Genomic DNA, 51463 nt, shown 5'->3' with positions numbered 1-51463 from the left:
TGTCTTAATTGGCTGCTAAAACCACATCCAGAAGCCTCCCCACAAAAAAAAGGGGGGGAAACATGCTGGTGGCCTTGGTGCATGCAATGAATTTTTTGTCTGCCAGTGTCCCAGAGACATGTCGCCACAGGTGACCGAGACCTTAGGCATTGGGCATGTCATGAAGGTGTCTCTTTGTGGAGTCTAGAGGTCAGGGTGTTTGATTCCCCCAGTATCCTTTACCAAAATTCTGCAAAGTCTCTGATTGAAATCAATGTCCCCCACTACCCCCCCCAACCCCCATCCCCGTGAAAGGCAGATAGATGTTGGGGAGCTCAGCTGTAAAGTAAGAGTATTAACAGCTTGAAGCAAGAGGCCTCCGGTACCTCACCTCTGACCTTACAGGCCTGGAGGTCCTGAAGTGCTCCTAAGAGACAGACAGCAGCTCCCTCAGGGACAGAAGGAGTCTACGGCCAAACGTTTTTCTCCTTGCTATGAAAAGAAAGTGTCTGCTCAAGTTCACTGAAACCAGCATTTCCCAAGTTTACATGCCCGGAGAATCTGTTAAATATGTGTGTGACAAGCATATATCAACTATTTACATTACCCAGAGCTTGGATATTGGACAGGCTTGAACCTCCTCTGTGTCTAAAGTGTTGTGTGACTTCAGTCAAATTCTTGGGTCAATCTGAGTACCAGATACCTACTTGCAAAATAAGCTCCTTACATGGCTAAAAAAGTGAATTACAGGTTTGCCACTTCTGGCCCAGGAGGACACATTACCAGTTGATATAGCTTACGCCTGCGGCCTTCAAGGTTCAGTCATGTGGGATTGGAGAGATGGCTCAGCAATTACCAACACTGGTTGCTCTTGCAGAAGACCTGAGTTCAATTCCCAGTACCACACGGCAGCCCATAACTGCCTGTAACTTCAGTTCCAGGGCATCTGATGTCCTCTTCTGGCCTCTTCAGGCACTTCACACACATGGTACACAGACATGCATGTAAACAAAATATCCATACACATCCAATTCTCTCTCAATCTGTGTGTGTGTGTGTGTGTGTGTGTGTAATATTCAGTTATGGTCTAGGGCTCATGGGGACAAAGCAGGAGTGAGTACTCAGGAGGATATTTTCCAGGGATAATGCCAGCATCCTCAATGGTTAGCCATCCCGCCCCTTTATTAAGTGACCACTTGACCAAAGAGTCCTCTTTTAAACAACAGGCATTTCCTGTGGTTCACCTGTCATGGCTACCCTCTCCTCAGAATATACTCTAGCTGTATAGAAGTTCTGCTGGCCTCTTCATCAGCCTGGTCTGCCTCCTGTTCTCACTTTCCATCCTTATGTGACCAAATCTACAGGACGTTGTTGTACTGTGAGATCTTCTGGCTGCTTTCAGGTACCCAACCTCAGCTGTGTTCCTACAGAGTCTGTTTCCTATGTCCGGCATGCCTGCTTCTATTCTGTGTACTCCTGTCATCTGCCTCCAGCCCCAGGGAGTACTGCCAAGAGCTGCTACAGTCTGTACCCCACGGGCTTGGTCTTTGCAGGGGCAGCAAGTAGGGGGCAGGGGAGGAGTCTGCTCAAGGGGAAAAGGCTGGGGTCTCATGCTCCTGCCCTGTGCAATGTGCTTGGTTTCTACCAACTAGAGCTCTGCAGAGGCGCTGAGGTGGGTCCTGGGAACCTGTACATCACGATCGTGGAGATGGCGCAGAATGTGGATCAGAAACACAGCTAAGACAAATCTGCCTGGCAGGTGGTTGGGATGGGGAGCCTCGGGTCATTGATTGAGGAGCCAAGCCTAGGGTGATCACCCTCCTTAAAGCTGGGGTGGAAGGTGGGTACAGGCATTGGCACAGATACAGGGGAGGGAAGGGTCCAAAATGTGGTGTGCCTAGGGGTGAAGATGTCACAGGTCACTTGCCTGCTCTTGTTCTTGGGTGCCCCTCGGCCTTCATAGAGGTTACAGATGAGAGTTTGCTGCGAATGAAGGACCACAGTACACAGGATGGAGGCTTTGGAATCGCGGGTGGTGGGCCTGACTTCACTCCCACCCATAGCCCTTCTCCGGTGTCCCACATATGAAAAGGGTAGCATTCAACTCTTCCTCAACCCTCTTGGCTTTCTCTGATGGCCTCACCTCCCTAGCCACATTACTGACTCTCCCCCTCTCCCCCAAGCACTCGCCCATGCTCCTTACAGGCCAGCTGTTCACCCTGAGCTTCCTTTGTCAGGATAGGAGTAGCTCTAGCCCTAGTCAGGCCTGAAGCTGTACCCTGCCTACAGCCCTGCTTCCCACTGCCTCTCCCCTACCCAGCTCAACCCAGCACTCAGCAGAAAGGGTTCAGATGGCAACACTCTGACAGGCCACAGAACCCTGTCTGGCAGCATCTGCTCACCTGATTGCAGTGTCTTCCTGTTCTGCCAGGTCCTAGCTGACTCAGCCTCCTAAGTGTGGATTTTGGCCGCCCTGTGCTTGGACTTTTACTGAGCGTCGATACGAGGTCCGGTCATAGTGAACATTCCAGAGGAGGCTGCACCATAACTCAGATCTTTTGCTCTATTTTCATTAATCTCTCTCTCTCTCTCTCTCTCTCTCTCTCTCTCTCTCTCTCTCTCTCTCTCTCTCTCTCTCTCTCTCTCTCTCTCTCTCTGTGTGTGTGTGTGTGGGGGGGCATGTGTGGACAGATACTGGTGCATATGCACATGTATTTGGAGGACAAAGGACAGCCTCCTCAAATGCCATCCATGTTTTTTAGAGGCTGGGTTTCTCTTTGACCTGGAGCTTGCCATTTGCCAAGGAGGCTGACTGGTGAGCCCTCAGGGATCTATCTACCTGTGTCAGCTTCTCCAGCCCTGGAATTCCAAGTACATGGCACCACACACACACACAACTCTCTTTCTCTGACTCTGAGACAGGGACTCACTCTATAGTCCTGGTTAACCTGTAATTTACTATGTAGACTAGATAAATCTCAAACTCATAGAGATCTGCCTGCCTCTGTCTCCTGAGACTTGGGATTAAAAGTATATACTGCTGTGCTTGGCTCTATACACAGCTTTTCTTAAAGATTTATTTATATTTTATATGCATTGGCACTTCACCTGTCTGTGTGTCTGTGTGAGAGAGTCAGATTCCCTGGAACTCGAGTTAGGAGACAGTTGTGAACTTCCATGTGTGTGCTGGGAATTGAACCTAGATCCTCTAGATAATTAGCCAGTACTATTAACCGCTGAGCTGTCTCTCCAGCCCTAGGCATAGCTTTTTAAACACGGGTTTTGGAGATCAAACTCTGAACCTCAAACCAGCTGAGCTCCCTTCCCAAGCCCTACTGAACTTTTCTGTGGTTGCACGGGTCCTAGGTTCCTCGTCTGTCCTTAGTCCCTTACCCATGAGTTCTTCCTACACAAGACCACCACCTCCTTGCAGCTCTGGCCTGACCACTTGATACCCTAGTGGGGCCTCCTGGCCCAGTCTGTCGCTCCCTTGTCTCTAAGCTTGTCTCAGATCAAGCTTTCCTGGTCTGAGCTTCCTGTGTCCTTTGATGCTTTCCTGCAATTCTGTACTGTAGTCTCCAGGACTTCCCTGCTGCCGCTAGCCCTCTCTGGGAAGTTCTGAAGTGGCCATCTATTTGCTAGCAACTCCTGCTGCCAGCCTCTGCCTCATGCCAGGCCAAGGCTGGAGCTAGGGCTCCTGCAGGAACAAGCCAGAACTTGTCCTCAGGGTGAGTACAGTCTGGTGACGAACATTTTTGAGCTATTGCAGAAGCAGGTGCTCTGAGGGTTGGATGGGCAAACAGGGCTATGTCCAGGAAGATGCAGCTGAGTCTTTGCAGGCTTTCTGGCTATTTGACTTCACCCTTCACCTGTTCACACTGTCTCATGATGACATTTGTGATGTCCTTGGTCTTTGACAGACAATACCTCTGAGTCCGTGTGTCCAGGTAGTCAGTCCCCTTGTATTGAGCTAACCACCTGCTCTTATGCCCCCTTTTAACCACCATAGCCTTTTGACTACTTTAAATGAGAGGTCCTTCTGCTTGGTTCATTAAGTCCCTAGTCTGGTGTCAGTCCCTTGGGAACTGCTTAAGGAAACAAGGTCTCTGGCCCTCTATGTGGAGGCTGCCACTCAGTACCTAGGTAGACAGCTGTGAGCCCTCCATGAAGCTCATCCCCTCTAAATTCTCTGTCTCCCTCCCACAGGAACTGTAGGGCTCAATTACTGTTGGCTTTATGACTGTGAGCAGGTAAGTTTGTTGCCAAGCCAGCTGTTGTAGGATTTTGGGGCAGCAGTGGGGACAGTACCTATAGTGAAGCCCCCAATGACCAGGTGACAGGGCATGAGTGTCCACGGGAGCTGAGCTCCTCCACATGGCTGAGTTCCATTTTCACCTGCTGGAGTCCCCATGGGATTGTTCCGAGGTACAGAGTGTACAGGTGAGCTTCGCTCCCTGAACTCAGCTCAGCAACTGTCCACCGAGGCCATTTGGAAGCCTGGTCCAAGAGGCTGGCCCTGGGGGCGAGACAGATGTCTCAGCAGTTACGAACATGTGCTGTTCTTACAGAGTACCTGGGTTTTGTTGCCAGCACCCACACTGAGAGGTTCACAACCATCTGTAACTACAGTTCCGGGGCCTCCAATGCCTTGTTCTAGAATCCCTGATAACCTGCCCTCATATTTGCACATACCTTCCAGTCCCCTCACTCGCTTCTCTTGCTGATTCAATTCCCAGCATGTGCATGGCAGCTCACAAACATCTGTAACTCTAGTTCCAGAGATCCAAGGATTTCTTCTGGCCTCCAAATGGCACCAGGCATGCCTGTGGTACACAGATATACATGCAGGCAAAACATCTGTACATAGAAAGGAAAACAAACAAAACAACAATAACAAAAACCCTATAAAACTTTTCAGGTTTTGACTACAGGATAACCAAAAAGAAAAAACAAAACAAACAGACAAAAAAGAAACTGGAGAAAAAACTGGTCCGGTTAAAAAGGGCCTCAGCTGTGCGCACAAAGTTGTACAAACCTCGACTGACCGGTGCGTGCCCAAGGACAAGGTCATTAAGAAGTTTGTCATCCAGAATGTTGTAGAGGCCACTGCAATCAGGGACATTACTAAAGCAAGTGTCTTTGATGCTTATGCGATTCCCATGCTCTGTGTCAAGCTGCATCACCTAATGTGGTATGTTCTCAGAATCGATCTGGTGAAGCTTTGAAGGCCTGAACACCCACCACTATTTAGACTCCTGGTGCTACCCCATGACCTCTACCAAGCCCCGTGTAAGGAGCCATCCTCATAAGGGCAAAAGAAAAATCATCTGGGGAAAAAAGAAAAACAGCACATAAAATGCTCCTTCCTCTTCCCCACCTGAGCTCAAGCCCTTAAGGACACTTCAGTTCCCAGTAGGGCAATGTGTAACTATTCCCGGTGACCACATACAAGCTACCAAACTTTCCTGAACTGTTCTAGTCTCTGGACTGAGTAGCTATGTGTGTACAGTGCCTGCCTAGCATGCATACGGCCCTGGGATTGATCCTTAGACAGCCACAAAACAGCCAGGCGTGGTGGCGCACGCCTTTAATCCCAGCACTCAGGAGGCAGAGGCTGTCGGATCTCTGTGAGTTTGAGACCAGCCTGGTCTACAAGAGCTAGTTCCAGGACAGCCTCCAAAGCCACAGAGAAACCCTGTCTAGAAAAACCAAAAAAAAAAAAAAAAAAAAAAAAAAAAAGAATGCCACAAAATGACTATAGAGGCAACATGTGGGAGGCAGAGCGAGAAGATCAGAGGATTAGAGACTGAAGGTCATCCTTAGCTACATAGAGAATTGGGAGCTAAACCGGGCTACATAAGACCCCGCTTTTTAAAAGAAATACATGAAAATAAAAACAAAGCATTTCCAGTTTCTTGTGAGGCTTCTCACTTTGAACTTCACCATCCGCAGGGCGACTCATTCATAGACTTAAGGCTCAGGGCTGGCACGCCCTCCACAAGGCCTTTACAGATGCCCCTAAGTTAAGCAAAACACACCTTCTCTGAACTCCAGCAGTGAGTGGCAGCTCCTTCCCCACTCCATGCCTGTTCTGGGAGTGGGGGTGAGAGGGGTGGAGTCAGGGGACAGGATTGGGGGGGTGGGGGTGGCTCAGAATGTCTCTGCTGTGTCTCCAGGCCTAGCTAGGTTGAATTGCTCAATAAACATTGGACAAACTAATTGTTTTAGTGAAAATTCCTTTTGTTACAAGTTTATGTTAAAAGGAAGTTTCTTTGGAAAAAGTCTTCAGGGACAGCTGGGAGCTGGCCTAACCCAGCCCCAGGATTCACTTGCTTTTCCATCTCTCTTCTAGTTCCTCCGCAGCGTGAGGAGGGCAAAATGATGTGGATATTTCTGGTTCTAAAATACTGATTCTTGACAAACTCACATTAAGAAATCTCGGGGGGAGCCGGGCGTTGGTGGTGCACACTTTTAATCCCAGCACTCGGGAGGCAGAGGCAGGCGGATCTCTGTGAGTTCGAGGCCAGCCTGGTCTACAGAGTGAGTTCCAGGACAGCCTCCAAAACAATACAGAGAAACCCTGTCTCAAAAAAACAAAAAAAAAAAAAAAAAAAATCTCGGGGGGAGGAGCTGAGGATGAGGTTCAGTGGTAGAATGCTTATATGAGGCCTTGGGGGCAATCCCATCCTAGGGGAATGAGGAAGGGAGGGAGGGAAGGGGGAAGGAAGGAAGGAAGTAAAGAAGGAAGGAAGGAAGGAAGTAAAGAAGGAAGGAAGGAAAAAGCAAAACCAGTTGGAGAGATGGCTCCGGGGTAAAGCAGAGTTCAGTTCTCAGCACCAACATGAGGCAGCTCGCAAGGGATTCTAAATCCAGCACTAGGGAATCCAACACGGTTACAGAATAATCTTTTCACTGTGAAGATGTGTCTTTGCCCAGGCACCTTCTGATTGGTTTAATAAAAGAGCTGACTGGCGATATAGGTAGGACAACCAGACACAGAAGACACTGGGAGGAAGGGCGGAGTCATGGGGGCCTTGGGAGACCTAAGAGAGAAGCAAGATAAACATGCCGTGTTGAAAGAAAGTACTCCGTATGGCTGAGGATAGATAAGAAATAGGTTAATTTAAGTTATATGAGCTAGCTAAACACAAGTCTAAGCTACCAGACGAGCATTTATACTTAATATTAAGTCTCTGTTTGTTGACGAGCCAGGGGCCTCGACAAAAACCTCCACCTATACAACACTTTCTTCTACATTCTGTGGCACCTGCTCTCATATGTGTACTCCCTCTACCATTACTTGTATCTCTAATTTTAAAAATGAGATAAATCTCAAACAATAAAAATTAAAATAAATCTTTAATATGATAAAACATTCTTTTTTAAATCTGGGGGGCTAAGATCCACAGTGAGAAGGATAATTAAGATGGCGTTCACATTGAGAGCTCAGGCTAGAGATGAGTGGCAGAGGATAAAGAAGGAGAGGAAAAGTCCTAGGAGCAAGAGTCGGTTGCTGTAGGCAGACAAAACTGAACGTTGCATGAGTGCATGCCTGCATGAATGAGTGAGCCAGGGACTGTGTGGTCCTCACAGATGGTTGCAGCATTTGGCAAAGCATTCTCAGTTCTTACAAAAGATCCAAGAGCCCACATTTCACAGGGCAGGAAACAGGCTCAAAGTCACACATCGAATAGCATAGCCAGGACTTCACCTCTTATGACATCAGATGTGTACCCTTGGGGTTTTCCTCCCACTTCAGCGTGGGTTGCCAGGCCCCTCCTGAGCAATCACTGGGGAAAGGGGCAAGTGCTTGCCTGGCAGGGAGAGAGGGAGCGAGAGCGGACTCTGCCAGGGATCAACTCCAGACTCATTTCTCTAGCAGCTCTTGTCATAAAATATCTTGCCTCAGTGAGCATTGCGTATGAATCTGGGCTGTTTGAGATTGTGCCATCCTTACTTTATGGTTTAATTGTGATCCTATCGATGATCAGCTTAGTCTGTGACATGGGAGTTGTGATCTAGGTGCAGACAGAGAGCCTTTGACCTGGGACTTGGAGGGCAGGTAGGCAACTCCACTTTTACCTCCTACTAACTCTCTGCCATGCACAAGAGAGCAACTCAGAGCTAACTCCTGGTCAGCTGCTACACTGAGTTCCTGCGAGCAAGGCTGGATCTGTTTGCCATCCCTTGACAGAACCTGAGGTCTATGGAGACGATTTGCAAAGGCGGCTTCCGGCTTCCGTACTTCCACTACTGTTATGTTCGGGCCCCTTTGGAATCTGCCTCCTTCACTTCTACAAAGAAGTGAAGTCTTTGGAATTTGAGCTTGCCTCGACTTGCACGAACCATAAAAACCCAGCAGTGCGGTCATCAGCGGGCATGGCAGCGTTTGCTTTGATCCTCTTTCAAGCTGCCTCTTTCAAGCTGCGTGTGCACAGACCTCATCTGGTCTACCATGTGAATCTGAGAGGCTGTGAAGCAGGCGCCATGACAGTCAAAGCTCGTATGACTGACTGCAACCAGTGCCAAGAGGTGCATGTAAGAACAAGGCCGTCTTGGGCCTTTTAGACTCAGGGTAGCCACCAAAAAGCACAGTCATACTAATGACCCCAGGAGAAATCAGTAGAACCTTCCAGCTGAGCCCAACCCTAAAGGTGGAGTCATGGAATTGGGAGTAAATATGATGTTACTTTAATCGGTCCCCTGGTTACTTTAGAGTGGCATGCTGGGCAGCAACAGAAAATGGGCACAGGGCAGTTCCTACAGATAGTTAAGACCAAAGCCCTTTTACCTGTGCACATTAACTTATTTGGAAATAGACTTTGAAGATATAATCGAATTCAGATAAAGTCCGAGTTGGGGATGTAGCTAAGTTTGTGGAGTATTGTGCCTAGCATGAAGAGAACCCTGGGCTCTGTGACCAGCACGGCATAAACTCAGTGTGGTGCTATGTCCCTCTAATCCCAATATTCTGGAGGTAGAAACCTGAGGATCTAAAGTTCAAAGGTCATCCTTGACTGCATAGTCAGTTCAAGGCCAGCCTACACTACATGAGACTCCAGGGAGGGGAGGAGAAGGAGGAGGAAGAAGAAATCAGGTACACTCATGCTGGACTAGAAAAAGGGTATGTAGGTTTGCATCTAGAGACACAGAGGTAGGGATGGGTGGGGGTTAGCTGTAAGAGAAGACTACTAAGAGTGGCTGGGAACTTCTAGAGCAGTGATTCTCAACCAGTGGCTCACTCACTACCACTTTGGAGCAAACGGCCCTTCCTCAGGGGCAGCCTAAGACCATTGGAAAACACAGATGATTACATTATGATTCATGACAACACTACCAAAATTACAGTTATGAAGTAGCAATGAGAATAATCTTATGGTTGGGGGATCACCATAACACGAGGAACTGTGTACCAGGGTCGCAACATCAGGAAGGTGAGAACCACTGTCCTAGAAGCTCAGAGGAGGCAAGAAGACTCCTCCCATGGCACATTCAGAGCGGTGTACCCTGGACAACATCTCAGCTTCAGAATGCTAGCCTCTCGACCTGTCAGAGGATAAACTCCTGCAAGTGTGAGCCACGCAAAAATGGCCCTGTGTTATGACCTGGAAATGGAGGCAGCAATTTAGAATTAGCGCTCGGGAAACATAAGCTGCCTGAATTGTGGAGCTGAGAAAGGGAGAGGAGTTGCCTTCATCCAGTACGGCATCCAAGCACTGTCTGTAGCCGTCCTGTCCTGCATCTGGATGCTGGTCTGCAGCGCTCACACCTCTGCATCCTCCGCCCACCCCACAGGGTCTGCGCTTATACAGGAAGCCAGGGACAGCACTGAGGTGTTTCTTTTTCTTTCTTTCTTTCTTTCTTTTTTTTTTTTTTTTTGGTTTTTTTCGAGACAGGGTTTCTCTGTGGCTTTGGAGGCTGTCCTGGAACTCACTTTGTAGACCAGGCTGGCCTCAAACTCACAGAGATCCACCTGCCTCTGCCTCCTGAGTGCTGGGATTAAAGGCGTGTGCCACCACCGCCCGGCCGATCTTGGACTTCTAACCCTCCTGCCTCAGTCTTCTGATGGTTTTAGTCAGTGCTGGAGGATGAGCCCAGGATTTCATGCATGCTAGGCAAGCACTCTGCTAACTGAGCTACATCTCCAGCCCCGTGCGTCCAGTTTTTGCCACTTAATATGTCACAGACACTTTTTCCATGTCTGTAAATGAATCTGTTTATCAGCACTTATTTGTTGGATATGTCATGCCAGGAAATAACAATGAAAAGACAGTGTTTGTGGCCTCAGACTGTGAAGGTGATGGCCTGGTCAGCAACATAGACAGTAAGCAAATCCTTACACACACCAACAGCTTTTCACTCTCCAAAGTTCGGAGACAATTTTGGATTGTAAAAATGAAGAGAATCCTCACAGAGCCCTCCCTCAGGTCTTCTGAGATGATTATCCCATACCCATTACACCCCTGCAAACACTGACACTGACAACACTGCCTTATGTTGTAGGATATTAGCTCAAGATGTGTTACATTCCTTTATGCTGTGGAATGTTTGTTTAATGGTGCAAAGATGTGTTGCATTCTTTTATGCTGCATTTGTGTAACTCTATGAAGATCTGCTGCTTTGTCTGCCTAAAACACCTGATTGGTCTAATAAAGAGCTGAATGGTCAATAGCTAGGCAGGAGACCGAAAATAGTGGGGCTGCCAGGCAAACAGAACAAATAGGAGGAGAAATCTATGCTGGGGGAGAAATCTGGCTGAGGAGAAGAAGAGCAAGATCAAGAAAGAGAGGAGAGGAGGACACTGGAGACCAGTCACCCAGCCACACAGCCAACCACGAAGCAGAAGGAAAGAATGATATATAGAATAGAGAAAGGTAAAAAGCCCAGAGGTAAAATGTAAAAGAAGGGAGATAGGTTGATTTAAGTTAGAAAAACTGACTAGAAATGAGCCAAGCTAAGGTCAGGCATTCATAAGTAAGAATAAGTCTCTGGGTGGTGGGCTCCCAAAGATCAGAGTTAAAAAAACAAACAAGAAACAAAAAACTGGGCTGGAGAGATGGCTCAGAGGTTAAGAGCACTGACTGCTCTTCCGGAGGTCATGAGTTCAATTCCCAGCAACACATGATGGCTCACAACCATCTCTAATGAGATCTGGTGCCCTCTTCTGATGTGTACATGGAGGCAGGGTGTTGTATTCGTAATAAATAAATAAATCTTTGAAAAAAAAAAGAAACAAAAAACCCAACTACAGTCTTACCTTCGGTAAAGTGAGTGCTGTTTTCCCACTGACTCCTTAGGTTCCAACATCAGATTCTGTGACTCAGGTTCTATTTGGTTACCATGTGTCCTTAGTTTCCTCCAGCCTGTGGCACTTCCTCAGTCTTTCCTTGCTTACCATAATTTGCATGTGTGTGATCTTTTCTTTTATGTAGAGGCCTGTTGTTTCTTAATGGGCAGGGTGTCACTTGGCTTAAGGTTTCTCCACTCTAAAGTCACAGTCTTCTTCCTTTGTAATCAATACAAAAATAGTCTTGAGGCCAGGCTTGGAGGCAGCACATTTATTCCCAGCACTTGGGAGGCAGAGGCAAGCAGATCTCTGTGAGTTCAAGGTCAGCCTGGTCAACATAGTGAGTTCTAAGCCAGTCAGAAAAACATTGTGAGGGGGAGAGTATGCATCCGAGCACAGGCACGTGCATCTTTGGGAAGGTAGAATCCAGAGGGGGATACTGAGTATCCTGCTCTGTCACTCTCCATTTTGTCCCTTGAGTTTTCTCACTGAACCCAGAACTAGGCTGGTGGCTGTCAAGACCCAGAGATGGCTTTAACCTCACATGCCACAGCCTCTCCACAGCTCTGAGGTCATAGCCTACCTTCTCCTGAGTGCTGGGATCTGAACTCTGGTCTTCATGCTTGTGCAGCAAGCTCCTTTACCCACTCAGTTGTCTCTCTAGCCAGGGAAGATTATTTTAAGACTATGTGAATACTTTTCAGCTACCAAATTCGATGTCCAAGGATGGCACTGGCCCTAGAGATCCAGTTCTGACAGTGACTTCGGTTTTTCCTCATTTCTCTGCCTTTGTTATGTGGGATGCCTCAACAAGGGAGAATTGTCACAAATACTTTTTTTGAGGCAGGATTTCTCAAGGAGCTCTGGCTGTTCTAGAACTTGAGCTGTAGACCAGGAAGGCCTTGAACTCACAGAGATCATCCTGCCTCTGCCTCATGAGTGCTGGGATTAAAGGCATGCACCCCCACCACCCCAGTTACAAATACTTTTTAAAGTGACACTAATGGAGAGTTTTACAAGGATACACTGAAAATATAAAACAGGATGACCTAAATCATTACGGGACAGTCAGAAAACCTTCCCTAAATGGGTGATGCTACTGCTAACTCCTAAGATGTCAGAGGAGCTTATCGGGGCAGAGGGCTGGGGGAATGTGGGGAGAATGTCCCAGATGTAGGGAACAGCACACATAGCTCTACAGCCAGTGCTGATAGAGACTGAACAGAAAATGGTGAGGGACCTTGTCGAGGCACAGGACTTGGTGGCCTGGGACAGCTTCCTCACCTGGAGGCAGCAGCTTCTATGTGCTGTTGAAGTCACACCAAGAGGAGCACAGGGCCTAGAATGCCCAGAGTCCCCGGTGCTCAAGGGAAGCTGAACATCTGCCTTTTTCTTCTCTTTTTTAAAGAAATCTTCTCAATGCTGGCAACCAAATGTACCTCTAAAACCCAAACAACATTTGAGGCAGCAGTTTTCCGCCTGTGCATGGCTGAACCATCATCTCTTCATCTGTCTCCTGTTCTTGGACCTTGACGTTGTTTTCGATTGTTGACTGTTACAAACAACGTTGTGGTGAAAATTCTGGAATGGAGAGCAGAGACACCTTCTCTACCTGTGAAAGTTTGCTCGGGCCTGGACAGATGACCCCATGCTCACTATTGCTCTTGCAGAGGACCCAAGTTCTGTTCCTAGCACCTACATCAGGCTGTTCACTATGATCTGTCACTCCAGCTCCAGGATTTCCGACACACTCTGCTTGTCCCCCCCCCCACATACATAAATAATAAAAAGGAATATTTTCAGAAAAGGAAAGCCAGTTGTGGTCTCTCACTCTCCAGACCCTTGTCACTCATCCTCCATACATTTTCCAAGTCCCTAATACTCGCCTTCTCTATCAATTCAGTTTCCTCAAGGTCGCAGTTGACTTTCCTGGGGCCGTGATGAAATCACTATTAATAAAGGCTCTGTGAGGTGGTGGGAATTTGATCCCTCAGGTCTCACCTGGTAGTCAGGCACAGCAGGTACTGGCTTGAGGGGCCATTCCCAGACACAGCCTGGCCTTGCTTGCTCTGCTGATCCAAACCCTTGGAGGGCTACGTAGAGGCCTCTTCTTCAAGCACATTGGGTAGTGGAGCAGTAAACACATTCTTGCTGGATTTGTTTCCCAGCTGATGAGGAAGACATGAGGGCCTAGAGCCCGGAAGTCAGAGAATTCACACTAGACAGGGACAGAAGCAGCAGGCAAGACCCTGGCCCCAGCTCTCTCCTGTGTCCCTCCGTGTTACTGCCTGTGTGTTGTAACTGGAATGTTGCTATGAGAGTCAAAGGCCAGCTTGATGGGGACAAAGGGTGGAGAGGCACAGTGGCTTTCCTTATCCCTAAGGGAGACAATGGAAAACTTTTCCCCTACTTGTCCTAAATAGTGACATCTGTCTGGCTGGAAGGTAAAGGGGTGCCCTGCCAGCTGCTCCCATGGGGTGTCAGCTGCTTTGTGGGAGACAAGATTTCACGTAGCCCTGGCTGGCATCAAACTTGCTGTACAGCTGAAAATGACCCTGAACTTTTGATCCTTCCTGCTTGGAGATCACAAGCATGTGCCACCACACCCAGTTTAGATTTGAAAGTTATTAATAAAATGAAGCTGCAAGAGAGTCTAGTGGACTTTCTTCTAGGATAATGCTAAAAAAAATAGCAAAATAGTAATTATGACATTTGCTGTATTCCAGACTCATGTTTAATCAGTGGTTCTCAACCTTTGGGTCTCAACACCTCTGAGGGGGTCCCATATCAGATATCCCTCATGTCAGATCTTTATATTACAATTTAAAACAGTAGCAAAATTACAGTTATGAAGTTGCAATGAAATCATTTTATAGTTGGGGTCACCATAACATGAGGAACTGTATATTAAAGGAGCACTGCATTAGGAAGGTTTCAGAACCACTGTGCTAAAGGGGCTTTATATATCCTCTCACTGGCCCCCTCCAGTATGGACCCAGAATTCAGATTAGTCATCCTTTTTTTTTTAAAGAAAGCTTCAGGGAGCCTATCTCCCTATTATAAACTTTAAAAATTACATGGATTCATTGCATATGTGTGTGAAATGTTTAAGACGTCCTGACTTAGAGCAGTTTACTGCTAGACTCTTGATTCAGTTCCCATGTTTATCAAATGGAAGCAAGAAAACGCAAATTGCAGGGCTATGTGTCCCACAAGAATACCCAACACAGCATAGCATAGCATAGCATAGCATAGCATAGCATAGCATAGCATAGCATAGCATAGCAGACAGCTGGGCTCAAGAAGATACTAGGCTGAGCTGGGCGTTGGTGGCACATACCTTTAATCCCAGCACTTGGGAGGCAGAGGCAGGTGGATCTTTGTGAGTTCGAGGCCAGCCTGGTCTACAAGAGCTAGTTCCAGGACAGCCTCCAAAACCACAGAGAAACCCTGTCTCGAAAAACCAAAAAAAAAAAAAAGAAGATACTATACTAGGCTGTATCCCCTTGCTCTGCCAGACTGAAGCCCTTCCAAAGCTGCCATCTGAACCCAGTGACAATGTCCAGTGGTGCCATGAAACCCACTTTCCAGCCCCAGTGCTGTAGACACCAACCAACCAAACTCCAGGCTGACCGCAACACTGGGTTTTTCCCAAATCTTTTCCAGTAGACCTTAGGTCCCAGCATGTGGGCTGGTCATGGTGACCTACTTGTCAAGAATGCATATGGCTGTCTGCTTCTGGTGTTGAGTCAGGACCCAGGAGCTCTGAGGTTATTCCTGTCTAACCTGACCCTGCTGTGCTTTATGTTCCCTGAAGCTGGTGGAGGGGGATGAGCTTGATGCCTGCTCTCTGAGAGCTGTGCTGGGGGTACTACTTGAACAGGTGTGTGTGTGTGTGTGTGTGTGTGTGTGTGTGTGTGTGTGTGTGTGTACTTCATCACATCCACCTTCTTGTTTGCTCAGAGCACAGACGAGCCTATGGTTTCAAGACTTGTGTGCAAGTAGTATGTTGTACATGTAGACGCAAGTCCATGAGAACATGTATGTGAGGGCTAGAGAGATGTCTCAGTTGTAAAGAGCTTGTCTTTCCTTACAGAGGACCCTGGTTTGGTTCCCAGTACCCACATGGCAACTCACAGCTTTCTCCAGTTCTAAGAGATCTGATCCCTTCTTCTGGCCTCTGTGGGCAAAGCTCAAATGTGGTACACATATGCACATGTAAACAAAACACTCACACACCCCTAAAATTGGTTTAGAGTCTGTGTGTGCATAAGCCACCGAAGGGGCACGATTGGCTTACACCTGTAATTCCAGCATTGAGAGGAGGAGGTGAGCGGAAGAACAGCTCAAGGTCATCTCCTTGGCAACAAGGCTGATCCAGGCCGGTCCCAGAAGCAATTCCATCTCCCTCCCTGGCCCTTGATTTCAGAGATTCTGTTTGCACCAGGGAAAGGAGCTGACACTTGAGAATTGCAGGAAGATCTGGGGGCCTGTGTGGGTACACGACAGCTCTGATGTCTTTATTCAGATTCTGAACTTGGACCTTACTTAGCACTAGGAGATAAACCTGAGAAAGAGCGTTTGGTTCCACCCCACTTCCCTGCACCTGGAGGGATCCCAGGTAAGCCAGAGCTAGGCAGGAGTGGCTCCAGGCAGGAGCTGCTCTCTTGGGGGTGGAGGAATCTGCTGTTCCCACGACTGGGTTGGCCTAGGCTCACATGGCTGTCAATGCCTGGGCCTGACTCAGGGGCCAGTCATCCTGTGGGGCTAGTTCTGAGCTCACACACCCACAGCTGCCTGTTCGCAAGCTCCTTTTGGTTCAGCCCAGGCCCTGGGGCTCAGCTTCTCCTTCTCTGACCTGGAGGACTCCACCCACAAAGTCCCTGTCATCCTCTCACCTCCAGGGAATGACAGGAGGGGTCTGGTCAGTGGGGAGGGGCTTGGGACCTCTGATCAAAATATCCCCAGGGACTACTGTCTGGATCTTTCTCAGAGCCATGTGTGACTGCAGTGCTGTCAGGGAGCGCATCTCTGCACAGCTGTGTCATCTTACCTGAGGCTCCTTCTCAGCCAAGCAGAGCCCTAATGAATGTCCACTGACAAGGGGTCCCTCAGCTTGGGAATGATACTCTCTCCTATCTTCTGCTCGTGTGAGAACACAAAAGAAACCAAAGAGGGGAAATGATACTGTTAGTAGCAGATGATATTCAAGGGAAAAGCTTCCTAGGTAAAGGAATAATATGAGAAGCTTGGAGCTGAGGACCACCATGGACTGGGGCCTTCCAACTATTATTTAGACCCTGGATATGTGCAAGTCCCTGATGCCTGTTCAAATCTGGAGCCAGAGAAACAGATGTGGGCCAGTTCTTGCCTAGAATATTCATTTAATACTTCAGAGCACCCCTGTGCATGGCTTGGGATGGCATACAATGATCAGACAGATAGTCGGGGCATACATGTGTTTGGAAGCATTCTTGCTTTATTTTGACGGGTCTGCCTCAATAAACATCTGTAACATGAATGAATAAGTGAATGAATGAGGGAAAGGGAGATGTCACAGTCACTTTAGAGAGATAGGATGGAGGAAAGAGAAGTCAGCCATACTGAAGCAGATAACCCATGCCTTAGGAAGGAAGGCTGTTGTAGTGTGCAAATGTGGAATCTGAGCTTGGATCCCTAAATCCCATGCAAAAAGTTGGGCATGGTCATGGCATGCCTGTAATGTCATCCTTGTGGGGTGCGGAGACAGGAGGATTGATGGAGCTTGCTGTCAGGCAGTCTAGCTCCAGGTTGTGTGAGAGACCCTGTCTCAGGGAACGAAACAGGGATAAACCAGGACACCCAACATCTTTCTCTGGCCTCTTCACATGAGCATATGCACCTGCAGACACACACATGCACATACAAATACTTATCTCACATCCAAATACACCACACACATTTGTACATGAAAATAAAGGCCTTCATGGTTTTTATGGCAAGCCTTTGTGGTAGCTTGCACAGCTGCCACTGTGCCGTAGAGACGCTGGTGTGCTTGCTACTGATGCAATCTGATGTGAGGATTTCTACAGTGCACTGTGTTGAGCAAACAGAGGCTGCAGAGGAGAATCTGGACAGGCCTCCCCCAGCTAGAAATGGCATTGTCATGGAGGGTCAGACAGATGCAAGAAGGGTCAATTGTAACAGGGAAATGACCATGAAGTTGCATAATACACCTGGAATGTGTCCTTAGGTGGGAGCGTTTGGACTTGCAAAAGGCACCTATCTGAGGACAAATCCTGACCTTGGCGTTGCTCCAAATCCAAAGCAGTTAGACCATTGGAGCAGAGGAGTAACATGTTCCTACAACAGTGTAGTAGCCATTGCTTCTGCTGCTCGGGTCTGGAGGTTTGCTTGGTGGGAGAGAGGAAGGTTGACACACAGGCCAGACAGAGATTCAGGTCTTGGCAGGCTGGTCAAACTGTCTAGGCTTTCAGACTGCTAGTGCCTTAGCAACTGAGATCTCTGCTTCCTCTATCTCCAGTTCCAAGCCCCACCTTGAAGAGACAGAGGTAAGCCCTAACCATGGACATCTCCCAGAACATAATCTCTTTGGGCAGGCATGATGTCCAGTGTCTCTAAGCAGAGTTAATAATGAAGCTATGTCTAAACGCTCCCTTAATGAGTCCCTTACAAAGCCCAGGATAGACTCAACCTTTTGTACCATTTTTCTTAGAAATGGTCCTCCCAACTGAGTAAGATTTAGACTTTAAAACAAACAGTCAACTCTGTAGAACCAAGACTCATTGGCCCTTTGACCAAACCTCATGAAGAACTCATGCCCTACAGCAGGCTTAGGATCCATGATGAGGGCTCCAGCTTAGAGCAGTGTCCTTTGCAGCCTAGTAGAAGTGTAGCAGAGCTGTGCTGGTCCAGGATGCAGGGAAGGACACTGCCAGCTATAGAAAGTTCAAGGAGTTATCCTGGGAACTAAAGGCCATATGGAAAGTGGATCAAATGACACGTTAATGGTGTTCATATGGTCCACGCATGGGACATTTAGTGCTGACCCACACTTGACCGTTGGCTTAAAGTAAATTCTGTGATACAAGATACAACTGAACTGTGCACTTCAAAGGGGGAGATTTCATGGTCTATGAAGCCCACCTTTTCCCAAAAGATGCTGAACAGTCAGTTACTGTCACACTTTGCATTGGCTAGACCCACACATAGCTGGTCCAGGAAGGCATTGCTGTCATGAGGTCTCTGGACTGCCTTCAGTAGGGTTGGTCTCCCAGCAAGGACTGTGCTATGTGTCTGCTAGATTCCCACTTGGGTTAAGAGACAAGGTTGTAGGTAGCTATGAGAATAGGTTCCCTGTCCAGTTGGGGTCCTCAGGGACCACGGGAAGGCTTTGGTTATCTGTGGGCTTGTGCCTGCTTACTGCCTCTGCCCTTGGCACATTGTTAGCAAGCTCTTTGAGCCAGGCACATGCTCATGCCAAGGAAGAGTTAACGGTTAACTGGAAGAGAGAGGGAAGAAGCCAGGCCAGTAGCTCATACAAGGCTCCTGGAATGCTATGCTTCCCTGCTACCCTGAGCCATACTCCTAGCTCTTTTGTAGTGATTCTAGATGGGGGCAAGACAAGGTTAGGGCTCAGACGAGGGTGTCCCCTAAGAGATCAACTTGGTTTCTAAAGGGCCTTGCAGAGCCATCCAGGTTCTAGCAAAGGCCTCACCCTTTTGCAGGTGTCCAGATACCTGGGGCAAATGACTTCTCTGATCAGAGCCTCTCCAACTCCCCGCCTTTGGCAGATTCTCTGTTTCCAGGGTTTGGATAGGGTGGATTGCAATATGCTGAGTGACCTGTTTAGTTCCTTTCCTGAGATGCCTTACAAGGGAGCCCATGTGGCCATGGAGGAATCCAAAACAGAAAATACTGCTGCCCCTACACCTTTCTCTGGGACACAAGGCCAGACATATAAACACACATATATGGATAGGCTGGGAACACTGGGATCCATTTCTTCCTCCTTTTGGTCTACAGGAAGGACATACAAAGATGACGATAAAATAAATCACACAGAAGGCAGACAGCAGGGTCTACAACCACTTAAAAAATTGCTGGAAAAGTCTTCGCATGTTCTGAATTCTCCCACTTATTCAACTACGTTCTTGTGACAAGCAGGCTCACTTGTTTAGAACCCCAGCTTGGTCACTCATCAACATGGTTGTTGAGTCCCCACACCTATCCAAGACACTTCACCCATGGTTATCAGAGGCTAACTTGCTGTTAACCTATGGCCCATTGCATGACTTGCTTCTTCGTGGGCAGCCTTCTGGCCACCTTCATCCTGAGTGGGAATCAATGCAAATGTTAAAGGATAATTTTCTTTTTATGTGTTGGAGAAATATGCTCTGTGAATATTGGTTATATCACAAAGGAAGGAGGCTAAAGACAGGTGCCTAAGAATTCACATTCTTGAACAGACACTGCATGTGTCCAGTCAGTCACAAGGTTCACACGGTACCATTAACAAAGAGGTTGTGAGCTGGGCGTTGTTGGCGCACGCCTTTAATCCCAGCACTCGGGAGGCAGAGGCAGGTGGATCTCTGTGAGTTTGAGGCCAGCCTGGTCTACATGAGCTAGTTCCAGGACAGCTTCCAAAACAATACAGAGAAACCCTGTCTCGAAAACAAAACAAAGAGGTTGCGTGCTGAGTGAGAGGGTAGAGCAGGCAATGTTTCAACACTCCTACTATGCAACAACCAAAATCAAAATTGGTTAGGACAGGTACCTGGAAAGGCAGCCATCTGCCACAACCTTTCTACCCTCCTCATAATGGTCTCTGTGAAAGTGCATGTGTGTGGAGATGGAGACAGTCATGCCATTTCAACTGTCCTTAACGCTACTTCATAAAATTTCTAGTTAGGACTTGTCACATGTCCTTGAAGAGAGCGGACATGGGTGACCCTGTGAAATCTTCATCTTCTTTCCTTTTCTCATCCTTGCAAATGACCAGTCTTGTAGCTGGCTGGAGGTCACACACCCATAAAGCCACCAGTAGGGAGGCCAAGGCAGAATTTCTCGTTTGATGCAAACTTAGTCTCAGACCTACACAGTGTCTCAACCAATAAATAAATGAATTAACAGATAAACATCTCTCCTTGTAAGTTTTTTTATTAAAATACTGTCATACCCAGTGGAATGCAACAGCAATCCTGGTACAGGGTGGCGTAACAAAACAGCCATGTTTACACTTTAAATATTCATGATAACTTAAACACACAGACACACGTCATGGTCTTTGGCAGAAAATGTTCACAGCAACAAAAAAATACTTTAAAAGAAATACCAAATATTAATCCAAAATATATTAAGTTGTGTTTTTTTTCCTTTCACAATTTTTTTTGCCTTTTTTCCCTCTTTTTTTTTTAACTTTTATCTTTGTAAACAATGCACATGAACCAGATGTATTTTTTTTTAGCTTTACACAGGGGTAGGGGAATTAAAAAAATATGCAATTGCCCAGCAAATGCAAATGTTTAAAAAGGAAACTCAGAGAACCATGGGAATGAAACAACAAACAGAACTTGAAACAGTGAAAGAAAAACAAACAAAACAACCAAAGATTCAAGGAGAAAACACAAAAGCTCTGAAACCCACCAATTGCTTCTTTTAGCTGAATGGGGGTTACTTTAAGGGTTACTTTAAGACCAAAGTCAAAGTCACTGCTGCTGTTAGGCTGCCATGTGCGGGGTACTTCACCCAATTCCAAGTAGTTGGCCCCGCTTCAGGGCTGGGGCACCAGAAACTTGAGGAGCCAGCCTCGTGGGTGCCGGGGCACCACAGTGAGGACTTTTGTCTTTTTAAGCTTACTGATCCGTTTTCAACAGCATAGCTTCCTCTCCCAGTCCCTGCCGGTGGGAACTAACACACTTACGAGAACAACCTCTCCAGTTTCTTCAAAGAGAACCTAGTGCTGGCATGACCGATGTCCGTATGTGGCGGCTCATTGCATCTGGCTCAGTTTATAACCAAACGGACAGGATGTCCCAGGGACAGGAGGTGTGGAGCCATTCGGAAAGGCTGGTGACAAGAGTCCCATGGGCACTGAACACACGGGTTTAAACAAAGGAAGGGCAACCAGTATCAAATTCCATAGCCAAGTCCTGGAGGCGGAAGAACATCTGGTAGACCCATCCGATGTTTCGAGAACCGTGGCAGCAGGGGCAGGCAGCACAGCCCTGGAGAATCTGAACCAGCATGCTTAGTCTTCTGTTCCCAAGGAAGGGGAATTATATACAAAACACACTGTTCTGCAGGCCTCTCAAATGGCCTCTACCCTACTCCAAGTGAGAGGCATGCTGGTGGTTCCCAAGAGACTCACACTCCCAACAGCCCCATCGAAATCCAAGACTTAGGGATCTGAAGAAGGCAGGGAGGAAGTGAAGAGCAGACGGGGTTGTCTGGGGCCACGCTTAACCGCCGAACACCATGGCTGGCCTGGTTCTTCCAGCAGACCACCAGATCGGTGCTCAGCCACTACTGGAAATCAGAATCCACTCCCCTTTCCCTTCATGCCTGAATACAAACGGGCAGGACGGAGGGGGCTCAGCTCCTTTCTGCTCCAGCAACAGACCTTGGGCAGCAGGGGCAATCTGGCTCTTCCCTCCTCATGGGCAGGGGAGGAATATGGGCCAAGCAGTCTTCTGGGGCTGCAGACTTTTCTAGGTCCCCTGTGGGGTTCCTCTCCGAGCTTCATGCACCATGCTGTCAATGATGCGCAGCATCTGAAGACCGCTGGAATGCCAGGGGCAGGCCAGGCGGCAGGGTCCCCAAGGCACCACCTCTTTCCTTCAGATCAGTATTTCCACCATGTCTGACAGGTCCTGGACTCTGGTTGCAGCCACAGAGTCTGGAGAAAGACAACAGGTTTACGCTGTGAGTACATCCACTTGTTCTTTTCAGCTCTCAACACAATCTAAATGAGACAAGATCTCTCTTCATCAGATTCCCTCCCCTAAGCTGCTCCAGTCCTCAGATTCCTCTTAACTTGGTGAACTAAGCACAATGCTGTGCTCCCTCCCCTCGGCTGGGGCCTAAATGGCTCAGGAAGTATGCCTGTGTTTAGACTCTGAACTGGCTAGAGGGGTCAGTGGAGGGGTGCCCCAGGGTTAGAAGAGGCTGTAGCATTCTTGTCATGCCTGTGGTTTTCTGAGATCATGGGGCCCATACAGGCAGCTATGCAAGGGTGAGTGTGAGATCAGAGGAGGAGGAAAGTCTTCCTCTCAAGCCCCTCTTTTCTGGGCTCTTCCAATAGCTTCCATCAGGATCACGTGCCAAGCTCCATTATCTCAGATATCTGGACTGGCAGGATATGTGAGGAAAACTCCGGAGGAGGCACATTCTTTCTCTACTATAGGTCTGCCTCCCATTTCATGCCTCCATGGGGCTTCCCATGGTGGATGAGTTTGGGGAAAACCTGTGTTCAAACTTACTGTGTCCTCAGCCCCAATTTAACACACAGGCCAGGGGAAGCTGGGGGGGGGGTGCTTACCCAGAGAGGCTGTCCTTTGGCTGCTGCTACACCCCAGGAGGCTCTCGGGTTCTGAGGCTAAGCAGGCAGAGGTTCTATCTGCAGGGCCGTCAGTCTGGGTACTTCCATCTCTGCTCCCGTGTTTGGTGTGGGTAGGGAGAGGAGCTGTGGCTGGGGGCTCCTCTGCTGGTACACGGTCTGAAGGAAAGAAGGGAGGGTGACGGATACAGCCTGATGTAGGAGACAATGTCCCCAATGAAGACTATCCCAAGCAAACTCAGTGCACTGAGCTGCTCCTAAGTTGCAAGATGTCTAGTAAAATGAAAGGCTCTCTTTTTGGAATGGGAATAAGTGGGGTCAAGTTAGGCATCTATGCTTGGCAGCCCTTCTTTGTAGCTGAAATATAAGGACTTCTTAGTATTTACTTAGGAACAGTAGAGACTTGCCTACATCTATCTGTAAGCAGCTGGAGGCCCAGCACCCACTTTTTTCTTTTTCTTTTGGTTTTACGAGACAGGGTTTCTCTGTATTGTTTTGGAGGCTGTCTGGTCCAGCCCGGCCTCGAACTCAGAGATCCGCCTGCCTCTGCCTTCTGAGTGCTGGGATTAAAGGCGTGCTCAGCTCAGCACCCACTTTATACTAGGAGGCCCCCTGTAGGCTTCAGGGTCAAGGGAGCCAAAGGTTAAGCCAGGTTCCCTAGTAAAAGGGCCAGGAAACCCTGGTTTCGGTATGTATTCTAAGAGTTTGGGACTGTACTGTCAAGCATTCCTGTTCCTCTCCACCCCACTGCAAGCCTCCTCCTTACCTACTGTCAGCCGAACAGGTGCATCATTTTGCTGATCGCTGGATGAGAGCCCTTGCCAGCCCTGAATCCCCACCGCAGCCGCAAAGATGGATGGCACAGATTTGGCAGGCCGCAGGGTGCCCTGGGTAGCCTTGCCAGGGTCTTTCCTGGAGCGCTGCTGAAGGACCTTGATCACGGCATCCTTCTCTAGGATCTGGGCATGGAGCACCTTCAACCTGTGGGGAGACCACACTGTCAGACCCACGGACTCAGCCCCTGCATACTAGCCACCTCACAGAAGTTGGGAGGAAACTCACATGTCCCTCTGAGGCAGGTAGGACTGACCTCTTGCCCTTGGGAGGGGACTGTGTAATGTTACTAATGCTCTGCAATGGATGTTCTCTGAGCCCACCTCATTGCCAAGAGTCAGGCCCTAGTGCTAGCAGCAGGCATGAGGACCCATAATGGCCAGACCTCGGATGGTACCAACCCACCCCCAGCCTGAGCATGGAAGGGATTCACTGAGGGAAATAACTGTTTATAATTTCTGGAATGACGAACATACTGAGCTGCCGAGGGTAGGGCCCTTTGTCCCAGTCCAAGGACAAAGGCCTGGGCAGAGACTGGCTACCACCACCCTACTCCCCCCAGATGCCCCTCCCACCGCCTCCTGCCCCTATGGTACCTGCTCTCCATCTCCTGGTGCCTGTGGTTGCCTGCCAGCAGGCCCTCGTTGAAACTGCTGCTGGGTGAGGGCTGGGGGGAGTGCCTGATGAGAGTAGAGTCACGCTGTGCTGCCGCAGTAGCAGCGGCGTCCATGGCAAACTGCCTCATGGCCCGTTCCTCCAAATACTTCTGTTCCCATTTGGTCATGTCAGCCTCCAGAGCCAGGATCTGCTCTTCCTTCTCCCGAAGTTGTTCTGACAGCCGCAGGGCACTGAGCTCAGCAGAGCCACCATTGCTGCCGCCACCGCCAGTGAGGGTGCCTGCCTGTCTCTGTAGAGCAAGGAACATCACGGTCAAGGGTAAAGGCTAGGGTGTGTGGCACTTTGGTCCTTTCGCTTATGCGGAGACCTTAACACGTGCACACCTTGTTCAGTCAATTGCAGCACACGTTCCCCCTTCCGACTTCCATCCAGAGGTACAGGGGATAACAAAGGTCCTCACATTCTCTCCCAACTTATGGTAGCCAGGGGCACAAGGGCACAGATGACTAGGAATATGAGTGATAATCACATTGGAACAAATAAGTTTTGGTCCCCCTCCTTCTACGGCAGGCTAAGGCTGGGTGTGGGCACAGAACTCTATCTGGTTTGTAAACAACAAGAAATATTTATGTCCAAATACATAGCAAGCATAGACTCGGGGCTCAGACATCGACTTCCTGTCTTGGGGAGCTGGGTGAGAGAGGTCTAGTCTTCTGCATGAACATTCTTAGCGACTACTTTCTGGTACCGAGGTCCCAGCTTCTGTTACCGCCAAGGTAAGACTCATCAAGTCCTCCAAACCCGATCATAGACCACACGGCAGAGCCGTTGCTATACAAGATGACTGAGAAGGAGGGACCAAGCAGCCAAGGGGGACAGAGAGCAATCATCTTTCCCAGGACCAGAGATCAGGGATCCCTTGGATTCTGCCCAGCTCTGCCAGCTACACAGGGATTCTTAGGCTCACCTGCTGTGCGCGAAGGGCTTTGAGTTCCTGCTCCAGGCGCGTGCGCAGACGCAGCTCCAGCTGCTCCCGCTTCTCACAGGCAGCCTGCAGCTGTCCCAGTGCCTGCTGCAGCCGCTCCACTTTCTCCACATAGGCCTGCTTCTTGCGTAGCTCCTCTTCAGCCCGGGCAGCACGGCTCTGTGCATTGCCCAGAGCCTGCTCCAGCAGTTCTGCTCGTCGCCGCTGGTCCTCGATGGCACCGCGCAGCAGTGCCATCTCCCGCTCCAGCTTCTCCTGCTCCTGCTGCTGCTCATAGCCTGTGGGGGAGACAAAGAAGATCAGTGATGAGTGATGGTGGCCACGCTCACCCACCACTGGGCTCTGCACCGACAACTGCCGCTCACCCTCTTGACACTCCTGGGAGCGGTGGGTTGCATTTCAGTGAGAGGCCGGTTGACTTAAGAATAAATGGCAGAGCCTGACTCTGTGAACTAAATGGCCTCTCAGCTGGGACACTGCTTGAATTGTGCCGGGCATGGCCATCACCGAAACATACGCAGTTTTCCTTAAGCTTTCTGACGACTACAGACTGGTCAGGTGGGAGCTGAGCCAACCTTTTATAGATTAGGGTGCTATAACAAGGTCATTGTTGAAGCAGGAAGAAGGGGGCAGGCACTTTTCACATCTTATCCCACTCAATCTCCCAGGTAGGATTTGTGGCTCTTGATTTACAGAGGAAGAAAGGAGCCAAATGGCTGACTGAGAAGCTCCAGCTATCTGCAGACTGGAGCCTCTCCTGTTCAGTACCCCGTCTTTACATGGTCTGGGGACCCACAAGTAGGCATGCAGGTTCACAACAGAATTCCAACCCTGCAGCACAATGACAGTGATGCTAGTCCAAAGACTCGCATCCAAGATTCCAGCTATCTCCGATCACTTTGCTAATTGCCTGGGGGAGCTCTGCTCAGAGAACCTCTCCATCTGGCTGGGCCAAGGCCAGAACACAGACTCCTCTAAGTGATGTTGTAGGCCTACAACCCACCTCAAAGCCCTTTGAGAGTCTCAGACTGCTCAACTAAGAGTGGCTGCCTATTTCCCTGGAGACCAGAAGTACAACGTCTAAGGTACCTTGGTAGGCAGTGGATGGCTAAGCAGGCGCCCCATTTCAGGATCCAGCCACCCTTTGTGTTCACCCTCGCCTCCCAAAGCCAGGCTGGGCGTCGCCGGGGCCGAAGGGCGCCACTGTCAGGCACAAATGGGAGGGAACGGAGGGGGACCGGCCGGGAGCGGAACAGCCCAGAGGCTCTGGTATGTCAGGCATCCAGGTCACCCGCGGCTGCGAGATTAATGGCTCCAGCAAGAAGCCAAGAACAGCCTGGCGCTAGCTCGCTCCCCGGGGAGCGGAAACGCCTCCCGGCTGCTCCTGCCCCTCTCCCCCTCTGCAGGCTTCCAGAAACCCTCCCTAAGACTTCCTTTCTTTGCCAAAGCCTGGGCCCGAGAAGGCGCCCTTCCTACCAGAGCACCCCCAACCTCCCTTCCCCTCACAGTCGGTCCTCTGCAGACTCCCAAGGGCAACCCCTAGGCGACACACCTCCTCCCCCCTCACCTACGTTCCAGAGACCTTTAACCACCCTCTCCTCATTTTGAAAGGCAGTGGACAGCTCAAGTCTTGCCCAACCTGAGCCCATTTCCTGCCAAAGGCTGATTAGCAAGCTCTCGAAGGCCCAAAGTCCTTGAAGCAAGAAGAGGGCACTGCCAGTCAAAAGCTGTCCTCCCCTCTCTAGATACCCCTTAACAAAGTAATTTCCTCCCTTCTTACCTACAAGCCTGCCATTCCCCCTCAGAGTCTAATACCTCTTTCCTTCCCTGCAGCCCTGCTTCTGCTGTTCCCACAGACTTTCCCCGGGCCACCAGGGGCTTCCTAACCACCCATCTCCAGAATCATGAACACTTTTCCCCTTGAACCTGTGGGAACCTGCACCTGCCTTAAGCTTATCTCACCTCCCAGCCATTTTCTGGGTGAGTTCCCACCCTCTGCCCAACACTGGCGCAGTGGTTAGCTCAATTCCGCTAATGAAGGAATGAATGGATTAGTCTAACCTCCAGCTTCTTGTATTCCCAGCCCTGCTGTTGCCTGGCATTCCTAGGAAACTCAGAAGACCCCTCATTGTCCTCTATTTAACTACTGCCAGGCTGTCCTGGCCTCCCTGCAGGAGGGATCAATGCTACACTGAGGGTCACTACTGTGTGGCTCAGGCAGTCACTGGTTCCTAGTGCCTGTTTATCTTCAGAAACCCCTCTTTCCCACACAGCAGCCATTCAGCAAGTCTGTTCCTGCAGTGCCACTCTGAAAGGAAGTGCGTTAAACCTCAAGGGGAATGGACTGGGGTCACAGTGGTCTCATTGCCTGTAGATTTCTTAGCAAGTCCCCTACTTACTCTGAGCAAGCAGCTTGGCCACCATGTCCTGACTGCCCGCCTGGGCTTCCTGTGTCTTGCTTGCCAGGTGGCGGTTTGCAGATTCCAATCTCTCTGTTTCAAGTAAAGAGAAGAGATGTTTTAATATCAAGGGATGTTGCCAGCCTGGGGGCTATTCTGAAGTTCTAACCGTGAGCCTGCATCCTCCAAGCTGGGGATGGGCTTATAGAAGTCCCAGCTCAGATCAGGAACCAATGATGTGGACTCATGGGACTTATAGTACAGAACAGAGACTCTGAATTTCCCCCCTAAAACAGATCCCCAAAGTCCTCAGATGTCCTCCCTGCTCCCCAACCCACAAGCCTGGCTCTCACCTCTAAGATCGCGGTTGAAGTCCTGCAACCGCCTCATCTCACTGTCCATCTTGTTCCTCATCGTCTTCTCCAGGGCCTCCCGCTTGGAAGAGGTCCTCATCAGGCTCTCGTGGGCCTCAGAGAGCCGCTGAATTTCATTTTCCAGCTGTAAAAGACAAGACAATGAACTGTCTTCCTGAATGACTGGAAAGGTACTAGGGAGTGAATGAGGCCAGTGGCTCTATAATGAAATAATCACAGGACCGCTGCCTCCTAGGTAGGGCAGACTGCTGGGATTGGATGCTGCCTGGACTTAGGGCTAGATGCTCTTCAAGGGAGCTACCTCCAGCCTGCCCCATGGCCAATATTTGTAAGAAGCATTTCATTTCCACCTAGTGCTGTCTGATAGTCTGAGTGCAAAGTACCAGGAATGAGCTTATTCTACTGGTTCAACCTATCTAGAAGACTGTAGATGGATAGTACTGGAAGGCCCGAGCCTATTGCTTAAACCCTGAACCTTAGTACACAACTGGCCAGGCTTCCCCAAGGAAGGGGGGCGCCAGCTCTGACCAGAGCATGTGGCTGCCCCTCCCACTTGGAAGCCACAGGTCTTACACGTGCTCCTAGCTGGCTTGCTATGCCAACACATTGCTTTTTCTTTTCCCTAAGAGGAGGGGCTTTCTCTCTGGCCAGGGCTGGCCTGGAACAGACTGGCTGTTGTGTGGGCGCACAAAGGGCTCTCTGTGGGAGGTGTCCGCAGGAGGGGCTGTACAGGGTGGGGGTGTGAGGGTGCAGAGAGCTAGTGAATGAGTTCTTTCTAACCACCACTGGCCAGCAACTGCTCACGCAACCACGGCAAACCACTCGGCTGTTCCTTAGCTGTCTGGAGTGAGCTTGGGGTGTTTGGGGGGGATGTAGGACAGAATTTGGGGCGAGAAGCAGCCTGATCAGTTTTCTTGTTTCTCTGCCTCCCGAGGCTCTAGGAGTCCCTACCTTCTCTATGCGGCTGGCTTTCTCCACGGTGCTCTCCAACTCTCTCTGCAATCTCTCATTGTCCCTCTGCAGCTTGGCGTTCTCCCTCAGTAAACTCTCCATCTGGGCCAGGTGGGCACTGCCCGCGGTGGTCTGGGAACTTGCTGGCCCCTCCACTGCAGGTGGACTGAAGGAACTTGGGGGGCCATGGCCTAGGGCGGCTGGATGAAGGGGTGGGGAGTGCTCCTGGGGCTGCTGCAGGTACTGGTACTGCTGCTGCTGGAGGAACACTGGTGGTACTTGGGCCTGGAGGATCCTGGAAAAGAAGAGGAAAAGCTCAGAGACCGACTCTCACACACACACCCTGGCTATTACTATTGCCAGTGACTGACTGAGCCTCCCCAGTGTTAGGCAGCCACCAGTGGGTAGGGCCACATGGTCCCTGCCTGAGACACAAAAGGGTCAGAGGGCAAGACCGGTGTGGGGTGGGGTATGGGGGTGCTTGCTCTGTTCACAGCTGCCCCACTGTAGCTTAGGGACCAGCCCAAGCAACCCTGGGCATCCTAGGCATGTACATCTTAAATAAAGTAACTTTAAAATCCACTCTTAATCTTTCCAATTGACACAAGGTTCTTTTGGGATGGGATCCACACGGCTTTCCAGGCTTGAGGCTGAACTCTGGTCAAGTCAGTTAAAGCAGCTCACATGAGTTTTCTTCTCTTTGTTTCAGGGTCCTGCTCTGCCACCCACAGCTATGAAATTCTTTCCCCAGACCCCTGCTGAGATTAGAGCAGGGAGGCAGGCACTGAGCCTGAGCTCAGCCTGACAAACAGGGATTTCAGTCCCAGCTGTCAGGCCTTCAGCAATGAGCGCCTTGGCTGCCCAGTGTCATGTCACCTTTGCTAAGTCACAAGAGTCTCTGACCACAAAAGTGAGGCCTGACAGAATGGCCACGAAACAGGCACCCACAGGGTTTAGTCCTGGTCTCCGCTGGCCCCTGGCATCCTTAGGTGTTACATCAAGAGAAGAACAAAGAGGAGGCAAGGGTACTCAGAGAGCCTTCCCGAGGCCATGGGACTCAGAGTGTCAGGGCTGCTTGAGTTGTACTAAGAATTCTCTAAATCCTAGAAGACTCCTCAAAGTCAGATTTCGTTTCTGGGTCTATCTCACACCTCCTCCCCCCTCCCCAGGGCTCCCCTGTTCTTTTACTCCTCATCTGGTCAGGAAAGGCCTTTTCCCTACTGTCAGCTCCAAGGAGAGCAGGTTAGAGGGTTGTCAGTGGACTGACTAGACTCTCTCTTGTTGCTAAGTGTGACGACACTCTGGGTGGCCTCAGAAAATTGTCATTCTCCTCACCCCCCCCCCCCGGCCCCCTACCAGGCAGGCACAACTGTCGTTCTTGGAGAATGACTTAGCTCCAAGAAGAATGGCGACTCCTTTTCTTTCACACTTGCTTTCCCTGCTCCTGGTTCTGCCATTTCCCTCGTCCCCCCTGCCCTGCTTTGTGTTCTCCTCAAACAGTCCACTTCCGTGCCTGGACATTATCTTTTCCTGGCAGGGTTCAATAGGGCTGGTCCGAAAGAAGAACCCCTTCCTGAACCGCCCTGAGGAGGCAGATAAGGTGGGCGTCTGGGGGTGTGGAGGCTCCAGAGTGAAGAACAGCCAGTGGGAGATGAGTGACTGAATGAAAACCCTGAAGTGAGCCAGACTTGGACCTTGAACCCAGAGGGTGTTCAAATCCTTGGGTCCCCCTGGTGGGGCTTCCTGGAACCCTACTTCACCCCACCCACAAGGGGGGTACAGCATGGTGTCTGTTCTGTGGAACAGGGGAAGGGCCTTGGTGGGCTGTGGCACACGCACCTTTAATCCCAGCAGAGAGAGGCAGAGGCAGGCAAAACTGTTAGAGGCCAGCCTGGTCTACACAGAAAACTGTGGGACAGCCAGGGCTATACAAGGAAACCCTGTCTCAAAAAAATTAAAAAATAAAGAAGGATAGATAGAAAGGGAGAAATTAAGAGAGAAAGAGAGAGAGAAAGGGAGAAAGAAAGAAAGGAAGACCCAGCTAAGATGACTAAGGTAGACTCTTTTCTAGGAACCTGCACTCCTGCAATGATCTGGCTTCCTGCTTGCACTCACTGGGCTTCCGGCTTCCACCCTGGCTCTTGTGACCCATTCTTCAAGGCTGGTATTGTGATGTGCCTCTCTTAAAAGTCCGTCATATCCCACCTGCAAGACTTCACACTCAGTCAAGCCAAGTCCAACAACATCCCGAGTCTCCACAAAAAAAAAAAAAAAAAAAAAAAAAAAAAGGCCCACCTAGGCCCAGGATTCTCAAGGTGACAAGTATAAGGGAAAACATAGTATAGTAAGTAAATAACTGGTAGACAAGGCAGCTGTGACAGAGGTGGCCACCTAGTTCTTTCAGCCTCTCTAACAACACCTCCCAATGACAACAACAAAAAAAGTCCATTTTTTTCTTTAAAAACCTTCAGGAAGTCCCACCTTTGGCCTACTTGGGAACAGTTTGGCGTTGTCTTTTGTTAGTTCTTTCTAAAAAATCTCACCTTTAAACCCCATTCCCATCCCCTGGGAATCTTCGTTACTTGAACGCTATAGACAATGCTATCTATATTCGAGTTAAAGCAATGATGTCAGTTGTTTCTTGTTTCAGGCAGTCTAGCTATGTCGCCCAGGCTGGCAGTCAACTTGGTACCCTGCTGCCTCACCTAAACGTGCAACCATGATTGGCAGCTAACATGGACTAAGTAAAGGTCAGCTAAGTCCCTCTAACCTCCAGCTCTCCCTTCTCAAGAGCAGACAGCCCCAGGAGCTGGTGTGGGTGCAGTGGGGTTGGGATCATGCCAGCTAGGATCCAAGGTATATGACCTTGGGGTTCTCGCGGGAGACTGGACTAGAAGAAATCCAGAATCCAAGGTGGGGTAGTTACCTGACTTCCGCATGCTGGAAGTGTGGGCTGCTTCGAGGGCGGTATCTCGAATCAGTGACAGCTGCGGTCTCATGAGCCAGTACAGCATGTGGGTACTGAGGTGGGGGTCCGCGGGTTTCTGGGCCCTCAGATGGGGGTCCTCGGGGCTGGGCACCCTGCTGGTTGCGCGCCAGCTGAGGGAAGCTGTGTGAAGAGCTCATGTGGTTGGGGACTCGAGCACCATTTCTTTCCAGGGACAACTGCAGAAGTCGTTCACTCAAGGAGCGTACATGACCATGCCTCAGCTCCCGCAGAGCCTCATCCTGCCGTCGGCTGCCTCCTGACGCACCTCTAGGATCTCGGTCCCCAGGATGCGGCCGGGGTGCGGCCTGCTGCGCTGCGTAGTACTGTGAGTGCGCTTTGGCCTCCTCATAGGTGGGCAGCTCTTCTCCCTTGCTGGGCTGTGGGCACAGCCGGTACAGCCTGTTCTCTGCTAGGTGGGTCTCTCCACCTTGATGCTCCTGGCCCTGGGGCTCCTGCCTGGTGGCCTGCTGTAGCACCTGAGTGTCCTCAGGTGGTCCGATCTCCAGGGAGGCCTGGGGGCTCCCTGTGCTCCCAGCTCCAGCCCCACCCCTCAGGGCCTGTTGCTGGATGGCCAGTAGCGTGCGGGTCTCTGTCAGATTGCCATAACGCAGCTGCTCCTGGATGAGACGGTGCAGGACTGTCCCTGAGGAGTCTTCCAGTGTCCTCATGCTTCTCTGGCTTGCACACTCTTGCCTAGACAATGGCCAGCAGGCACCTGGTCCTACAGTGCCTAAGAGTCAGAAATAACAGCAATCAATGGCAGCACATAGGAGGGAGGGGGCACTTGCCATAACACTGTGGTTGAGAGAGGAGGTAGTGTAGGTAGGCGGTTTTACACCTGCCCAGATGCAAGTGTCAGTTACTGAGTCCTCAGTTTGTCCATTAAAAAAAAAAAAACAGTGTATTCTTAATCTCCACTAATTGGGAAAAAAATACAGTGTGCCTCTTGGAGAAGTCAAACACCTGGTATGCTATAAATCCTTGGCAAACGCTTATCATTGTAATGACATTTATGGAGACTTAACTAAGACACAAATACAGCAGAAGGGCTGGAGAAATGGCTCACCAGTTAAGAGAGCACTGACTGCTCTTCCAGAGGACCTGGGCTCAGTTCCCAGCATCCACATGGCAGCTCACAATTATAACTCCAAGATCTGATGCCCTTACAGAGACATACATGCAGGCAAAACACCAATGCACATAAAATCAAAATAAATTATATATTTAAAAAGAAAGACAACAGAAAACCAGGTTATCCAATAGGGACCAAGGTCCCCTGCAGTCAACCACTACACCAAGCAGACTCATGAATGACTTTAGGACAAGCCTCCATCAAATTCAGCCACTTAGCAGTCCAGATCCCAGTTGACTGGCAGATGGTAACGAATGAATACAGCCTGATAGAAAGAAGCCCTAAGCAAAAGACCTCCATGACTCTTCAGAATGAAGATGCCTGAGCCACAGATAGCCCACCACCCTCCACGGGGTTCTCTTCCGGGAAACCCTGAGCTTAGCTTCTTCAAAGGTTGCCTATAAAATGAATCCGAGTCTCTTTGCCATAGATGACCTTAGCAGTCATTCTGCAAGGTGAGCAGCAGGAGAAGCTGCGTGTGGATTGGCAAATGCGGCTAAAGAGAGAAAGGTAACAATAGGACGATGGTTTTGTGAGGAGGCAGAGGGATGCGCTTGCAGTAACCAGCTGTTACTTAGAAAAGCCTCTACTTGTATGTATCCTAGGCACATAGGGGACAGTCCCTCTGCATCTCTGTTGACATTAGAAACAACCACCTGAGCCAGCTGATGGGGTAATGAGGTGAGGGGGAAGGCGAAGGGGAGGGCGGGGAAATGTGGCCCCTTTCTATGCCACAAGGTGCCCCGCCCCAGTTTGGGAATGGTATGTTGGCAGAGCTGGGGGAAGGAAGTGAGTCCTGTGAACACCTATGCACCCATTCACTCTTCCTAGCATCTAATCCTCCCCCCACTGCATCCTACAATGTGTAAGACTAGGAGTCTGCTCGCCCGCAGCTTTTCTTCACGGCATTTCCTAAGTTAATCACTGGGCTGACTCCCGCTAAGGAGGATCCGGGAGCGGCTAGAAGGAATGCAGAGCCTTCGAGACAGATTCCAGGCGCGCCAACTATGAGCCAGACTCCCGGAGCACGGAACATTTCCGAAGCCTTTTGTCGCACACGGCTCCCAATCTAATCCCCTAGATGCACAATCTTTCAAATACCTAGAGTTGAGCCATTACTAAAACCAGTTTCCTTACCCGGGCGTTGCACCTGGGCTGCTCTGGCGCTCTGCACTGTGAAAACAGCCTTCCTAAGCAAACACGCGTTTCTGGCCTTGGCCTGGGCTCCCTCTCGACCTGAGGCGGACCACTAGCGCCGATGGCTGCCGGAGTGCTCCCCGGCAAGCATAACCCGCAACCGCGAGAGAGGTCTTTAAGCATCGCGGGTCCGCCTCTCTCCCCAGACCTCTTTGTTTTCCAAATACTCCAGCGCTGACGTCACCGGGCTGGACAGCAGGCTGCATTCTTTCTAAGTGAGAGCCAGTTTGTGGCTCCGGAGAGGATTTTCCAAGGAAGACAAAGAGGAATTCTTGAGCTAGCTGAGGGTAAAAGCCACCTGTATCCCCAGTCTAAACAAAGCAACCACCTGGACCCTGCATTCGGCAAGATATGCCTACAGTCGTTTTCCACTTGCTCCAATCGTAAGACTCACACCCCCAAATACCGATCCTCTGTCCTTCCTCCAGCCCCAGTGGGTCGGAGAGCCGTGTCCTCTCCCCCGCTCAAAAAAGCGCACACCGTAGGGCTCCCCGGGCTAGGATAGACGCCTAGGATCGATCTTCGGAAGGGCCCACCGCCTCCCCTTCCCGCTGCCCGAGAGGGTAGTCCACCCCAGCTCCGGTTTCCAGAAAAGACCGGGCTGACGGCGGTGTCGCGGTGCCGCTGGGGAGCGTCCCCGCTGGCCACGCGAGTGCCCGGAGAGCCGGACTCCTTTCTTACCGCTGCGGCCCGCGGCTGCCGGCGCGCGCAGACCGGGTTCGGCTTAGGTACGTTCGGCAGTGAAGGTGTGCACTCGCCAGTGGCGCCGACGTTCTGGCTGCTAGCGCCCCAGTGAGCAGCCCCTGGGTCAGCCCGCGCTGGAGGCGGCTGCTATGCCAGGAATGTGAGAGTTTCAGGTTCCCCCTCGGGATCAAAGCGAACCACAAATAACCTCTCAGTGCGCCGCCCTCCGCCTCCTCCCGCTCCCCGGCCCGGCCCCCGCCTTCCTCCTGGGAGGCGGCGCTGCGGCTGGCCACTGGGCTGGCCTCAGCCTTGTCTCCTCGCCACCCTGGGTTCTGGCGGCTGTGCTACGTTCCCTGCCCCCTGCCTTACTGTCTTGGCTGTTGGGGGTGTCTTAACCAATTCGGCCCAAGATCGCCCCACCACTGTCCGCTCCCGGTTCTCACCCGTCATCTCTACAAGCACCGAAGAACGACTTCCAGGGGTATGCCTCGCACGCCCCTCTGGTGGCTGCGGGAGGGGGTCTCTCTGGAGTTTTGGAGATGGCGGGAGGACTGCAAAGCAGTCCACATCCGCCCAGCTTTGACGGTGCGGCAGGCGAACAGATGCTTCGACTTGCAGCTGCCCAGCCTCTTTTCTAACCCCTACTATTTCACCCCCCAGCGGCAAACTTTGAATTGCACTTTTATTGTTTACAAACACCTTCGCCAGCTCTTTTAGAGCCTGCCTTTACAGGAAGTATGAATCTGGGTTGAAAATCTGGTGGATTTGACCCACTACCCAAATGAATCACCCTCCACTGGGCACTAGGTCCAACTCCTCTCAGCCGCCACTCGCATTTCACTCGGCCATCGGATTCCAGTCACTCTCCGACGGCGTTCTTTCATCGTCTCTGTAATAAATAGGAAACCAAGGCTCAGAAAGTTTAAGCAGTTTACCTAGGGTCACACAGAGAGTAGCTGATAAGCCAGGTCTCTTTTCGTGGTCACCGGAATCCGGGCTCCCTATCCCAACCCAGGGAGTCTCTATTCCACCCACTGTGCCCAATCCCAGTATCTTTTCCACCTCTCCTATACCCAGCCAACCCTCTTTCCTGCCCGCTTCGCTAGTTCCTGCTGTTCTGCGTGGAATGTCTCCCCCGTCTTTTGGATCCTTCTTCTACCTCTCCAGGAGACCCCTCCCCCCCCCTTAAGCAAGGCTGTTCTGACTCCCTCCTCTCTCCAGTAAAAGTGGCATTCATTCCTCAGACACTTAGACTCAGGGCTGATTTCCGGGACTGGTTGGCTGGCTGGGTCCTCTTATCTTTCCCTCAGCACAGTGAGGACCAGCTACAAGAAACCTTTCAAGTTCAACAGGCAAAGATATGTCAAATTTTTCATAAAGCTCCCCTTTAAAAGTGTGTGTGTGTGGGGGGGGGAGTTCTCTTGTGGGGTTTGCGGTGGATTTGCCTCCAGTTCCTAGCACCTACTAGGTGGTTCACCACCATCTATAACTCTAGTTCCAGGGTATCTTACGCCCACTTCTGAACCATGCTGGTACGGGGCACCCACGTGGTGCTCGTGCATACATGCAATCAAAACATTCGCACATATAAAATTAAACGAAAAACTCCAAAATGTGTGTATGTTTTGCTTGGAATTCAAACATTGCATTTCAGATTCTGATTGTGTCTGATCCAAATGAGAAAACCACAAATGTGCCAAGCTAAAGGACACCATGTAAAGAGAAGCTGTGGTTGATACATCATGCACTTCATTGTCCCCACCAGCTGCAGTGACAAGACAAAAGGGGAGGTTCTCAGGTGTCCTCACTTGATGGACAGCATCCTTGGAAACCCTTGGTAGAGACACTCATAAGAGTAGGTACAGGCACATACGCTCGGAGTTACAAAATCAGGGAGAAGGCCATACGGCACGGTCTTGTGGTTTACTGGTGCTTAGAGGGGCATCTAACAAGCAAGCATTCCTGAGATAGTTGGAGAAAGGGGCCAGCTTGAGGCAGCTAGACTCAAGAGGAATATTTTGGAACGGGCAGGCCTGCCCCAGACCAAGACAAGTCTCATGTCAGCTTGTATTTGTAGCCCTGAGGGATAGAGTGAGGAGAGGGATTTTTCAAATGGAATTTATATACATTTTTCTCCCCCTTGCAAGAAGGATAGAGGGTGAGGCCTCTCTCTCAGGCAGGGCCAAGCCTGGGGCTTCAGTGGAATCTGCCTGAGCTGGCAGCCACACCTGCCTCTGCAGGATGGTAGAGTGAGGAGCCCCATCTCAAATGTGCCAGGGGAGTATATTACACAGGTGGGCACTGGACTAGCCAGCTGCTTGCATATCAATCTTTACTCAGAACGGGGAGACAGGGCTTCCTAGCTCACCTTAGTCTCTCTCCTTTATTATCCCCCCTCCACCCCCTGCAGGTAATAATTCTTCTGTGACTTGCTGAGTTTGGAATCTTGCCCAGGAAAGCTGCAAAGCTGACCCAATTCTCAGAGAAAGCCATTGCTTTGGTGAGCTCAGCTCACAGGGGTGTGGCTGCATCAGAGGTGTGTCCTGGGTTTAACAAATTGTTCAGATACTCACACCCTCCTCCCTCCTCCCAGGCTGCTATGTCTCCCAGCCCCCCTGGAATATGAAGATGGTTCCTCAGTGGAGACCCCTCCCCTGAACTACTGAGAACATCTTCCTGGATTCCCAAATGGTTGGTGGTGGAGGAGGGACTCTGGGCTCCAGTAGCAACATCAAAGGACAGCAGCTAGTTGTGAAATTCTCCTTCCCAACTTCCCTTGACAGGTTATGGGAACAGGAAGCCTGCTAGAATCTGGGACCAGAAAGAAATCATCACAAGGGCTAATGTGAATGCCATGGAATGCCAACCCTTCTCCTCTATGGCAGAAGAGCCAAGCAAGAGCCTTCCGAGGTTCTCTACACACCTCTGTGTATCCTCACGGCTTCTAAAGCCCTTCCTGCTGCCACTACTGTTAGATTCTAGTTCCCAAGCCCTGCACTCCAGCTCCGGTTGCCTTCATTGACCCCTCTCCCTTTTGTCCCCTGGCCTCGGATCAGCAATCTCACACAGGGTTGCTTAGAAAGAAGGGGCTATCTCCTTGGGGTTAAATCCTCAAAAGATGGATCATTTATGAATTAAGCCCGAGTCTGCAAAGGTGCCTGGGACTTTCCTGAAGCGAAAGGAGCCGGACTTCCCAGGCTGCTCTGTACTCCTTGAGCCTCTGGCTGCCTACAGTGGTCTTTGCTCTGGTGGTGCTGCAGGGGTGGGGTTATCCATGCAAGTGGTGAGGAGAGCAGAGCTTTGCCCACTGCTCCATTACCTTCCCCTTCTCTGGGGTTCATGAAGGCTCAGAGCTTCTATGAGCTTGGTTCTGCATGGAAGACAAGTCTAATGGATGCTGGAACATACAGGAAGAAACTGTTTAGAAGTGCACTCTTCAGTTTATTCTCCAGGTAACTGTCACACATAGGAAGAGGAAGGGAGTCCAGAGCTGACACCTTCAGGCCAATGAACTAAGGCAGGTTAATTTAGCCCCGATACATCCCTCTCGGTAAAACTAGGAACGGTAGCTGCTGATTTAGTGCGTGGACCACTGGTGCCTGGAAGCCCCTCTAGTCTTCACAGGAAGCTGCATCCAACATGGGGAGGTCCTGGGTTTGAACATTTGTAAGAAAGTGTCCCCCTTTTTCCTGGGGGTGGGGGCAGGGCCAGTGTGGTGGAAGAGTGCCCCCTAGTGTTGGACACCTTAGCTGTTGGGGTAAGTGGGTCTTGGTCTGGGGTAAGGAACTGGGGTAGTGTTTGGGACAAAATTTTATTCAGGGATAGATCAAGCTGGCCTCGAACTCCCAGAGATTCACTTGCTTCTGCCTCCCACTGCAGAGAGCTGGGATTAAAGACATGTGCCATCATTCCTAGCATCCAGACCTTTTAAGAAAGCAGACTAATAGCTAGGTGGTAGTGAAATTCAGGAGGCAGAAGCAGGTGGATTTCTGAGTTCTAGGCCAGCCTGGTCCACAGAGCCAATTCCAGGGCAGCCAGGGCTACACAAAGAAAACCTGTCTCAACCCTCCCAAAACAACAACAATAAAAACAAACAAACAAATACCAGATTAATAGCTTCAGTTGTGGTTTTGAGTTTCACTCCCATCTCATCCTCTCTCTGACTTTCTCATTGCCTTCAACGGAACACAGGCTTTGACACAAACAGCTCTGACACTGAGGAGACATAGCAGTCACTCACCTGTTCACCCTCCCGTGGTATCTGTTCTGTCACACACTGCATATGTATGTGCAAACATTTCCTGAGCACCCACTGAGATACCTGTAAGAGCTAAAGGAGTTTCTGTCTCTGGTGGTCTGAATGAGAATGGCTCCCATAGGTTCGTGGGTTTGAATATGTGGTACCCAGTTGGTGGTGCTATATGGATAGGCCTTACTGGGGGAAGTATGTCACTCTGGGCAGGCTTGAGGTTTCAAAGCTTTGTCCCACTGGGCAGTGGTGGCACACGCCTTAAATCCCAGCACTCGGGAGGCAGAGGCAGGTGGATCTCTGTTAGTTCGAGGTCAGCCTGGTCTACAGAGCTAGTGCCAGGATAGGCTCCAAAGATACACAGAGAAACCCTGTCTCGGGAAAAAAAAAAAAAGCTTTGTCCCTTTGTAGTCAGGCCTGTCAGTCTTGGTGGTACACTCCTTGGAGACTCAGACAGTCTTCTAGCCAAGAGCATTCTGGAGATCTCCTTCCATCTTTATCCCAGGGTTCCCTTCACTTACTTCTCTTTGGTTCTGTGTTTCTTGTTCATCTTCATCTTTCAGGGCATGCTGTTTGGTAGGATCCCTGAGAATGGGTTTGCAGAGGGCAATTTTTGAAGAAGCTGTTCTTGACGCAGAGCATCTTTTAAAACAACACGTACACACACACATCACTTGACTGCTATTCTTGAGGACCAGGGTTCTATTCCCAGTACCCACATGACAGCTCATAATTATTTGTAACTCCAGTTCCATGAGATCTGATGCCCTCTGCCAGCCTCTTTGGGGACCTATAGTGTGTAAACTTATACACAGGCATTGCAACTGTCTTTTTTATTTTTTATTTTTATTTTTTGGTTTTTCGAGACAGGGTTTCTCTGTATTGTTTTGGAGGCTGTCTTGGAACTCACTCTGTAGACCAGGCTGGCAACTGTCTTAATTAGGGTCTCTATTGCTGTGAAGAGACACCATGACCATGGCAATTCTTATAAAAGAAAACATTTAGTTGGGGCTAGTTTACAGGTTCAGAGGTCTAGTTCATTATCGTCATGGTGGGAAGCATGGAGGCGTGCAGGTAGACATGACGCTGGAGAAGAAGCTGAGAGTTCTGCTCTGGATCTGCAGGTGCAGGATTGACCCACTGGGCCTGGCTTGGGTGTTTGAAACCTCAAATCCAGGTGGGCACTGGCGGCACACACCTTTAATCCCTTTCTATGTTTTGCCATCACCTCACATTTTTAGAATTTCTCTTGTTCACTTCCTTTTTCTAACATTGTCTTGTTTCATAACCTACCTGCTTTAGTCCTCTGGGAGTGGAAAGTCCAGTAGAAATTAATTTTTTCTGGCCTCCATACTGTCTGTGTCTCCTTGGAGTTCACTTGTTTCTGTTTGTTTGGCTCTCTAGTTTTCATAGTTACAGTTTGCCTCAAATGACTTTGTCTCTTGGCTATCTGGTCCTCTTTAAGAGGAAGGCATTTAGGGGCTGGGGAGATGACCCAGTAGGAAAAGTCTTGACACGGAAGCATTGGGACCTGAGTTTAGATTCCCCCCACACCCTATAAAAGCCTGGCAAGGCAATGGGATGGGGGTGGGGTGGCTCATTGGCCACACACACACACACACACACACACACACACACACACACACACACACACACACACAGGATGGGTTTAGCAGCGATGGAAATCTCATGTCACGGCAGTATTCTGGAAAAGAATGGAATAAGGTTGTGGCTGTGTTGTTGTGGACTCAACCAATCACACGGGTCGTTTGTCATCAGTGCTTGGTGAAGGTAAACTTCAAACTTTCTTCTAGAAACCGGGCTGACAGACAGATGTGGGAGCAGCCTGGGAGAAACCTGAAGCAGGGGTGGGGGCATACCAGGCCGCTCACACCACCTCAGTCTCACCGGATTGCTAACCCTGTAGCAGCTCCAAGTAACATGGGCTGAGATGTCCATCCGGCCCTCTACACCAGAAGGAGGGCACCTTGGAGAGCTTAATCAGCCTTCCTGTTTGCAGCTTCCCTTCACCCTCTGCCCCTTCCTAGCTCCCTGCGCCTCCATTTCCTGAGATTGTCAGAGTCAGCTTTGCTGAGTTAGCGTCTTGTCCTCCCCAGACACTCAACAGTGGAGAGAAAGTAGGAGCCTCATTCATCTGCTTCCTGATTTCCAGGACGTTCTCTGTACCTGGTCCAGAAAGGGCCTTCGGGCTTCTTTGGTTACTCCTGCTCTCTGCTTAGGATGGATCAAAGTGAAGGTGCTGCTGTCTCTTCCCAGGCAGCCTCCTTTTGTTTTTTCCCACTGTGCTAGCTCATTCCAGGCCTTGTCAGGACAGAAAGCTGGCAAACTCGGGGTTGTTGGGCTGGTTCTACCACCTCAGAGCTTGTTGGTTCCCATCTGTCTGCCAAGGGCAGGCTGGGAAGAGGCACTTTTGTAGAGTCGGAACCACAGAGGCATGGCACTCACTCGGGTCTCCAGGATTCTCAGGCCAAAGACAAGACCTTGGAAAGAAAGATTCAGTCAGATCTGAAAGTTTAGAGGCCCAGGGCTGAACCTGCCACTCAGGGGCTCCTGACACTGCCTGCAAACATTCCTTCTCTTTAATAAAATCATGTAAGAGAGAGGTGACTCTCCTGGGTACTCAGAGAACATGTGTGAAGAGGCAGTTGGCAGTTGCTTCCCTCAGGCTGCCTGCCTTCTGGTACCACCTCCTGAGGGCTGGGCCTCTTTCAACCTCTTTGGAACAGTTCTGTTGTTTATCCAGGGTGGGCTAGGGCTGGAATCCCTTGGGAGACAAGATAAGGCCTGGCTTTTCAAAGAGGCTCTCCCAGTGTGTTGTGTGGATGCTGGTGGAATATGCCAGGGAGACTCCACAGTCAGCATGCCTGCTCCCCGACAGGGTCAGAGAAACACACTTCTCTGTGTGAAGAGCCTGCAGTGCCTGCAGGAAAGAAACCACACACGTGAGGATAGGTGGCTAGATAGGAATGAAAAAGAATTATTCTAGTCAAGAATTCACAATGAGGCCGGGGGTGGGGGGTGCACACCTTTAATCCCAGAACTTGGGAGGCAGAGGCAGGTGGATCTCTGTGAGTTAGAGACCACCCTGGTCTACAAGAGCTAGTTCCAGGACAGTCTCCAAAGCAACAGAGAAACCCTGTCTCAAAAAACAAAACAAAACAAAACAAAAACAACAACAACAACAACAACAAAAAAGAATTCACAATGAATGATGGTGCCCATATGAATTCTGGGCCATGACTAAACTCTGTGCAGGAGACATTAACAGGTCCCGGGTCCCCAGCCTGCATATTTGAACCCTCTTGGCAGATAGTCTCTGAAACCCAGACTATATTTTAAAGTGACTTGGAATCTGACCCTTGAACAAAGAAATTGATCTGGGGGTGAGAGGCACAGGGGAATTATCCCTGGAAGGTCAGAGAAGAGGAGAGAGGTGACAGTGGAGGGGGAGGGGAGGGGAGTGAGGACAGGCTAATTGTTAGTGTGATGCATGGACGGTGTCAAAGCTGTAGTTTCAATATGTTAGGATTTAATATAAAAAGTATAAAATAATATAAAATAAACCGTGATATCTGACCATCTTAGTGTAGGGTTTGATGAACTTTGGCAATTATGCAGCATTATACTACCATATCCCAATGAAGTTGTTTGTTTCTATGCTGACTTGACTGGCCTTAAACTCAGGGAGATCTGCCTGCCTCAGCTTCTTAAGTGTTGTGATTAAAGGCACACACCCAGTATGAGGCCACTCTCTCTCCCTTTTAAAAGGTTTATTTTTTATTTTATGTTTGGTTGTTTCACATGTATGTATGTATGTATGTATGTATGTATGTGTGTGTATTGCGTGTATGTCTGGTATTCTTGAAGCCCCGAGAGGATGCCTGATGCCCTGGAACTGTAGTTACAGATGAGATACCATATGGGTGCTGGAGCCCTGGGGGTCCACTGCCTCTGCCCCCAAGAGTTGAGGTTACAGACGCATGTGCCTCTATACTCAGTTTTTTATATGAGTGCTGGGCATACCAACCAGCATTGGACCCACTAAGTCATCACCCCAGCCCCCGTTGTGAGTATCTTTTGAGTGATTATTTACCACTCAGGTACCATTTTTAAAAAGTTAAGACGAGTGCGGTGGCAAGAACCTTTAATCCCTGTCCTCAAGAGGCAGAGATAGAGGCAGAAGCAAGTGAATCTTTGTGAGTTCAAGACCAGCCTGATTATAGTGAGTTCTAGGTCATCCAGAGCTACACAGTAAGACTTTGTCAAAAAATGATTTATTTTATTATATGACTATTTGTGTTTTGCTTGTATGTATTTACGTGTACCACGTGCATGCCTGGTACCTATGGAGGTCAGAAGAAGGCACCAGAGCTCTTGACACTAGAGTTACAAATGGTTATAAACTACCACGTAGTGGTGGGATCTGAACCTGAATCCTCTGCAGCAAGTGCTCTTAACCATTGGGCCATCTCTCTAACTTTCATGTACCAGTTTTTATAAAGTATCTGCCTGTGTGATTTCCTGTTTTGTTTTGTTTTGGAGACTGGGTTTCTCTGTGTAGCCCTGACTGTCCTGGATCTCACTCTGTAGATCAGGCTGGCCTCAAACTCATAGAGATCCTCCTGCCTCTGCCTTCAGAGTGCTGGGATTAAAGGCATGTGCCACCAACTCCCAGCATGATTTCCCATTTTTAAAATGGTTTTCTTTTGATGACTGCGTGTGTTCTTTTACTATCTGGAACGTAGGGTCCTAGTGAGGTGTGTGTTTTGCGGATGCTGTCTCTGTGTTCTAATTTGCTTTCTGCTTCTGTCATAAACACCACAACCAAAAGCAACTTATTCCATCTCACATTTTCATAGAGCAAGCTATTGCTGAGGGAAGTCAGGGCAGGAACTCACGGCAAGAACCTTGTTGTGGAATTTTAGCTTAAGATGTGCTGCATTCATTTATGCTGTGGAATGTTAGTTTAATGATGTAAAGATGTGTCCCATTCTATGCTGCATTTGTTTAACCCTGTGAAGTTGTGTTACTTTGCCTGTCCAAAACACCCAATTGGTCTAATAAAGAGCTGAATGGCCAATAGCTAGGCAGGAGAGATAAATAGGTGGGGCTGCCAGGCAGAGAGAATAAATAGGAGGGGAAATCTAGACTCCTCTAGAGAAAATGGAGGAGTGAGAAAAAGAGGGTGCCAGGGGCCAGCCACTGAGCCCCACAGCCAGCCATGGACTAAGATATATAGAATAGAATAGAAAGGTATAAAGCCCAGAGGCAAGACAGAGTTAAAGAGAAATGGGATAATTTATATTGGGAAAACTGTCTAGAAACAAGCCAAGCTAAGGCTGGCATTCATAAGTAAGAATAAATCTCTGTGTATTTATTTGGGATCTGGGTCGGGATAGGTGGGAAGTGGGGGGGGGGAGTAGGGGGGTGGGGCAAAGAGTAAAACAAAACAAACAAACAAACGACTACAGAACCTGGAGGCAGGAGCTGAAGCAGAGACTGTGGAGGAATGATACTTAATAGCTTGCTACACATGAGTTGCTCAATCTGCTCTGCTTTCTTAAATAATTGAGGACCACCCGCAGTGGATTAGGTCCTCCCACATCAATTGCTAACCAAGAAAACTGCCCTATAGCCAATCTGATGGAGGCATTTTCTCAGTTGAGGTTCCTCTTCCCAGGAATGTACTAGCACCACAGCACAGAAGTGGAGATCAAAGACAGTTTATGGGAAATCAGCTCTCCCCTGGGAATTGAACTCAGGATGTCTGGCTTGCTGCCAGACATCTTTACCTGCTGAGCCATTTGGCTGACCTTGTTTTTTGTTTATTTGTTTCTTTTTTAATGGGAGATGGACTGCTTACTCTCTGGGCAACCTTGGGTCAAGTGACCCAGGATTTAACCTCTCCAAGAATAAATAAGCTAAGAATACAAAGTGTCATTTATGAGTGCTAGAAGCTTGGGAGGTCAGAGGAGTGGTAAAAGCCAGCAGCTGGCTGCTCAGTAGCCATCAATGCCACCACAGAACCCACACCTGGTACGTGCTCCCCCACCCCCACCCCATTATTACCACAATGTCCAAGAAGGTTAGCTCGGTAGAAGGGGCAGAGGGGATCTTTGAGGTTGTCATCTAAACCCAGGCTCAGGAAAGTGGAGAAGAAAGGGCAAGGTGGGGTGGGAATGATGGCAAGGAAGGATGAGTCTTCATGGAAAATGGGGGAAAAAAGTATGAATAAACCATTGCTAGATATTCCACTTTTACAGGTGAGCAAAAGGAAGCACAGAGAGATCAAGGCTACAAAGTAAGGTTTAAGCCCAGAACTCAAGTCCAAAGTTTTATACCATACTGTGTGTTTTTTAAAACAAAGGAGTACCTCAAAATGGGGGAGGGGGACAGGCCAGCGTGACTAACAAAGAACCCAAAGACGATTTCCTTGTCACAACAGAAAGAACAAGAGTCCAGCCTCTGGTCTAGTGGGATGGCTCAGCAGGGACAGGCCCTTGCCATCCGGCTTGATGACTTGGGTTCAATCCTCAGGACCCACATGGTAGAAGGAAAGAATTGACTACCCAAAGTTGTCCTCTGGCTTCCACATATACAACATGTCACATGCACAGAAACCACCCCTCACAAATAAGTATAATTAATAATAGTAGTAGTAGCAATAAATACAGTTCCTGATGAAGCAGGAAAGGAAGAAGCCTAGGCTGGTAATATCGCATTGCTTTACCGCTGGTCCCATCTTCTTTCATCCGACTACACAGAGAAAACAATTTGTTTTGAGACTCATGTAGCCCAGACGGCTCTCAGACACCATTAGGCACTGAGGATAATATTGAATTATTTACCTTCCGGTTTTCACTCCCTGAGTGCTGGGATTAGAGGTGTGTGCCTCCATGCCTGGATTAGGTGCTGGGGATTGAACCCAGAGCCTGTGTATGCACTCTACCAGCTGAGCTAAACCCCAGCCCCAAAAGAATATTTTATAGCAATGACTGGGTAAAGGACCAGTTCTTTAGTAAGTTAGCAGTTCTAGAAATATTTTAAGAAAAAAGGAATCTTGCCTTGTCACATTTGTCAAATATCAATTCTTCTTAAGAAATTTAAATGATATGAGTTTCTGGATTTTTTTATTAGACCAGAATATAGTGGGATATTGGACAGCAGACCTTGTCTGTCCTGTATGTCAGCTTAACACTCCCTAGGTCAGGAACTGGCTTCATCTCTTGCAATACAAAGCACAGAATATATGATAGGGGATTGCCACCCTACATTTACTAAGTCTTTGACATTTTGAAGCTGGCTGTGGTGGTCATGCTGGACTGTATAAGACCCTACCTATCACAACACAACAAACAAATCCATATACATGCACACGCATACAATTTTGAACATTTAAATATTTTCTGTAGCTGGGTGTGGTGGTATGTGCCTTTAGTCCCAGCACTCAGGAGGCAAAGGCAGGCAGATCTCTGTGAGTTTGAAGCCAGCCTGGTCTACAAATCCAGGATTTGTTCCAGGACAGTCAGGGCTGTTTGTTACACAGAGAAACCCTGTCTCTGAAAACAAACAAATAAGTAACTATTTTCTCTGATTTTTAAACTTCTAAAAATACTCTTGTGTGTATATGTGTGGTGGGGTACATGTGTGCGTATCTGTGTATATGTGGTGTGTGCTTGTGTTTGTACATGTGTATGTATATGTGTTGAGGTCAGAGGTCAACTCAACCTAGAGCTTATCAATTTGGCTAGACTGACAGGCCAGAAAACCCCAGGGCTTCTCCGATTTCCCCCTGCCTCCCCAGGACTGGGATTAAGGGCCTATGCTCCTCTAGCTGTTTTGGTACAGGTGTTGTGGACTTCTGAACTCAAACCTTCATCCTTATGCAGCAAGCTCTAAGTAACTAACCCATCTCCCCAGCTCCAGAACAAACAATTCTAAATCTGTGGTATCATGATGGTTGCTAAAGTGCAGTTGATCAAAATACAAATATGCGGGTCAGGAAGGATGGCTTATGGTAAGAGCTCTTGTTATGCAAGCATAAAGACCTGAACCCGAGTGTGAATTCCCAGTATTCATTTAAAATCTCGGTGTACTTGAGCATGCCTGTAACCTTGGCATTGGTGTGAGGTGGTACCACCTGTCTAGGAGGGTGCTGAGAGCTTGCTGGCCAGCCAGCCTAACCAAAACAGTGAGAGACCCTGTCTCAAGGGAATGATATGGAAAGTAATGGAGGAAGACCCCCGTGGGCATACATGTCAGCATACTCACATGTGTGAACTCTCACACAAATACAGTTTTTCTTGCTGGAGCCTGTCCTTGTCTCTATTCTGTTTATAGGGGACAGACTGCCAGGGCTGATGCATTCTGACTTGGGGTGGGGTCCCCTGGAAGACCTAATGTCCACTGTACATTTTAGGGGATATAAGAGGGTCTGGGGGACAGTGTCCCCAAGGAGGTAGGAGTGAAGGACCCTTTAGTCTCTGTAACTGCAAAGTTCTCAGTGTTGAGTCCTCATCTGTCACTGTCCTCCCCAACACCTGATGCCACAAAGCCCCCGTCAAAGTCACAGTCAGAGGCTGGAAGTGCTGAATCCAGGACCCCTGAGACTTGCCTGGGGTCCTTTGAGCCCATGGCACTTCTTCAGCTATGGTACACCAGCTGCCTGGTGGGGTTTCAGAGGTCAGAGAGGGTGGGTTTGTTAGGTGAGTAGCACTTCTCATTGGCATGGCCTCCCTCCCTCCTGGCTTCTTGCCTTTGTACCCAGACAAATGGTGAGCCTCCTTTTAATTCTGTGTGGCGTGAGAGGACATTTTACTAGTGCCTTTCTCAAGGTGTAATCACTGTGAGGACTAACGGACCCTTTGAAACATCCAGAGTGTGCTTAGGGTGATCGGATTTCTAAACTCCATCCCCCCTCCTGCCTTCCACCCCCTGCCATGGACTGTCCATGTGCCAATCTCCTAAGGTTCAGAGGACTGCTCTGAGTGACCCACTCAGGAGGACAGGCTCTGTTCTCAGGAGGGCCCTCCTGCTGTGGCACAAACTGATCGAAGGTTTTTGTTCGGTTGTTTGTCTGCCACTCCCTTTGGCCTTTCACCATCCATCATTTTCAGTGTGACCAGAGTACATGCTCCGTGCTGTCCGGTTTCTCCTACGCCACCTCATTGCCGTTCTACGGACTGTTTGTCTCGGCTGTTCATTGTTTCCTGTTGTCTTCTCAATTTGGATGGAGCCTGCACATGGCCTGAGAGTTTTGTCTGTTGTTTGTTTGTTGCTGGCTGTGTTCTTAACAGTTAGAACAATGTTCTGTACTTAGCAAGGGTTTTTTTTTTTTTTTTTTTTTTTTTGGTTTTAGGAGACAGGGCTTCTCTGTATTGTTTTGGAGGCTGTCGGTGCAGCCTGGCCTTGAACTCACGGAGATCTGCTTGCCTCTGCCTCCTGAGTGCTGGGATTAAAGGCATGTGACACCACCGCCCAGCTTAGCAAGGGTTTTATAAATATTTGTTGAACGAGTGAAAAGAAACCTTGGGCTTTTGTGATTCTTTCCCCCTCAAAAAGAAGATCCAAGTTGCTTCATGAATGGTGACTTGCTGTAGAATATTATTTTAGCTGTGTAAAGGTGTGTTACATTTGTTTATGCTGCATTTGTTTAACAGTGTAAGAATGTGGTCATTATGAAAAGATGTGTTACATTTGTTTCATCTTGCCTGCCTAGGGCACCTGATTGGTCTAATAAAAAGTTGAGTGGCCAATAGCTTGGCAGGAGAGGGATAGGTGGGGCTGGCAGGCAGAGACAATAAATCGGAAGAGAAATCTAGACTTGAAGAAAGAAGAATGAGAGAATGAGAGACACGCTAGGGACCAGTCACCTAGCTGGCCATGGAGTAAGAAGGAAAGAAAGACATATAGAACAAAGGTAAAAATCCCACAGGCAAAATGTAGAAGAGAAACAGGATAATTTAAGGCAGGAAAGCTGGCTAGAAATAAACTAAACTAAGGCTGGGCATTAGTAACTAAGAATAAGTCTTCGTGTCTTTATTTGGGAGCTGGGTGGAGGCCCCCTAAAAAGAAAAGGTACAGACAGGGGCTACCTGAAGGATGCTGGAGATCTCATTATGTTGCTTCTAGAATACACAGGGATGACATTCTAGGTGTGAGAAGTAGTTGCTGGAGATATTATATACATGGGACGGGTTTGAACCATAAGACTCCTGTGAGGTGGACAGGCCCAGTAATCTCTTCTGTTGTCAGGCTACATCACTTGTTGGTTTCGTATGATACACAGCCTTGTAGCTTTAATGAAGTATCCTCCACTCTTTAGCCTTTGTAGATGGATATTCCAATCATCTATAAAAGAATCACATTTGTCTGTGACTAGCAGACACCATACAGAAAGTACTGTAAGTGGGGCAGATGGGGCAGTGAGGGGTTGCTGGAACCCCCACAGACTGTTTAGTACTCCTTACATCTCCCTTCTCCCTCATCCCTCAACTACTGCTTCACTGTTGTAAGATAAACACTGAAGCTCCATCTAGGCAGTCTTCATTTCAAATAGCAAAAAGGCTAAGGTTAATAAGAACCAGGTAAAAGAATGATTAAATGAGCCAGGCATTTGTGGTGCACGCCTTTAATCCCAGCATTTGGGAGATAGAGGCAGGTAGATCTCTGTGAGTTTGAGGCCAGCCTGGTCTACAGAGCGAGTTCCAGGACAGCCTCCAAAACCCTGTCTCGAACCCCCCCAAAAAAAGTCTAAAAAAAGTAAAAATAAATATAAGGTGGAGAAGCTATTGAGGAAGATACTCAGTCTTGTCCTCTGGCCTCCTCATGTGCATGAACACATGCATACATCGCATGCCCACACACTCCCCCCACACCCACACCCCCCCCACACAGAGTCTAATACTCCTTTGCTTTAATGGGATTTTTAGCCAAATTGCATTTAATGAAGTTATCAATTCACCTAGGATTAATCTACCAGTTTATATGTTCACTTGTAAAGAAGAGGATGCTCTTGGTTCCAGGTAGAACACTATGAAAAATGGATGTAACATGGACTATGGACTAGATGCGAAGTCTCTCTCTGTCTCTCTCTCTTCCTCTCTCCTTCCCTCCTTCCTTCTCCATCCACCATCGTCTTCTGAACCATGGATCTGTGACTTTAACTATCTTCTTTTCACTAGGAACATGATTCTAGGTTCAGTCGAGAGGATTATGCAAGGTAGAAACCAGAAATGTGGTCCACTGGGAGCCATGTTAGAAACTGCCAGTCACATTTAACTTTCCGTCACTGTTAGTGAGTGAGTGAGTGGAAGAATTAGTGATTGAGTGAGCAACCAAATGAGAGAGTGAATGAATGTCTGAGTGTGTGAATGAGTGAGTGTGTGAATGAGTGAGTATGGCAATGAGTGGATGAGCAAGTGTGTGAGTGTGTGAATGAGTGAATATGAGTGTGAATGAGTGAGTGTGTGAATGAGTGGATGACTGAGAATGTGAGTGAGTGTGTGGTGTGTGAACGAGTGTGTGAGTGAGTAAATGGATGAATTTGGGTAGACATCAAGGAAGAATGGAGGCAGCAAAGGCAGAAAGGCTTCCTGTGCGCACCAGCAAGCCAGGGGCTTCATTTTCCAGACTGCTGGCTTCCGTTCTGACTCCATCTTCTTTCACCTGTGGACAAATGCTCAGAGAGTTATGAACTGTTTTTGGAGGAAAAGCTGAGCAATTTTTTAATTTTTGAAAAACACATTTCTTCCCACTCGTACGGCTGAAATTAGGCTGAACACTCCTGTGCTGGAATTTTCCAGTCCCTTTTCATTTCCCAAACAGAGAGGCAGCAAACAAAGCAGGGGCTTGTTCCTCAGGGAGGAAGGAGCTAGGGCTGTGGCATACCTTTTGTGTGCTCAGCATGAGCTGGCCAGAAGAAATAAAAACATGAGATACTCTCCTCCAGGTGGCTGCAGGGACCCTAGCAGCCTTTGGGACAACAGTGGGACGTAGACACTTTGGCCTCAGTTGATTTGAGGTACATGGGTGTGCTGTCTGAGATCAAGAAGAGGCAGGCTCCTGGGGCTAAGGGGGCTAGAGCTCAACCTGTGACCACGAGCCGTGCTAGGACTGTATTGAGCATTGCCGATGGGAACTGGGAGGAAGGGGACATAGGAACCCGGGGAACGTGGGGATTAGGCTGGTGGTACCATAACAGATCTG

At 49.2% G+C, this 51463-nt stretch overlaps 1 protein-coding gene across 4 annotated transcripts; it reads right to left on the bottom strand.

Moving 5' to 3' along the window:
• Positions 1 to 20409: 20409 nt before the first annotated feature.
• Positions 20410 to 36122, bottom strand: Amotl2 (angiomotin like 2). 4 transcript variants are annotated; one of them, XM_021228345.2, is made up of 11 exons: positions 36069 to 36122; positions 35430 to 35875; positions 31911 to 32703; positions 28985 to 29279; positions 28013 to 28157; positions 27660 to 27752; positions 25243 to 25538; positions 24254 to 24564; positions 23590 to 23804; positions 22806 to 22982; positions 20410 to 22163 (listed from the first exon to the last, which is right to left on the bottom strand). In XM_021228345.2, exons 2-11 carry the CDS (start codon positions 35434 to 35436, stop codon positions 22105 to 22107), a joined length of 2391 nt encoding a protein of 796 aa, XP_021084004.1. In that variant the 5' UTR covers positions 35437 to 35875; positions 36069 to 36122; the 3' UTR covers positions 20410 to 22104. The 4 variants fall into 4 exon arrangements, with proteins under 4 accessions (XP_021084004.1, XP_012970421.1, XP_005072084.1 ...); XM_013114967.3 differs by adding an exon at positions 34984 to 35133 and having other exon boundaries at positions 35430 to 36097; XM_005072027.4 differs by lacking the exons at positions 35430 to 35875; positions 36069 to 36122 and adding an exon at positions 34984 to 35166.
• Between the last annotated feature and the right edge of the window lie 15341 nt (positions 36123 to 51463).

The sequence above is a fragment of the Mesocricetus auratus genome, unplaced genomic scaffold (assembly GCF_017639785.1).
Source record: "Mesocricetus auratus isolate SY011 unplaced genomic scaffold, BCM_Maur_2.0 Super-Scaffold_100691, whole genome shotgun sequence".
Lineage (NCBI taxonomy): Eukaryota > Metazoa > Chordata > Mammalia > Rodentia > Cricetidae > Mesocricetus > Mesocricetus auratus.
The sequence above is the reverse complement of the archived record's forward strand: the minus strand, read 5'-3'. Positions and strand labels throughout refer to the sequence as shown.

Excerpts from the sequence above, each read along its gene's own strand:
- Amotl2 (XM_021228345.2), bottom strand. Across the intron at positions 25,539-27,659 it reads GGCCAAGCTGCTTGCTCAGA|GCTATGAGCAGCAGCAGGAG; the intron begins GTAAGTAGGGGA and ends TCTCCCCCACAG. Across the intron at positions 22,983-23,589 it reads ACCTGTTCGGCTGACAGTAG|ACCGTGTACCAGCAGAGGAG; the intron begins GTAAGGAGGAGG and ends TCTTTCCTTCAG.